Source organism: Melanotaenia boesemani, chromosome 7, assembly GCF_017639745.1.
Source record: "Melanotaenia boesemani isolate fMelBoe1 chromosome 7, fMelBoe1.pri, whole genome shotgun sequence".
In the NCBI taxonomy this organism is placed as follows: domain Eukaryota; kingdom Metazoa; phylum Chordata; class Actinopteri; order Atheriniformes; family Melanotaeniidae; genus Melanotaenia; species Melanotaenia boesemani.
The window spans coordinates 14,672,921-14,745,009 of NC_055688.1; the positions used below are offsets into that span (position 1 = coordinate 14,672,921).

General features: G+C 37.1%; 2 protein-coding genes across 2 annotated transcripts; one reads left to right on the top strand and one right to left on the bottom strand.

The window, feature by feature from the left end:
• Positions 1 to 24,240: 24,240 nt before the first annotated feature.
• Positions 24,241 to 33,992, top strand: neil3 (nei-like DNA glycosylase 3). The gene is made up of 10 exons (XM_041990662.1): positions 24,241 to 24,416; positions 24,501 to 24,610; positions 27,475 to 27,609; positions 27,943 to 28,156; positions 28,866 to 28,940; positions 29,197 to 29,363; positions 31,210 to 31,373; positions 32,603 to 33,014; positions 33,325 to 33,505; positions 33,628 to 33,992. Exons 1-10 carry the CDS (start codon positions 24,312 to 24,314, stop codon positions 33,808 to 33,810), a joined length of 1,746 nt encoding a protein of 581 aa, XP_041846596.1. The 5' UTR covers positions 24,241 to 24,311; the 3' UTR covers positions 33,811 to 33,992.
• A 71-nt stretch (positions 33,993 to 34,063) lies between these two features.
• Positions 34,064 to 46,153, bottom strand: aga (aspartylglucosaminidase). The gene is made up of 9 exons (XM_041990663.1): positions 45,874 to 46,153; positions 43,987 to 44,140; positions 42,653 to 42,765; positions 41,785 to 41,897; positions 38,962 to 39,070; positions 38,744 to 38,819; positions 36,752 to 36,859; positions 35,464 to 35,597; positions 34,064 to 34,293 (listed from the first exon to the last, which is right to left on the bottom strand). The coding sequence occupies exons 1-9, from the start codon at positions 46,019 to 46,021 to the stop codon at positions 34,193 to 34,195; spliced, it is 1,056 nt and encodes a 351-aa protein (XP_041846597.1). The 5' UTR covers positions 46,022 to 46,153; the 3' UTR covers positions 34,064 to 34,192.
• Positions 46,154 to 72,089: the final 25,936 nt, after the last annotated feature.

A 72,089-nucleotide genomic window follows, 5' to 3' on the forward strand; every position in this document is an offset into this window, starting at 1 on the left:
TGAACTCAAAGATGTGAATTCAGGTCATGGTTTTATACAAAACAAAACCAGTTAACTAATCCGGTAAACTAGCAAGACAGGGCTCGGCCTGACTGTACACCATTAAAGCCAGATGTTAACCCCTTTACTCCTGATGCCGGAGGGCGCAGGTGCAAGATGTTAAGCTAAGCTAAACAGTCAAGCTACGAATGCAAAGTTGGAGAATTTATAGGCAAGAAATCTGGATAATGAAGCACTAAAGGCATATGGGTAGAGGGAAGTTATTGTGCATATTGTGAATATTTCTCTCTCCTCACCACCTAGAAGCTGTGAGATTTTAATCCTGCTTTCTGTCTGTTCACCTGATGCTGATATTCATCAGATATAGTTCCTTCTATGTTTAGAAGGAAGCATATATATATATATAATATTATATATATATATATATATATATATATATATATATGATATATATATATGTATGTATTTGTGCTGGGAACGTTAACACGACGCTTAATTAATGCCGTTAATATTTTTAAGAGAGATGCAAATGTTACAATACTTTTCAAAACTTAATATATATTTTTAATAAAGAGCCACAATAAGATATTTGTTATTTCTGAAGAACCACATTTCTATTTCCATTTTTAGGTTTTAAAATAAATAAAAACATAAACCCTTTATAAACAAAGGATAGACAGACTTTCTTCTAAGGGATGTGGACATTTGTGGAAAATGAAGTAAAGTAAAAGAAAGAAAAAGTCCCTGGTTTCCAACCTAATGACAAGAAAGATAGATTTAAAAAAAATATTTTAGCCACGTATTTAGAGGCATTGTGGAAGGGCCATAGAGCCACTAACGGCTCCAGAGCCGCAGGTTGCAGACCCCGATTTAGTGTTTGTAAACCAAAATGTACTGCATTTTCTTCATATAGCAGTAAGCTATTCTGTTTTTAAAAAATCTGTACAGTACATGTACTGTACAGTGTTTTAAATCTTAGATGCACAGGAGTAATGCAATGCAACAGACAAATGCAAGAATCATGAGCCCTCAAAGTAACAACAAGCATATATTATGTCAATTTCACAGTTGGATGTAAAAGACTCACAAATACATTTGCAAGAAAATAAAATTGGTTTGTTACAAAATATTGTGTGAAATGATTGTTAAGTAGGTAAAAGAACATCTGTATGACTTTTTCCAAAGCTCATTCAACTGATGGCTATGTCAAAATTTTAAATCTTGATAATAATGCAAAATTTATTTATGGATCTCACTTGTTTCCTGCTTTTATTAAAGCTCAATGGAATGAAGTGTAATGAATTATTCCACAACTACAGGGACTGATAGTGCCAGCTTCGCAGAGAGAAACTCCCTGCTTAGTGGCTCTAAAAGCGAGTGGGTTTATATTTTTGAGCTTACAGTTTTGGTCTGAGACCATAAACGGTTACCAGGCAACTGCATTGAGAGCTGTTGGCACTGAAGTCTCTTCAACTAAAACTTCCTGCACAGCAGGTTTTGACAGGAAGCAATCCACACACAAATGGGCATTTCATTTAAACAACTTATAACCTCATGTTTGCTTGCATTAAAAAAAGGAAAAAAAGATGCACACACACACACACACACCCGCACACACACACACACACACACACCCGCACACACACACACACACAACATTTAGCCAAACATGAGATTATATCATGTAATACAGAGAAAATATGGTTTATATTCTAAGTTTATTGTTAACTTAATGGTTGACTCTGTAACAGCAGAAAATCTGCTAACTTACCATAAAACTGAAAACTAGCTTAGCATTGTTTACATTGTTGTAAGGGCTCCATACTGACTGCTTATGAAGACTTTGCTGTATTCTGTGTGTGAATATGTGTATGAGTTAATGTGTCTTTTGTGAGTGAGAGACAGGAGAGTTAACTGAGTGTCACATATGTCACCATAACAAGCAATTAACAAGCAGAGACAGTTAAAACTGCGTGGGTTGTCATCAGTCTTTGTCTGCTCTGTTAGCAGCTCACTGTCACTTTCACTTTGCTTTCATTCTAAACTGTAGCACATGTTAACCTGTGACACTGTAGTCCTGAATGAATGATAAGGATACAATATTAAATCACCTCTTCTGTATGAAAAGGTCATGCAATTTATAAGGTAAATATAGTTGCAAAGAAAGGACCACTGTATATTCTATGTACCAACATCTATGTGGACCAACATTTAGGGATAACAGCATTGCTGACTAGACCTGAAACTTTAGAATTGTTTTAAGTTTTCACTTGGCAGCATTTTCTAAATCAGAAATAAAATAATTAATCTGATAAAAAGACTGAAATGTCAATAAATTTTAGTACATTCAGCTTCACCTTAAGGAAAGCTGCCAAATCAATCTGACTCAGAAAATATCTGTGTGTGCAATTTATTGGAGGTGATAGTGATCTGTCAGGTAAACAACTAAAGTCAGCACAAAACTCCTTATATTATTTTAAAAAAATATTTGGCGATGAAAAGTTTAGTTTAGAGCTTTATGTGGAGAGATTTATGTATTTGTCTTGTGTTTCAGAAAAAAAAAGTTTATTTATTTTTTTGGCAGTTTTCCTTTCAACAGACGTTTGGTAATGTTTTTAAGTCATTTGTGACCAAGTCATTTATAGGTAGTGCAGTTAAGGCAAAAAAAACAACTGAATGAAAGTGTTGTTGAGTTAAAGCATAAATTTAATAAGTTTCTGACCTTAAATGCTGTGCTTCTGACTTGTTTTGATGGCACACTGAAATCATTATGCTCATTCTTGAGGTCACAGTTGCCTTGCAGCATCCCAAGGGCTGAGGAAACTTTACAATTTTGTATTCCAGATCATCACATTACAGTTGTCTTCTGCTTTATGGCACCATGTTATGTAGCAACAAATGGAAATCTTTGCATTGGCCATTTTTGATGCTCATCATGTCTGTTTTAGCAAAGAAAACCAAGGCAAGGCAAGTTTATTTGTATGGTACATTTTATGTATGCAACAATCAAAATAAGTAAATGAGGGGGATTTAATAAGTGTTTAGGCAGCAAATAGAAATGTTTTAAACCCTGATTAAAAACTGCTGAGAGTTTCAGCAGATCTGCAGTTTTCTGGGAGTTTGTTCCACATGTGAGGAGCACAAAAGCTGAATGCTGCCTCTCCACATTTAGTTCTGAGTCTGGGAACAGAAAGTAGATTAGACCCTGATGACCTGAGAGGTCTGGTTGTCCAAGAGGACATTAATGGAAATAGCAAGGAAAAGAAAGTAAGTGACAGAGCAAGAGATAAGACAAGAGTCAACATTAAAACTGACTTTTACCTGCTGGAGAGAGATCAGAGAAGAGACAGGATGCAAAATAGATGCTGAATTAGACTTTTTTTGGCGGCGCTAAACAGCAAAAAGTTGCCAAAATTCAGCAGTGTTGATTTAGGTGGTGCTCTAAAGGCTTTGGTGGGTGCTACTGCTTTCAGTTAGAAAATAACTAGTCTGTAGTCATGTTTGCTAAAAGAGAAAAAAGTTAATTATTTTTACCTACTTAATACTGTATGTAACATAGGGAATATTGTCCTGTAGGTTTTAGATGTTTTCCTGCTTCAACACACCTGACTCAAATGAAATGGCTCTCCAGTGGTTCGTTGACCCGTTCATTTGATTCAGGTGTGTTGAAGTTTCTCTATTTTGCAAAGTAAGCTTGAAGCTTGAGCAGACTGGAGATGGAAGCAAGCTGTAACACAAGTTTGGTAATGTATGAAAATATAACAAAGCTAAAAAGGACTACGCAACAACAGAAGTACAAGCAGTAAAAGTACTTGTATTATGACACATTTTTTAAAGAAATATGAGTCATAAATGTTTTCTAAAATTGGAGTGAGAATTCCTATGCATGCAACCAAGACATTTTCTGCAAAGTAAATGACAGTAAACCGATATCTTTCAATTTCTTACTGAGTGGACCATTTTACCTTGTTGTCCTGCATGGTGCTGCTCTCTCATGTTTGTCTATGCACTGTCAGACCCCTCTTATGGCACTGCAATGTCACCAACTGTGAATTTGATCACAAGAAAATGGGTAATACAGAAAATATAAAGAGGGCTTTACAGAGGAGTTGGTGGGTCCAGGAGCCACAACCACAAGAAAACAAAACTATTCCAGTGTTACAAAGTGAATCTGACATTTCACTGAGGTACAATTATGCCCCATTTACTAGATAGTAACTCAGATAAAATCTGACAAGCTCTAGTTTAGTACAGTCGTGAGTTATTGCCTCTAATAATTCCATGTGATAATGTTTAGGGGAGATAATATAAATCACAGCAATTCTGGTTCATTACTGTATGATGCAAAAAAACTGCAGCTAATTAGCTGACAAAACCTTTCTCAACAAGTGATATGTCTTTGCTCAAAGGAGCAGTTCTGATTGGGTTTATGTTAATTAAAGACCACAGAAGTTAAAATATGAATATTTTCTCACACAGAAAAGCTAGGGAAAAAAATCTTATAGCCATAAACAGGTTAAAAAATAAGTAATCCACTGGGCACACATTTCAGTAAGAGTAATAATTCAAATGACTGTAGTAATAGGTTTCTAGAAACTGATGCATCTATTGTGCATATTTTTCTGTAACAAATGACTTGTCAGGTTACAGAAAACAGCTAATTTCAAAGTTTGTATGATAGATGACCTCAGTATAATTTGGTCCTGGTCTCTGACTTCCAGTTTCTCCCTAATTGATCAAAGTACATTTTCTTTTCATATGAGGCCATAGCTCAGATAAAGATATAATGACATCATGCTTCAGTTTTATTTCCCCTGCACTTAGCTCTGACATTATACGCTGTTGTGCCCTCGGGGGATTGTTGAAACCTGGAAAATTTGTCCATTAAAATGCTTGGATATGTTTCAGGCCTCGTTAAAAACCCACTGTCTGGTCAGGGGGATAAATTCCACTCACACCAGATTTCTGCCTGTGTTTTCATTTTTTTGCTCTTTTATAACCAAGCTCTACAGAGATCTCTGTAGGGAAGTGGTTTTTGTTTTTGTTAATGTTGCTTAATTTCTGTATGAAATGATGTGCCTTCTTAGAAATAACAGGCACCAAATCTAAAGAGAGTTTAGTCAGTATTGTGTATGGCTGATATGTTGTCCATATTAGCTAACCACTTTAAATCCCAATTATCCTTAAAAGTGTTATACATAAGGTCCATGTGTTTAACCACAAGGTTATCATCTCAACTATTTACTCCCAGTGTGTGAATGAATAAATATAGTAGTAAAAAATAGCTTGGGAAAGACAGTTGGCTAGTTTGCTTCCAAATCCTAAATGCATTGCAGAAATTTTCCTCAATGCATGAACAAGACTGCAGACACCTTATTTCTCTGAGGCATTTCCTTGTTTTCTCTCTTGCTCATTTCCTTAGTGAAATGGACTGAGATGCAAGGAGAAGACATGTGACAGAAACATGGGTGTAATTATGAAAACGAAGCACTCAGAGCTGCCATGCTCATTACACACCAGCAAACAAAATTGTTGGATGGGTAATTTAAGATCATTACCCCCTTGTGGAGCACAGATAATTTATTGTGTTATTAGAATTGTGTTGTCAGACAACAAGGCCTGTTATTCTGTCTATGGTAAGTATTTAAGGATGCTTTAGACACGTGTCAGGATTAGCACTACACTGTCAGATTTCAACTATTCAACTATTTTTTTCATGCTAAAAAAAATTCTATTTAACATATTCCCACAATATAAGCTTGTTTAATATAAATGTGCCAAATGTGAGGTATTTTAATTTAACAGTATACAAAAAGGAAAATAAATTTATTTAACAGTATCGTATTTCATAGAGTACCATACTAGTGACTAAACAGCGAGGCACAATGCTGCGAAATTTCACATCTAATAAGGAGAAAAGGCAAATGACCATTTGGGGGAAGAATAAGATAAAGTTCCTCCATCTGTGCTCGTGGTTGGAGTCGTGCTGGGAGATCACCTGTGTGAGAAAGAGCCCATTATACAGCTGTTACAAGGGTATTTCTTTAGAGCAGAGACCTCAAGTGACCAATTAGATAATTAGAGCATTTTTCCCCATGCCTTTTGCACTGCTTTTTCTTCTAGCTCAGTGCTGAAATCTAAAGCTTGAGCATGAAAAAGTCTAAAGTCTCAGCTGTAGGCCTAGCTGAGAACACAGGCAAAAACATGAGGGTTAAGGGCAGGAAAAAGAGTATGTCATTTGTCTTTGTCAGCACACCGCAGGACTTGTTTACTCTCTAAACCCGAGTCATTACTACTGCAGAGTTTGGAGAATAATTATATCTGCATGCATCTGGACTGCAGCATGCATTTAAAACTGTCCATTTGTGGGGCTAAATTACACTTTTCTCTAAATTTTGTTGTTATTTAGAAGTACTAAATCTTTTACTTATGGTGCAATGTGTTGACAGTATTTTTAGATACGAGGGAGGAAACAGATCTGGGTAGAGAAGATTTTACTTCAGCAAGAATGCAAGAAATACATGTGTGTCTTGGGTCTCTATGGGATGAACCTTGGATAAAGAAAGAAGACCCACACAAGCACATGGAGAACATAGCAAGTACTATTAATTGCATCTTAAAGTTTATGTGTTTGGTTGTTGAACTGCAGTATTGTGGCTTAAAGTGGCTCTATTATGCTCATTTCAGGCTAGTTAATTTTATGTGAGTCCACAAGGGCAGGAAGCAATCCAGCATTTTTCACAAACCCCTTTATTTATTTTATATCAATCCTCTTACATCAGCCCCTGCCAGAAACAAGCAAAATGAGACTCTTCCGCCCTGAGCCCCGCCTCCCCCTAATGCGGGCTGCCTCTGATTGGTCAACTGCTGGGAGTAGTTGTTGGGAGCGTGCACTGTTTTCGTCATAGAAACACCGGCAGAACTCGTAAACAAACCAAAGTAATATAAAGACTCAGTAAACAGTAATGATGAGATGTTTGGCTCTTTTGGCTCCCGAACGGCTCTTAATTTAGCTTCTTTTTTAGCCCCATTAATTTACCTTAACTTCACAAAAATTAATGAATTGTGTTTTGAAAACCCGTTTGTGTTTAGCATTTTTATGAGAAGCCTTATATTTGCATCTTGATACAAAACCACTTACTTTTGTTTAATATTTCAACAAAAATCTTATACTGTACAAATGGACAAAAACAGCAAACAAATCCAAAAAACAAAACGAGAACCATACTCAAGAAAGCAGCATAAATGTCCTCAGTGCAGTTTGGCATTTAGAAAAATAAGATGCCTCATCTTGAATGGGCTGATCCATTTTCCCCTTCTATGAGTTGGGTTTGATGACATGGTAGACTCACTCAGGTACTCTCCTCATGGCTGTCTGCTGTCTCACACAGTGTAGTGCCATATGGGCCAATCCAAACAAAGCAGTGCCATGGGCAGAGCTGGGACTGAGCACTGAGAGCTAAGCACGTAGTAAAAGGAAAAAAAAAAAAACTCTGGGAGCTGGCTCTCACTCTTCTGATTCACTACCAAGCATCGGCTCTCAGAGCCGGCTCTTTCGCACATGGCACATCAATAGTATACAATGTCAACACGAAACATACAGCCGTACATGTTCGAGCTCGAATCAGCAAGGAATGCAGCAGGACGTATCTGTTTGGTAAATACTCTGCTTACCAGCTACAATCCGGTACAACATATATTTGTGCATGCCCCTGTTAATAGGTGTACATGTGGTAAATGTACCACAATGCCAACAGAGGTGGAAAACATCTGCTGCCAAGAAATAAATAAAGTGATGATGCTATTTGCTAACACTTTCATGCATTGTTACACTATAGTTAGCTGTATTTCTAGCCACTCCATGTACATCTTGTTTCACGTGGCTAATCAGCTGGATGTTTTTAGCCTGGTTGTTACATTTGTAGCATTTCCATCTACAGCGTTGATTGTTAACCTTCTGGTCATCATTACATGTGTGCTACCTGCTGGTAGCATTTAGGTAAATCAAGTGTGGGTTAATACCTTTAGTTTGACCGTTGCTCACACTATCAAAACAAAACAAACAACTTGTTTGGTTTTACCTACAGCTTGTGGCTCACGATCGAGAACGCGGTCCTTGTGGTTGTAGGAACTGACCCTACTTTCAGCTAAAGCCAGGTCGCAAATCTCTCGTTGTACCGGCCCTCCATCCAGCAGTCTTTGGTGAAATGTCCGTCACAAATCAAATCAAATCAAATCAAATCAAATCAAATCAAATCAAATTTATTTATAGAATACTTTTCATGCACAAGACAACAAAATGTGCTTTACATAATAAAAAAAAATTATGCATGTTAAAAACAAAATTTAAAAGCCTTCACACACCAAAGTATATAACAAAAAATTAACAGACCTAACAGTACTTAGGTATGATCAGATCCTAGTTTATTTTTTTTTTTTTTTTTTTTTTTTTTACTTCCGATCCGGTTCAGATACTTGAATTTTGATATTTAATTTGGATTTTCGATACTATTCCAATACCAGAGTTCTATTATTGTTATTATTGGTGTGTTTTTTTTTTTTGATATGAGGCTTTAATAAACTCCTCTTTACAAGCAAATATATGTACCAATGCATATATCCAAAAGGTAACTTAAAGCATAAGGTCAGAAAACAGGAAAAACTCCATCGTAAAAACAAATGTGCCACTGTAACATAATATTTATTAAATTTCAAGACGGGTTTACTAGTGCAATATACAAAATAGAAAAAAACTGTCATATAAACACCACAGATCACCACTATGCAGCAACACAGTTTTTAAGTGTCAACATGAAAAAAGGGGAGAAAGAAAGGGCTGCTTCATCTGATCAGCACAAATCAGGAACAAGGCCTCTTGCAGCATAAGAAAACAAGGTTTTCAAATATCTAATATTTGCCACAGCCACATGCACAGACCCACACAGACCCGCACAGACACACACGCCTATAGATCCACTGGTTAAAACTTTTTCGGTTTAAAATTTAGCCAACATTAATAAATAGGGCATTGATAGAAAATGTGCCTCACCTGTTCCTTTCGCTTTTACGTCTGCTGAAAGTTAACTTTGCTTTTTTAATTAACTCCACAAGTGATTCCGGCACAGGGCTGCAGTGCAGGACCCCCAGCCACCCAGACAAGGTCAGTCACCATGGCAACAACTTTGGAGACAGAAGATATAGAGCTACCAGTGTGGAGGATCCCAAGGAGGAAAATAGTGGAGTTAAAAAGTAAATACAAGATTAAAGATTAAGATATACTTATAAACAATAAGAACTGTTAAGAGTGACAAGGTAAAAAAAAAATACAGTAAGGGAGTTCAGGAAAATGATAAAATGAAATAAAATAAAGGCATTTATAAAAACTATGTACTTGGGTAAAAACAGGGGTGAAAGGTAAGCCTGTACGGTCCGGTGGGTACCACTAAAAGGCTGTATGCAGTACCAGGAAGATGGGAGAGTGGCTGCCTGCAGTGCTGTTTTAGTCCATACTGGACGGAGCTTTGACCAGGCATCTCCCTCTCTTCCCAAAGCTCTTGCCCAGCCCCTTCTCAAACACAACAATTGCTATGGGGATTGGTGAGTTTGATGCACTGGGATTGTTTTTCACAATTGGTCAACAGACGTCAAGAGATGCTGCATGTGCAGTAACAGGACAAACAATAAATTACACCAACAAAATTCCACATATTCTTGTACCCCATAGGTGTACATGTAGCCTACAGTGAAATATTGAAATGTTTTTATTTGTTTTGAGTTTGTTATTTTAAATGCATGAAGTGAGAGAGAGATAAAGGTTTTGGAAATACCGGCAACAATTTAAAACTACTTTCAATCCTGCGTAAAAATAAAACAATAAATTGTTGTCCCGATTGAGCTTTAGTAAAACTCTCTGCCATCCATGACTTTATATCTAAAATACAGTTTAAAAGAGTGTTAACTGGCTCTAGGTCATCAGGAGACACTGTGATGTAACACTGCGTATCATCAGCATAGCTATAAAAATCAATGGTGTGCCTCCTAATGACATCCCCAAGAGGCAACATACTAAAAATGAGTGGCCCTAGAATTGAGCCTTGGGGAACCCAACATTGGATTTTATGGGTCTTTGAGGAGCATGTATCCATAATTACATAAAACTGTCGATTTGTGAGATAGGAATCAAATCATTTAAAAACAGTACCTAAAACCCCCTAGACTTCTGAGTTTGTCTAATAAAATCTGGTTATATACTGTATCAAAAGCATTTAGATTCAGTAGAACCAGAATTGAAAGTTTCCATGTGTCATCATTAACAATCTTTAAAAGGGTCGTCTCGGTACTGTGGTTTGTCCTAAAACCAAATTGATATTTTTCCAACATATTGTTTTTATCCAAAACGTCATTTAACTGAATAAAAACAACTTTTTCTATGATTTTACTTGGTAGGTTGGATACAGGTTGGTAATTATTAAAAACAGTGGGATCTAAATTACTCCTTTTCAGAAGGGGCCTCGCCACTACCATTTTGAAGGCAGATGGGAGAACATCTGTCTGAAGAGAGTAATTCACAATATTTAATAGTTCATACACATAGAAACCATAAAATGTTTTTAAAAGTGATGTGGGAATTGGGTCTTAAAGGCAGGTTGTTGGGTTTTATTGGGAGAAAACTCGACCAAGCATCTTTGCATAAATCAGGACAAAACTCTCCAATGTTTCCTCAGGTAAAAGCAGAGGTTCAGATCTGTTAAGATCAACAATATGTTGGAATAAAAGACTGGATCTGATAGTATTGATTTTATTTCTGAAATGCTCTGCAAAGTCCTCACTTGTAGCATCTGATGGTGTCATGGAGGGCCTCTTAAAATCAGCATTTATTAAAAGATTAAAAGATTGTTTTTGTTATCTGTAATAAGGTTTGAGAAGTGGAGTGTTCTGGCCTCTTTAAGTGTATTATTGTAGATTTTAGGTTGTTCACATAAAATTCCATAATGGATTGTTAATTTTTTTTTTGTTTGTTTATTTTTTTCCCTCTCCGCTCTCCCGCAATTTTTTTTTCAGCTTTCCAATTTCCTTATTTCTCCATGGTGTTTTGGATGTTCTTTTTTAAAGGTTTTGTTTTAAGTGGAGCTGCTGAGTCAATAGGTGATTTTAGTCGATTGTTAAAATAAAATCGTGTGATGCAGGTAAAATCTGTGTAGAAGTTTGGTTTAAAATGTCAATAAAAGGTGCAGCCACTTCAGAAGTAATATATCATTTCCTCACAATTCTCACCGGGGCCAGGGTTTTAGCTAAAACTAGTGATGTTAAAAAAAACACAGTAATGGTCCGACACAGCCAGGTCAACAACAGAGGACACACCAGTGGACAGACCATAGGTTATAACTAAGTCCAGGGTGTGTACTCTGTTGTGAGTAGGCTGTGTTACATGTTGCTTAAAGTCTATACTGTTTCAAAGGTTTATAAACTTGCTGGCATAGGAATCACTACTGTTATTGATATGTAGGTTATAATCACCAGTTATTCAAATATTATTGTGTTTAATGTGTATGACTAATACAAAATCTGAAAACTCTTTAGTAAAACAGGAAGGAGGGTTTGGTGGCCTATAAAAACAAAATGATGTAAACAAAATGATGTAAAAACAAAAGAAAAATGCTCAAATGTTGAATAATTAGTTTATGAGATTATTTGTGCTGATATTGTTTGTTGAGCAATTGAAGCTGTTCCACCACCTTTTTTACCTCACCTGATAGAAAATAAAAAATTTAAATTGGGTGTGAAGCCTCGGTGAGAGTAACTTATGCATCAGTGCCAAGGTAGATTTCAGTTAAAAAGAGACAGACAGTTTGACAGTGATCTGACATTTAAAGAGCCATGTTGAATGATGCAGGTTTTGAGATCATTGATGTGGGTTTTGTACCTGGAGTTGTATGAATGGGCAGGAGACATCTGACAGTAGAAATGTATGGATAAGGATGTTTATAATGTTTTTCTGGTGATGTGCACTGGTATATGATGTGTAAGAGGGGAGGGTCTTACAGGGGGAGCTGTGTTCTGGCTGGACCGTCAATCGGAGAGAGCTTTGCAGGAGAGGAGGGTGAGTTCAGTTTTCAAGGCGAAGAGATGAGAACCTGTGTGATTTGGGTGACCAAGCACTGGGGCTGAGGAGTGACAGTAACCTTTTAATTAAATGTGAAGCTGTCAGATGCTCCTGAACTTGATGTCTCCAAAACTGTGTGAAGGTAGTGGACCGTAAATTATGCAGTGTTTATTCAACTGTTTGATATTGTTGATGAGGTTGATGAAATCCATCTTTAGCGTCTCTGACTGTTGGAACCTGAGGTAATTTGTGCCTGCATGTATTACAATCGTGGAAGTCGAGGGGTGTTGATGAGAGAGTTTGTAGGTGGAATTGCTAATGGGTAAAGGGGCCTGAAGCACCAGAGGGCAAAGCATCGGTCTCCATGGTGGCAGCTGTAAAAGTAGAGACAGCAGCCCCTGCAGCAGTGGACGCAGGAGAAGAGAGGTTGGCTCCAGCTCAAGCAGAGATGCATTCCCGTCCATGACCACAGCGAGTCTTCTGAACCTTTCTTAAGCTTTCATGAGCTTTTAACGCCTCGCCGAGGAGGAGCTCTGGGATGACTGTAGGGACTCGGCTGCCTTGGTCCGAGCCGGTGAAGTGCTGGTCAATGCCCAGGCAGCCACAGAATCATAGTTGGACAGCAGAGTGTCAGACAACACCCGAAGATGGTTGGATTAAACCAGGCCAGTACCGTTGGAGGCTTTCTTGGGGCCGCAGACCACCTCAAACCAAGATGGCAGATGTTTAAAAGTGAAGCTGGAAGAAGGCCGGGGCAAGGTAGCAGGATCCCAAGGCACAGTGTCCTGGAGAGCCGCTTTCAGTGACTCTATATATATCGACTCCTGGTGTGCCATATCCATCAGTGAATTCAACTGCTCATTCTTGGACCTCAGTTCCTCGGATAACTTCCGGATGTCTTTTTTAAGGTTGGTGATCTGTTTGTATCTCAGTTCCAGGCTTTTATCCGAAAGTGCTGAGGCAGCCATCTCAAGTCTTCTCTGGTTTTGGATTAAAACCGTTCTTTATTGAAACTGCAGTATTAAAAACGCCAGTTAAAAAAAGTGTGGCCGTACAGTTCAGCTTTAAAGAAAGGCTTAAACCAATAAAACCAGTAAAATTTGTCAAAAGTCTGGCAGAGCATCTTGAACAGTGTCTGACAAATACAAACGTTGGTGCAACTCTGGTTAGCTCCCAGAAACAAACTCCATTCATTTCTGTTTAGCCATTGTTTCCTTCAGGGATTGGAACAAATGTAGCCTTCTCTCACAGCTGAAGAAGCATTTCTTGTGTGACATGTTGATACTGAAAATGTTGCCGTGTCCACTGCAATGTCTTCTGCCTTACACTGAGCAGTGAAGGTCAAGGGACCCATTGGCCCAGCAATGTAGAAAGCAATGTCAAAGAAAAACACACAAAAAATAAACAATTGAACAAACAAAAAAAAACACAGAGTATGACACAGAGGATGACACAGACCTCTCCTCTGTTTGTTATTGACAAACTCAAAATGATCATGTGGCCTCGTGCATAAACCTAACTGACCCATCCATGAAGGCAACAAATACTTGTTCACAAACAAAAAATAGCATTACAGAGATAAATAGTTCACTGAGGACTGGTTAAAGGGAAAGAGATGAGGGTGAGAGTAGGTAAGATGAGTCAGGTTATGGATTATAACTGATTTCTAGTGAAAGGTAATCCAGGGAGAGAGGTTCAGGGTTGGTGTACTTCTCAGGGGAATTTGCTCCTTGAGCACCTGGTTCCTTTAGAGCTAAGGAAAGAAAGGGAAGGAAAAGAACAAGACAAAAAGAAGGTTGAGAGGGCAGGTTTTGACTACTGAGAAAAACAGAGATAAGGTTAGACATGCCAGAAAATTGATGGTGAGAGGCGTGGTCTTTGTTCCTAAATTTCAGGTGTAGTCAGAGAAAACTAGTACATGCCATTATTTCATAGGAAAAGCGGTTTTACAGGGAGCTTACTGCTGAATAGAATGCACCAGTTATTTAGAGACTGAAAATGCATACTTAGTATGCCCTTCTCTACAAGACAACTGTTGCTGAACAGCAAATTTCATACCTAAACCTTACATTTTTTTATTTACATTGCAGCCCATGTGCTCAGACTTTGGACAATGACAAGTCTAACACTCTAAAGCAACAGCACTTAATGAAACAGACCAATTTAAATTTCTACTTTCACTTAGCACTCCAAATTCCCTCTGTTGTGTGATGAGGTGCATCAAAGAATAATAGCAGATGAACCTTGTTTTCTCCTGTCTTCCCCTCCCTCCTAAGCCCCGCTACACTTGGTGATAAATAATAAAACTTAAACGCAGCCTGAGGCACAAAAGCTGCCAAAAACACAGCAGCTCCCCAAAAATCAAGGACTCAGATCAAAGGATTAGCTGTGGAGAGCTATGCAAGGGGCAAAGTAATGACCGTGCACCATGGGTGTGTGCATGTGTGGGTGTGTGATTACCTCAGAGCTGTATGAGTGAGAGAGCGAGAGAGAGACAGACAATATTCAAACGGCAAACAGCAGGTGTACCTGTCGCACTAATTGAGTCACGACTGATTATATTGTGTTGCTGCCGTCAGTCTGTAATCACATTTCACTCAAATGAGACACGGGCTGATAATCTTCAGGCATGACTGGAATCCACTTACTAGGTAGGTAGAGTTTAAGTGTGCGTGTGTGTGTGTGTGTGTGTGTGTGTGTGTGTGTGTGTGTGTGTGTGTGTGTGTGTGTGTGTGTTTTGATATTATGATGAGGATCAACAGCTGAAGCAAAACTGGCTGATTCAAACCTCCTGTCAATGTGGGAAGCAAATTGCAATCACCACAATACCACAGTGCTTTCTGAGGATTAATAATAAGTGAATAAAAATGAATTAAAAATAGTTTGTTTCACAAAACGCAACTGGGCACACCGCACTGCAGTGCCTGACATGGTCGTGAAGATGGTTTCCGATTCAAGGTCTCCGAGATGCATTACAGGGTGCACCGCAGTGCCCTGTTGTGAGTTGCCTAATTGAGAAACAGAGTAATTTTTATTTAGTTCTGTTCAGTTAAGTGAATAAAAATTCCTCAGTTGTTTCACAAAACATTACAGGGTGCACCACAGCACCATGTAATGTATCTCAGAGGCCGTGAATCAGAAACAAAGTTGATGACGACCATGTCAGGCGCTGCGGTGCGGCTTGCCCAGTCACATTTTGTTACATAAAGTATTTTTATTAACTTAATCAAACTTTATGAAACAAGTACAGCTAACGGATGGATGGATAATGCTGCTGCAGAGATGTAGAGCTGAAATAGACGGGATAAAAGTAGATGCTCCAAACTGTTTGGAAAAAAGCTGAGAGATCCAGCCGGGAAAGGGTCGGTGCATTTGGTCAGTCGGCCCTGTCCTGACCGCCGGTACTTGACAATGAGAGCTGTATTGATTTATCATATTAAAATAACGACCAAGTAGTTGATTTTATTTTATTTTATTTTATTTATTTATTTATCCCTGTGTACCTGTCCTTACAAATGAGGGAAACTTGTATGATGATAGACTTAAAGGAAGGCGCGGATATGCTCTACAACCCAAGAGTAGCTCGTTTCTCTCTGAAAGCAGCGGCTGCAGTTGGACCGGGAAAGCAGACGTTCAACATTTAAAGATTTAAAAAAGTTTTCATCTCAACGATCAGGCAACGTTCTCCAAGGATCTCAGCCAACTTTACCAGAATCTTCAGCCTGAAAGGTTTGTGCACATCTGCAGCTGGAACGGCCTCTTGGTTACTGCATCCACACCAAACAGTTTACTCTTTTTGTGATTATGTGATATTTCAGCTAAAGAACAACGGGCTGAAGATCATGTACACTCTCCTGTTGAAAATCAGCCATTTCTGCTGGGGTTCTACTGGCTTAAAACCTTCCTTTCTCTCCTGAAGTCACACTTGGCAGAGCTAGGCAGGAAGGATCGGCTGCACAGTTCCCCCCGCACTGTGACCTGTTCAGTGTTTACCAATAGGCAAGGATCTTCCCCAAGGACACGACTTGAAAGGTCGTCCTCCTCATTTACATAATGAGACAGAAATGCATACAGAAATGTAAAAGGGAGACACAGAAATAAATATGCTTCGAACATTAAATAGAGGAAGAAAATGCAATATTTTAAAATAATGAGGACGTGAACATAAATGTGAATAAGAAAAAGTTTCAATAAATAAATTAATTAAATGTTAGATAAAAATAAGACACAAAAATAAATATTTTGATGGATAATAAAATCTAAAATAAATGTAATGCAATGTAAAAAAAATGTACAGGCATAAAAATAAATGAGGAAAAAAATAAAATAAAATCACCAAATAAATTAATTAATTGAACTAAAAAAAATGACAAGGAAGAGTAAATAAATAAGAATACTTACACAAAGTTAAATTAAAACAGATGAAACTGACAAAATAAATATAAATTAGTGTTTCATAGGTTTCTTAATGGAAAAACTGTTTTTAGTTTTTTTGCATAGAATTTATTGGCTTATCAGTTTATTTATTCAGCCATTTTTATATTTCTGTATATTTTTTAATTTTGGCAGTTTTGGTCCTCCATACATTTTAGGTTCACTCTTATCTTATTTATCATTAATTTATCATTGAGAAAGAACCACATACATATTTAAAGAAGTGACTTCAACAAACAAGAAACACATAGAAGAGTAAACCGTGCCTACATTGGTCGGATCAAGAGGGGTGACATTAAATGAGAGATGCTGATCTACAAAATTAAACAACATCATTTTTGATAAACAAAAATGGATTGCACATGGATTGTAACCTTAAATATTGACAAGAAAAATCCCAGAGCCAAAATATCTTTCTCTACAGGACTGTTGAGGGTCAGGCTCAACAATGAAGCAGAGCAAACTGCAGATTCAGGCTGAAAGTTTGTCAAAACTAAAAAGTGGAGTGCAAGATAAAAAAAAGTGCCTGAAAATGTGCAAACTCACATTTATCTTGTGGGATATCTTTAGATAGAGAGCATTCAAATTTCATGAAAAGGGTGATTCAGGGCATGATGCATCCCTGCTAACCAAAGCATTAAATATGTAGATATAATCATATCAATATCAGGTGCAAGATGAGTCTCTCTTTTTAGAGCAACTTCTAAAAATGTTCAGTTCTGTCATGTTGTCTCCAGAATTGCAATCAAGTCTTGTGCTCTAAAGCTTCTACATTTCATTCTTGCAATCCTTTTGGAATCATTCATGTCTGATTTCTGAAAATATCTTAATTCTAGTTCTGAGCACTAGAAATACAACTAACATGTTTCCTGCTTGATTCACATTTTAAGCTATCAATGTAGAATTTTGCCAGAATTTTACAAAAAAATATATCAATCCTAAAGATATTTGTGTGAATTTCTATAATGAGACAATGTTGTAGTGCATATAAAATGCCATCTGCACATTTAAAATGCTTAATAAATAGCTGTTACTAACATGAGATATGCACATGGACTAGAACTTGAGGGGCATCTGCATTCAAGAAAATGTGCTCATTCAATCACCAGCCTGCATGGTGTATGAATATTCACGACTTTTGAGCTCATTGATCAGTAACAGTAACAGTAAACTCTGAAATAAGATTAGATTGTGGTGCTCTCCATGAAATACAATATGCAATAAGATTTACTGAAGTGCCCGAAATCATTTCAATAGCTTCACAGGAAATGTTTACCTAATGACTCAGTGTAATTTGGCAGAGACCGCTTTGTTTTAAATGAATAAACAAGGAGCTCTGCAAAAATGATCTGTGGGACCAATTGTATTTTCATTCAGATCAAGAGGGAGGCATGTTGAAGATTTTTGCTTAAGCAAAAAGATGACATTCTCTCTCGCTCTCTCTTTCTCTCTCTCTCTCTGTTTCTACAGTTGTTTTCTTACTTTAATCCAGTGAATTAAGTTGGTTTTGCTGTTGCACAAAGGAAAGGAGTGTGTGTTTATAAAAATCTGTTCATACTTGCTGGTGGACATTAGAATGCTATAGTAATCACTTTAATTGAAATGATCTTGGAGGCACGTAGAGCTAAAACAAATTCTCTCTCTTTTCATTGTTGTCTGTGCCTCCATACAATTATAATCTTTAGTGTATAATTCTTGTACTTTACTCAATGATTGTTCATATTTTGTTTCTTTAAAAATACCTGTAGTTTCTGGAGCTTTCCTGTCTCTCAGTAATGAGGCTGCTGGTCCAGACTAGCTTGAAAGATAATCACACTTGCATAACTAACACATGAAATGTCTGAGGAAACCTTTTTATACTTTACAATCAGCAAAAGTAGAAAGCTGGATGGTGCTGATTTACCTTTCTGATAGAATTACCTTTTCTGTTTCTTCGTTGCTGTTCAGAGGTCAGTTTCTGAACTGGACCACTGGTAATGTTTTGCATGAGGAAACGTCAGCAGAAAAACTCTGTAGCTTTTAACTCAGCTCAAAGGCCGATCTTAAAATTACACACTTGACTTGCTAACTGAGAGTGTTCTGCATCTGTGACTGCAAGAACCCTCATTTACATCTAATCAAATGTGCCATTATAAAATTAGTCTAACAGTAGCCTATACACCATATAGGTGTAATAAAGATTACAATAATCATTCAGCCGGATAATCAAGTTTTCCTCATGACAACCAGGGTGTTTGGATGAGCTCAAAAGAATTTTACATCTTGATTTAACCTAATGCAGTTACGGTCCACCAGTTCTCCTGAGAGAGACACTGCCTGATGCCAGTGGTGGAGAAGAGAAGTGTGGGTTTGAACAATTGCTTCCAGAGGGACGCATTGCTGATCAAAAGGGAAATGTTTCCACCTAGAGGAGAAATACATCAACAGCAAGCACCAGTAGCTGCTTCTTTTTTTCTTTTTTTTCCTTGCAGCCATTTTGTTGTAGATCAAAACATCGTTTACATGCCAACAGGCAGCCCCAATCTTGGCTTTCGTGTCTGCTGCTGCCAACTGTTCAGGGTGTCTGTGCATCTGCCCTCTTGTCACCTTTTTGCTTTGAGACATTCAGAGACGAGCACATAAATGATTCTGGGTTGAGTTTGATGTTTTGCTTTAGTGACTGACTTTTTTTTTTGGAGGAGGGGGGGGCTGTTTCTTGTTTGTTTTTTTTCAGTCAGTCCATGGCTTAATCACTGCATAACTTTACAGGCTGAGGTAGTCCTGCTCAGCTCACTTCATTGTTTCCTTCTAGAAAAGATACCTTGTGAAGACATGTAGTTTGATAAGAACTGTGTTGTGGCAGCTTGAGAAAACAGTACACTGGAAAAATCACCCCTCTTATTAAGTTAGCAGATCTTTTTTTCCCCCCCCAGAACTTGAAATATGAAAATGATGGAGCAATTCAACCACATGCATCTAAAACAGAAAGAGTGGAGATATTGCTTGTAGCTAAGGTATGTTCATGCATGGGCTCGAAGTTGCATTGTTTTGGTGAAACAAACAAACAAAAAACTTGTAAGGCTAAGTTAGAGATGAATGGCGACATTGAACATTTTACACATTGAGTAGTTTAGTGTCTTTTCTGTGTGAAAAGGAGCCATTCAGGATATTTCCAGCCAAGACCCCCAAACAAAGAAGGACTTTCTTTCAAAGGTGCCACGGGACAGCAAGTGTGTGCACTCAGGATGTAATGATGGCGTAGAAAGTCTCTTTTTTTCTTTACTTAGTGTAAGCTACCATTCACTCGTGGCCAATATAAATACTGATGGAACAATGATAAAGATCCTCTTGGCAAGATGACACAATGGGCACATTATGTAGGAGGTTCAAGTCTTGGAAGATTATGTAGTAGGAGCTGCAGTCAACAGCCTTTTTGAGGTTTGGACTATTTTTAAAAGGTAACAAAAAAAAGGCAATACAAGAGAGCTTAGAAACAGAACACTGTTGATCTTCCTGTCTCAGTCATATACTTGGAAGTCGTTGTGTGTTAATAATTAAAATAAAAACAGAGATTTATTAAAATATACTTACATTTTATAAGAAACAGAAATAAATATCTACAACACCAAATTATGTCCTTAGTAAAATGTAATAAAAGAGGGAGCAATGACAGGCTCTGTAGCCCAGTAACGTATTGAAACAGTAAATAATAGTTTATAGACTTTACAGACTTTGCATATTCACATTTGAAGAGTTGCAAATGAGATGCTTTTAAAAATAGGATTATTAGCAGTCATCAGATCCTGCCAAGCTGGCAGAGACAGACAGTGAAATGTGACCCTGGTGCTGAAATCCCAGTTGCATAGCAACACATCTCCATCTGCAGCTGAGCTTCTCTTCACCACAGAAACAACTGTCATTGTTGCTTCATGTGCAGTGTTTTATGCAATTAAACTTTTTTCTAAGAGAAAAGCACAAAAACCATTCAGCTTGAAGAGTATGGACTCTTTTTTTCACTCTTGTCAAGAAATGTGGCAGCTGGAGATGAGAAAATGGGACCCAAATATAGGACTGAAACACCAGATGACGGTATTGTATAAAGGTTTAATTGAACAAAAGACCCAACTACAGACTAGACAACTCATCTAACACACACACAATGAACTGGCAATGAATAAAGGAAATCCTGAAGCACATTCAGAGGGACTTATTGCAAAACAAGAAGCAGGTGTGACAATTAATGGTGTGAAGCTTGGAACAGGAAGTAAAGCAAACAGAATACACAAGGGGAAAAAATTTCACAAAATAAAAGAGGAAACAAGCCAGAACTCAAAAATGACAAAATGACTAGAAAACTAAGAGACACAAACATAAAACCTTCAGACTACAGCACTCTGCCATTGTAAACTTCTATAGTGCAAGTAGCTTTGAAACACAGGTGTGTTTGTTTTTTAATTAAGTCAATAGCAACTGTGGCAGATCTGTATATACAGAAGGAGACCTACTGTAAATGGGAAATTATGGTTTTTGCTGGAAATACCTGGGTCTCATGCAGAGAAAAAAATGCAGAGAAATAGGAAAATTCTTGTTCTTTTTAAACTCACTGACAATGCACTGCAAGTGAATCTGGCCAATACCTTATGCCTTATTTCACAAAAGCTGAAATGGCTTTATATGCTCATTTAGAGAACAAAATGTTATTTCACTTTAAGCTTATCAAGTATTCATCACACAGCCACCTAGAAATAGTCTTCCACTTTAATAACTCTCTGTTTTTAAATTGTTAATGCACTTTCCATTCACACATAAGCAAAACAGCCAAAACACATGATTTTAAAATGTATGTGTCCATGAAAAAGAACATGCACACTTAAACCCCATACAGACACATCAACTGTAATTATTAAACATTATTATGCAATTATGAGACTCATTAGGATAATTAGGAGGAGACTGCTAGAGAATGAGAATATTTTTTGCAAATCTCAAGACAATTTGCCTCATCCTTTAAGAGTCTTATCACAGTTTAATTAAATTGGTGGATTTGAGATGCTGTGTAAGCATGTCATACATGCGTTTATAATGTCTCACACCTATCCTCACATCTGCAATCCCACAATCCTCCGTGACAAACAGAAAACACAGATCCTAAATCCCTAATATATGTCCTGTGGCTTCTGTCTCAAGACATACGCACTGAGTCATGAGCTATTTATATACAGCCATATCAAAGGTTTTTAAGTTAGTTAATTCAGCTTGTAACAAATCAATAAAGTTGAGCTGTTTGTTACAAGAAAATCATCTGATTGGGGGTTTGAAACAGCCTATGCACATAGTTTCTTTGTGTCAACAAAGCTGCTCTTCATTTACTGCACTGAATTATGCCAAAAATATGTCTGTCTGTTAAAAAAAGAAACATAAGTTATTAGTCTACTATCATTGGATTTGATAAACAATTCTTCAATGTCTTGTTTGAAAATGATATAGATCTAAAATATGGCTACAAGGCTGGTATATGCATGTGTATATTTGCACTCTGATAATGTTATTACAAAATGGTCATCAGTTAATTAGTCATGTGTCATTAATCGCTCAGCAAGTAGAATATAATAATTATTAGTTGCAGGCTCTATATTGTTTGCTCTATTGAATCTCAGCTAGTTTCACTGACTAGTATTCCTTAAGGCCGTTCAAGCCTACAGCATGACATTTTCAGTATTTAGTCAAAACTGATCCTGCTGTCATGATCTAAAAATGTAATACAGAAAACTAAAGCATTAATAGGTCAACACAGAGAGAAGAGTATACTTTACAAAACAGACTAAACATGAAGTGCCCAACCACAGGACACATCCATTTTTATGCTGTGTTTATGCCTAATAACATGTGAAATGATGCAGCTGCTAATACATGTGCAATTATACATAATAGATAGTTGCAGACTGGATATGCATTAGACTCGGCCAGTGGCACACATACAGCAAAAGAAATAACCAGTATTTACATCCGTCTGTCTTCATTTGTCACCATGAATTAATCAGAATTAATTTAATTTAGCTTAATGTGGGGAAACTTGCAGAATTGATTAAACACTGCAGTTTAAAACATAATTTGGTATGACTTGGTTGTTTCACAATTAAATTACCCACCTATTTGTTATCAGTATTGCCATAAAGGCTTGAATTCATTCATTTTAAAATTTTCTTGCCAGCCATGCATTAGTCCAAGTGAACATTAATCCTTTATTTATCGCAAAGTCACTTAACTTCTTTATGTTTTCAGTATCCTCCATATGTGTACAACTTCTCACAATAATATCAGATATCACTGGTTCTCCATGCTTTTTTCCTTTGTCAGAACAGCAAACCTCTATAATGTGCCTTTTATAACATTATGTATTTCCATTCTCAACTGCAGAAGAGGCATCAATAAAGTAATTAACAGTTAATTCAGCAAAGTGATTTTACATTACCTGAAACATATTTCTTAATATTTAATGTACGTTTTTCCAATAGTTGTTATTGCTAAAAGTATTTTTGTTGATGTATTGCTAATCTGTTTTCATATGATGTACCAAAAACTCAAATTAAATCTGGATCAGTATGTGCCTAATCAAGGGGGATCACAGTGTTGCTGCCCTTTATTCTTTCATATGCAGAGGAGACAGAGCTCTGCATGCAGCTTTTAGTTTTAGTAGCAAGGGAAAAAACACAAACTGGTTCAGCAACTCCAAGTACTGTGCTTGGGAACATGGAGTCCATCTAGTTTTATCTGGACCTGCAGAAAGAAATGTTTCTAGATCAATCAAGTTATTTAGGGTAATGCTATCTATCTATCTATCTATCTATCTATCTATCTATCTATCTATCTATCTATCTATCTATCTATCTATCTATCTATCTATCTATCTATCTATCTATCTATCTATCTATCTATCTATCTATCTATCTATCTGTCTGTCCTTCTGTCTGCTGTCTGTCTGTCTATCTGTCTGTTATTTTACATTGAGCTTGTCACTCTGGCCCAACAATTGTACAATAGCGCCATCAAGTGAAAAGTGAACAGAATTACATTTAGTTATCAATTCACAAATACACTATATATATATATATATATATATATATATATATATATATATATATATATATATATATATATATATATATATATATAATGGCAACATAATGCTGCTGTGTTTAACATTCACTTAAACTAATATCATCATTTGCATATTCAAAATTAAACATTTCTGTGTTACAATAATTTTTCTTTCCATACCATCAACAACTTGTATAGGTATTAAAGAGTTCATTTTTTTAGGTGCAAGATGAGCAGTGGACCGTGTTTGTTATTAATGAAAGGGACAACTTGATCAAATTATATGTATTATTTTAGACATCAGAATTTGTTATTCATGGTAATTTCTATGAAGGTTTTTTTTTTTTTTTCATTTATAAAATTCAAGAGCTCGCATATCTATTCTTTCCATTGTATTTCCCGGGTGATTAAAAAAATCTTTCTGATACCAATTCTGAAAGTGTTCCTAAATGCTCATATGTTTTGGCATTTTTAATTTAATGATGTTTAACTCCGAAAACTGTCATTTTTATAACGAGTCAGTTAAAAAGGGTGAAAATGGGTTAATATACCTTTAATACACTGCGCTCCTCGTGTACCCATTTCTGGGTACAAACCCTAACGCGCATGCGCACCGTTGAACATTGTGGCGGCAATGAAATCATCAACAAACTTTCGGGAAGCTGCCGCCTGACGTGAAGTTTGTCTGGACTAAAAGATGGTGGAGGGCCCGGGCTGCACGTTAAACGGAGAGAAAATCCGGTCGAAAGTTAAGATAGGACAGAAAGTAAAGGAGGTCAGGGGCAGTTTGGCAACTTCCACCGTAAGTAAACTTATGATTTGCCCTGAGCTAAGTTACAGTACGAATGTCTTCATAGTTTATTGACCAGTGGGTCTCTCTTTTTAGAAAAACAGCTCTGGATCAAATACCTTCCACAGTTTTTCCGATTGTCAGTACACGGGTGTGGAAACCCTTGGCAAGGAGCTCTTCATGTACTTCGGTTCAAGAGCTTTAAGGTAACTACACCCATATGAGCTGCTACTACTTGTAGTTAATGTTATATAAGGGTTTGTGGGGATTGGGCTAGTTGCTTACTGGGTGTGGGTGTGTGTGTGTGTACTCTGCAGGAAAAAAAAAAAAAATATATATATATATATATATATATATATATATATATATATGATTTGAACTGATTATTATTTAGATCTCCATCTTGGGCCCAATTCATGTTAGAAATAGTCAAACCAAAAGATGAAATGCCTCTCAAGCAGGCGTACCTGTTCCTTCACCTATTTTATTATTATATTTTACATTTATGCTTCTTTTTTGTTTTCTGGTAAATTGATGACTTTCTTTATAAAGATTGGAGGCATTATAAAATTATAAGTAAGCTTATAATATAATATAATAGTGGCATAAAAAGAGAACAGACATGCTCTCAAAATCATTATCTCAGTTTTTATATGAGAAATTATTAACAACTAAAATGTAAGAGCTGTGACTTCAGCTAAATTTCTTGATGGTTTTAACAAATTATTTTTCTTGATGACTGCAAGATGCTCGAGCCTTGCGGAGGAAAGTAATTCCAAATCTTAATTCTTCCTCACAAATGCTTCACATTTGGGGTGAAGTCTTGTTATAGGTGTGCAGAGCCTGTTTTCATCTTGACACTGTTGTGCATTTTTGCTAATTGCCACATGTTAACAGATTTTTCTTATCTAGTGTTTGTTTAATGGCAGACTTGTAGTAGTAACAATTTCTGTTGTTCCTTTTGGTTCTTTTCACTTCAGCCAGTATTTGTAGTTGTTCTCTTGGTATTATCTTTTGCAGTATATTCACCTTTAGATGGAGTAGTAGCCCTGAATATCATCAGTTTTAAGTCTGTTTTCCTTCCTTGCAGATTGATGACCACCTTTGACTTTAGAAAAGCTCTTGTAGCCTTTTCTATCTTCATGCATCTGTATACTTCTTCCTGTGAAAGTTTTTGAGATTGAAAGATGGCTCAGAGCACTAAATCATTCTTCTTAAGAGTAGTTTATGTGCACTTTTATTTATGGGGTAGGGCACCTCTGCAATTCATCCTTCACTTCTCATTTCCTTATCTGGAACACTCCAACTCAAATCATGAGAAAGTAGTTTGCTCAGAGGTTTGAGTTCCTTTCCCAGCCTGCGCTGTCAGTTGCTTCCTCGTTGTGTGTTCAAGGACAATTTGTGTGTTCTTAGTTTAATCACATTGTGTGTGTTTAGAATTTCTACCCATATGAAGATCAGGCTGCATTTAGTGAGTAATCTGCTCAGAAATCCTGTTCATCCCACAGATTTCACAAGCTTCTTCCTGCAGCTGCACGCTTTACAGTTACTGTTTTCACAGCCCTAACAAATACAGTGGAGGCTGAAGTTTCAATAACAGCGTTTATGAAAGTAAGTTCTGTCATAAAATCAGATTTTAAAGTGGTTTAAAGGAGACACGTTCCTGAAAGTTAAATTAATGTAAAAGATGCCATCTTTTAGTAGTTTGAGATTCTGTTATTTCTATACGGTGGCAGGTGACCTTCAGTTTTAAGTTTTTATCCTTGATTGTCAGAAGAGAAGTATTTGAGTATCTGTGGCAACGCAAAAGCTGTGTACCAGCGGGATACAGTGATTAAGCTCTCCAAAACCAAATTAATGAGTGAAATACCACACCAAGTCCCACACGAGCTGGAGAGGAAACAGAGGATACAGGGCAGGAGCAAGGCAGAGACAATAGAGGAGAGAATTCAAAATGTTTCCTCCAACTGTTCTGGTGGGAAATGTAATATTGTCAGATAACAAAATGGACAAGCTTGAAGTTCTAACAAGGATGCAGAAGGAATACAGAGAATGCAGTATTATGTGTTTCACTAAGACATGGCTGCAGGAGTATATCCTAAACTTGTGTTTATACATGTGTTTAAGATTGTACGAGCAGATAGAAGCAACGTTAGCAGAAAGCTAAAAGGAGGAGGTCTTGCTGTGCGTTTCAATTTGGACACATCACAGTAAAGGCAAAGATCTGCACACGGGGTATCAAACTGTGCCGTGAGTTTTTGTCTATACTATCTTGTCTATAGAATCAAGATCAATAAGTCTTGCTTTGTGCTGGGGTCTGATCGTTCCAGCCATCACCCTCTGGAATGATGTGCCTTTTTTAATTTTTAAAGATGAAAAGAAAACATACAGAAAATTACAATGGTGCCTTTGGGGAGTAATAAACTAGATTGTTGTTTAATTTTATCGTTTGTCACCTGTACGTCTGTTTGTCAACAAGATTTGATCATTTATTTTAATGAATTTGATTGAGCAAGCATGTAGAGATGCTGATCATCAGCATTTTCAAAGATGTAAAGCAATACTATATAAGTTACTGACCTTAAAACTGCTTCTGATCCATTTTGATGGCACATTGACATTCATTATGCACATTCTTTGCCCCACAACATACCGAGGCTGAGAAACACTTTGCAACTCAGTTTTTTTGTTTTTTGTTTTTATAACAATTGCATTTTGCTTTACAACACTGCATTGCATGCCAGCAACTGGATATCAACACACCGGATGTTTACGATCATGGCTGATTCTGCACGGAAATGCAGGAAAACATTATCAGAGGAAGCTTGGTTAAAAAAAAACAAGAGAAATGCACAAAGCCAAAGATGAGACAGAAGTCAACATCAGATGTTTACTAGCTGGAGAAAGGTTCAGATAAGCGACAGGATGTTTAATTAGCCTTTGATAGTGGGCGCTAAAGTTTAGTAGTTTGAATGTGACAAACTGGTGTCAATATCCAACAGGTCACCTCTCTCTTAAACATGATATCTTTAAATGAAAAGTCTTTTCTGTTTTTTTTCACAACTTCTAGAGTCCACTTTGGTATGAATGGATCGATGCGTATAAATCCAGCTGAAAGGCAGATCAGAACAGGGTCCACTCCCGTGCTAGAAATTCACCTTACCAACGACATTGTGAGCTTCTTCGACAGCGCTGTGGAAATAAGGTAACGAGGACACCATCCTAGCCTAGATAGATTGAGGTGACAGGAGTTCACCTTGGGGTATAAGTGTGAGTCAGTGAGTATGTCCTATATTAGGATGTGTCCAAAGACAGTGGCTTTTGTTGCATGAAAAATGACCCCCTTTTTCTTTTTTTTTCTTCTTTTTTGCTCGACATTTGTCCTGATCAAGGCCTTTAAAGTCCTGTTATGATGTTCAGTAGCAAGTAGCTAGGCAGATATTTATTTCTACTGTCACCTGTGTTGCCCAGTCTTATCACTATGAAATCCGGTGTTTCTTAATGTTTAAAAGAACTTAAATGAATTGTTCATTTGCAGGTTGACAGAGGACTGCCAGCAGAAAGTCAGGGCCATGGAGAGTCTGGATGTGTGCTCCTCCAAGTTTAGCTTCTCACGCTCTGAGGAGGCAGTGAGGAGCCAACGTAGCAGGATGCTCTGTGACGTTCTCCTAGACCAAGCTGTCATGCCGGGAGTCGGCAACATCATTAAAAACGAAGCCCTGTTTGACTCAGGCCTCCACCCAGCCGTGAAGGTATGGAAGAGATGATGGATTGTGTTCAGCAGAGAAATAAAAAATGCAAGACAACGCTCAGAAAAAAAAAGAAAAAATTCTTGCTTTACTGTGTGATTCAATGTAAAGAGGAAGATGAAATAGGGGTTAGTATGAAGCGCATTGTGGCACATATATTCCTTCTATTCTATGCTGTTAGAAAATGGAAATGTTGCTCTTTTTTTTTGGCTTGAAGGGTTTTATCTTGCAAATTAGAGAATGCATTAGTAAAATAGATAAATTAATAAACATGAATAATCAGGATTTCTTTCAGGATCTGGATAGATCAATGTCTTACATTGCTCTGAGGGAAAGAAAAGTAAAAAGTAGCTTTTAATTGCAAAGAAGAAAGAAGGCATGCGTTTTGGCGTGAGTACTTCTATTAAGCTATTACCAGAGGCCTTATTCTGCAAGGCCGCCTGACCCATTTGAATGTATCAGTAGACCGACCAAAACATTTATTCTGGACTTTTTAGTCCCTTCTTCTTCCAGGATTGTTGAATCTTAATGGGTTTTCTCTTCATTACTAAGCCGCTAGGTGTCCTGAGAGTGCAAACAAATAGCTACGTATAGCTATAGCTGTCTGAGGCAAAGTCAAACCATGGCTGCCTTGACTGCAATTCTTTGACATATAAATTATGTGATTTTTCTCCTCTTCATCATTTTAAATACAGTCTCTTCTCATCTCCAGGTCCAGCAGCTGACAGATGAGCAGATCCACCATGTGGTAAAGATGACCCGCGATTTTACTCTTCTGTTTTACAAGGTTAGTCATTATTACTTTATATAAGAAATCAAGGTTGGTGTGTACATTGGTAGATATTACAGGTGTGCACAGTTTCATGTTGCTGGCTGAGCGAGTTCCATGAAAGAAAAGACCAGTTTGAATGCAAATATCAAACTTATTTTCTGAAGAATGGATGAAACATTTGTCTTAACCCTGCAGACAAGTCAGAAGGTGTGATTTCATTTTCTGTTCTGTCCGTTGTGTTGATCTTCTCTGCCATCCTCATCTCTATCAGTGTCGCAAATCTGGCTCTCCTCTCTACAAACATTACAAAGTCTACAAGCTTCCCCAGTGTGGCCACTGCTCTCATGTCATCACCGTCTGTCGTCTTGGAGACAATGGGAGGATGACTTACTTCTGTGAGCGCTGTCAAAAAGGAGATCCCAGAGGAATTGACATCAGGTAGAAGTCCTTGTAGACCTCTGGCACTTTGACGGAGAAAGTATTGTTTTAAAAGTTTTTCCTTTTGAAGGTTTTGGATTTTGTTTAAACAAGTTCAGCTTTTTTATTTCTTTAAGTTTAAACAATGCAAAGGCATATTTATTCTGATAAGTAGGTACATATCTTTATAACTGATATGATATTTAGGGTAGATATTAAATACATTAATATTAGGTTAACTGTTTATGTGTCAAAATTTTCTACTCTAAAGGGAAAAAAACATCTTTCAACGTTGCGATTTGTAGATTTGTTACTAAAAATGTAGCATCAGCACAGCGTCATGGTCTAAAAGCTGTCTTTGCAGAAAGTTTTAAAGCTTTTTAGATGATATGTTCAAATTCATAGAGGCCATCTTTGCAGGCAGATGGGCTTGGCAGGGAGTGGGAAGTGTTATGGGGTGAGAATTAATGCACATAGAAGGCTGTGTTTGCCAGCCAGGGCATCGGCTCAACACCTCCTGGGCTATGTTTGAGAAAAGCTTTGCAAGGGGTTAGAATTTAAAGCCATAACACGCATTACACAGCTGATAGAGCAATCGGCGAGAAGTTTCCTGAAAGATGCTGCTACTTTCCTCCTCCATGGTACTGCAGATTTGTCTTTTTCTTTTTTTTCAAACATGCTCAAGCCTTCATGTCAGAGCACAAACGTCTACGCTTGGAGCAGTTTTATGAAACACATTGCATTTACTGAGTCTCTTCAACCATTGCTTGATCTCCAAATGTTTCTTTTTAAAAAGTTTGTTAAATACCTGCTTTAATTATTTATTTATTGCCAGCTTTACATTTGCAGTTCCTATTTGCACGTGCTGCATTAAAGTATTTCTTAGTTAAATATCTAGAAGATAACATGATACGTTAAATCTCGGCTCTATATACTTCAAGTTTCATGCTATTTTATGGCCTTATGAAACTAGGATAGCTTTGCATTCTTGGTTAACTTCTTTTACTTTCATAAAGACACGACTGATGATCACATATTCATCCCAACAATTCTCTAATGAAAGAAAAGCAAAAACAGGAAAATGGATGCATGAATAAGTCATCATCATCATCATCGTTGTCAGTATCACTCCCTCATCACTTACATAACGTTTTCTTCCTGTTATTAAAGATTTAAATATTTACTTTAAGCAGTTTTAGTAGATGTTAATATTTCATATGTCAACTCAATAATGTCTTCTATAGCAATAATCAAAATAAGGCATAATTTATGGTATGTTATCTAAATCATTTATAGATATATATTTGTATTAGTTATTTTTATTATAAATGTAACTAATATAATTGATATTATCACTATTACTTATGTCATTGTAGTATGGCCTCTTTCAAATAAAACAAAATCAAAAAAATTAATTATACTGAAGAATAAATAATAATACATACTGTGCATCAGTACAAAAATAACGATGTGAAAGCCACATGCATTTTACATTTCAAACATCACACTTTTCTCACATACACTCTCCCACCTACGTGTTAATATATTCAACTATTTGAGCTGTTAATGTGGTTAAACAAGTAAAGGCTAAATTGTCTGTAAATCTGCTGTAGAAAGGAGTTGATATGAATGTTTGGTGAGCTTATGTCAATTATATCAATTGTGTAGAAGTAAAAAAAAAAAATTATAAATTCAGTTGTTTTCTCCCCCTTGTTAATATAGTAAACTACAGTCTCTTTTAACAGCAACAAACATTTCTATATAAACACAAAGAGACTGAAAATTTTGCATTTTTTTCAGCCAGTATTAAGCTGTTTTTGCTTCAGAAGCTTATTAAGATCACTAAGGTTCTGTTTCCTTTATCCAGTAAGCTTCCTCTTAGAAACAGTCTGATCAGTTGGGCATACAATGAGCGAACCAGTGATGATGTGGCAAAGAAGGAGGAAGAGGACTGGGCTTGTCAACTCTGCACGCTCATCAACCAGCCAGCAGCGAAAGCCTGTGATGCCTGCCTCACTCCAAGACCCAAAGGTGAGCGAAATAATCTTTTGTGGTCGCTGGCTCTAATGGGGTGACAGAACTTCTTTCTTAACAAGAGATGAAACACAGTGTTTCTGCTGTATAGCCGAACGTGAGCGTGTACAATTGGACATCAATGCTTCAGTGCTTTTGAGGAGAACAGCAAACATCAAATGACAGTGGAGTCAAGTGGGCTGACTTCTCTTTGGGGTTCATCTGTTGCAGTAAGGATAATGACCATGTCTGTCAGCTGGTCATTTGTCTCCAGTTGCCCTGAGATACATTACAACAGCAGTGAACTTTGTTTGAAAGACTTGTCCTTGTTGTGTCTCAGTTGCAACCAAACCACATTTCTACAAGATCACACCACCCAAAGTTAAATAAACCAAGTTTTTCAAATCATAGTTGACTAAAGAGCTAGACGGCTGTAAAACAGCACTTCACAGCATCTTTGTATGTCTGCAGCTGCAGCACTCTTTAGTTTCTTCTTTTTCTTAACTCTGACTTAAAAAGGGTTTTCTTTTTATTAATCTGCACCACAAGTCCCTTTCAGTCCAGTCTTATAATACGAGACATTCCAGTTTCTAAAGGGCGAGGCTGCACTTGTAATTACTGCATTTATTTATTTTTTTATTTGAATTTTTTTTTACAATGTTGCTCTTAGCTTTTAAAACACAAGCATATATGAGTAACTTGACATACAGAAGTATCCTAAATCCTGCTGTATATTTAGATTCCTGTAAGAGCTTTGAAAATGAATTACACACACCCTTAGTGCTCCACATAAATCTGACAGAGCTTGTCATTAATACTCTGATTTACATATGTATACTTATATATTCTCCTACTGTGCACCTCCACTGTAACAGTGGGGGGTTAAGAGCCTCTCCCAATGGCACGATCATGAGATATCTAGAACTGGAGAGCTGGATTTACTCTCCCTGTTAAAGACTCTGTGAGGCCATTATAGTCCATTGACTGAAAACATATACTTCATTTTAAGTGTGTTTGTCCTTTTTTTAAAAAAAATTCTTTTCTTTGGGGAAGTTTGGATTCATTTAATAGATTTTTTTTAATTATAGAGCCCTGAGGTATACTGCCTACTAGTACATTTTATGGCAAGCTAACCACATAAAACAACAACCTGCATTATTTTTCTTTGTGAGAGCAGCCAGTGCATCAGAATGAGCTGCAGCTGCTGAACATAAATCGAGTTTCTCACTCTGGCTCCCTTTCCACAGTCCACAAAGACAACATTAGCAGTGAAGCATCGCCCTTCACTGTTGATTTAATTAAATACCCCTGCACCGCCTTCAAGAAGCCACAAGAGGAGCTCAAAGTCAACTGGAGGTCTGCATTCGGGACTTCCACCCTTGTTTTCTCTGACATGAGCAAGAAGCCAAAGCCTGTAAACTCCCCGCTCTCCCCAGCCAGCAGTCATTTGAATTCCTTGGCGGCAGAAGGTTTATATAAAAACAGCGTCTGCCAAGGGACAACAAGCCCCAATTATGCCTCTGGTGGCTGGCAGAAGCAAAGTGTCGAGCTCTCCAGTGGGGAATCACTGGCCTCCTACAGTCACCCATCCAAGAAAATGAGAATTGATCACAGTCTCTTTCCCAGTAACAATGCTCAAAATGCAACCCCCAACTCAGGGTGAGTGAATCTCTTATTTGGCTGTTCATGAATAAGTTTATAATAAGAGAAGTTTTTTGCAACTTCAGGGAATGAGTTGGATAAAACAGCATCTGTGGAATTTTAATACAACATTGTTAAAGAAAAAAAAGTTCAAAGTGATAAATTGCCACAGTAGGACAACAGCTATACACAATGATTGCCAGCCAACATCATTACACACAGCTGAAAGGAGGTTGCTCACGCAGCAATAAGTGTTAAAGTGACAGATATTCCTGCATTTTATTTACAACATCTTTTAAAATAATAAGACAGTTTCTTCACTTCTCAGTGTGCGCAGAATGGAGGCGGCAAGTCCCACAACTTCCATTTCCTCCACTCCCAGCACCCCGTGTTGTGCATCCCATCGTCGTCCAGCTGTCCTCAGGGTGGTCCACAAGGAGGGGGGGAATAAGGGACGGCAATTTTATGCCTGCTCGCTACCCAGAGAGACCAAGTGCAACTTCTTTGAGGTGATGAGGGAAAGTTAACTTTGTCTTCTTGTTCTTTTTTTTCCTCTTCTCTTTTTTTAAGCCCATCCGACAACTTTGAAAAGCAGCTTAAAACAGAGCTAATAAATCATTTCTCATTGCAGTGGGCAGATTTGCACTTTCCTTTTTGTCACCATGGGAAACGCTGTTTAATGAGGACGGTTCTGAAGCTTGGACCCAACAATGGCCGGAATTTCTACACCTGCAGCTTTCAAAGGGGTAAACAATGTGACTTTTTCCAGTGGGCAGAGAATGGAGCAGGGGTTTCTATCCTCCCTGGCTGCTAATGGATTACAACCATACAAACACTGATTTCTTTGATTTTTTTTTTTTGGGGGGGGGGGCAAAGATTATAAATGATCATCAGAATTAAACATGCATTTTTATTTACCTAAACACTTAATTAAGCATATGGCCTCGAGATTATAAACTGGCACATTGTGAATATCTAATAAAGATGCAATCTGCATATTTCTGTGTTACTTTCCAGTTATTTATAAAAAAAAAAAAAAGGTGATAAATCTGACAGAATCCAACCACTTAAACTAGTTCCCATTTTTATTGACAAGTGTATTATTTTTTAATTCGGATTTATTAAATCATGGAAATAAATGACAGCAAGGAGACTGAATTCATACACTTAAAGATGCAGAGAGAGTCCATCTCCATCTAAAAACAATCTACAGACTTCAGGGTTGGCGTGTCTGACTCCGAGTTTGAAACCATGTACTGGAACTTTGTGAGGCTCTGGACTTTGTTACAAGCTGCACCTGAGAAGATGAAGGAGAGATAGGCCTGTTAGAGGAAAAGCATTTCATACCCTTTTAGTATCATGGGCCCAACATAATGAGAGTTTTATCTGAATGTTCCATCGTAGTGATGCTAATTCCTCTAATCATCCTTCAGATGTTAATATCTGTTAATCCTACTTTCTCATTTGCACTCTGGTCTCATTTCATGTGGTGAAAAGTAGGTTATGTGTGCAACAAAAACACTGGGGATATACTGTAAAAGTAGATTTTGAGTGGAACAAGCTGTTATTTGAAGGTGAAAGTACTATGAGTTCACTAAAGAAGGAAAGCCAAAGGGTGTGCCTCTTTATCTGCCACAAAAGGTTCCAAAATTGGCCACCGTTGCCATGAGAACAACATTTCTAGGCTATAGTAGATATTGTTGGAGCTCTTTGAGGAGGAATAGATGACAAACATCCTTTTTCTTTTTTCGAAGTTTTAGGTATAAAGGGTTTTTTGTTTTCTGGATTTTCTACTGTTTGATGTCTGCTTTACTTTTAAGCGTTTTTTATTTATTTTTCTTCCCTTTAGATTTTATTATTAAGAAATTGACTTTGGTCTGAGAAAATTACAATGACGAACGAACAGACAGAGATGGATGTATAGATAAACAGACTACTCAACTCAAAAATGGGGAATTTGGTTTTTTCTATGATGTCAGTGTTTTTAAAATCCACTAAAACCTTTACAGGTGAGCTTAACTTGATCTTCTCTAAGCTTTTGAATACAAACTTCAAAATGTTTAAGTTTTTATTTTATGCTTGTTAGAGGAAATGCTGTTTTAACAAAACTTTTAACTGAAAAAGCCCAAAAGAAGTGTCTGAACCACGAACCGATCACTAAACGCTCTGGTTTAATGACAGCTTTTATTTAAACTGTCTTTTTTTCATAATACTTTTCACACATCGACGTCATCAGACCGGAGCGACACCTAACACAAGATACTGAGACATTCTATGTTGTGATATTCACGTCTCTGTTGCTAGCTTGTCTTTTATAAATTGAGACAAAGGAATTAACACTGCATGATTTTACTTAAATGGTCTACAAGTGTAATATCTTCTTAAAAAAATCTGTTACTATTTTATAGAGTAATTTTAATCCTGTATTGTGTCTTTTGGGTCTGTATTTGTGAAGCCAAACACTCACCATAATGTCCTGTTGTGTTAGCACAGATGATGGCTCCAAAGAATTGGGGGTAATGCCTCTTGATTCTGGAAATGGCCGACTTGCAGGCTGCTGAGGGATCGGCCCCAGCCCTCATCAGCTCCACGGCCAAGTAACTGTTGGCAGGATGACATGAGGCAAACTAATAAGTGCTGTCAAGGCAACCAACCAGGATCATGATAGTGATGCCCTTAGAATTATAACATGGGCTGAGCATAATGATAAAACCCTGAATCCTTTAAACCCGGTCTTACTCGACTTCATGCACATTATGTCACCTCTTTATAGGCGTTCACAAGAAAAGAAAATCAGAAAGTAAGCAGGGCTTAGTTTATTTGTATAACACATTTCATGCACAAGACAATTCAAAGTGCTTCACATAAAACTGATCAATTATATTTTATCTCAAAATACTGAAAGAAAATAGTCTTTCTTTTTAATATTCACATCAGACGTGTTGCACTCGTAGATGCACTGGAGAATGTGTTACTGCTGTATTTTGACCACAGTCTATACTAAAGCTTTTAATAACATAATTGAAAATAACCTGGAAAAATAGACATAATTTTGGCCAATAATAACAAGGTTCTCTTGATAAACAACCTGCAGTACTTCCAGGAAGGGAGTAAAAAAAAAAAAACTATAATTGAAATAGACAACCCTCGGGTGTGGTGTGCACAACTTTAAAAGAATGGCATGTGTGCTCACTGCTCACCAAACTAGCCTGGCTAAATAAAGCCTTCAGTACGGAGGAAAAAAGAATTCTCTGAACCTGGAAAGAAACGGCTGTTTAAGTGAAATCCCGCTACTTTGGAGGAGCGTACGAGTGACAGTTTTGGGGCAACATAGTCATGCCTTCTCCCTTTATAATACTATTTATGCACTTGGAGCTTGAGGCTCACCCTAGAAGTTGCCTGTTTAAAATCTGCTCACGTCACAAATGTCGATATCCTCTGAAGAATACTTGCTGTTCAGTTACCTTATTTTTCATACAGGAGACTGGAAAAGAAAATCCGGTTAGGGAGAATGGAGGAGTTTAGAATTAGATATGTTCAGTTTGGTTCAGCTGGGTTTATGGCCGAGTCATAGGAAACTATTTTGATATGCAAGAAAACTTCAATGAAATCATTTCAGTTGACATAATGTGGGAACACGCCACATTACTTCCACAACAGATTGTGTTTATGAAGTTAATATTTCATTTATTATTATTATTATTAATAATAACACAGAAAACCTTTGAAATTATTTCATAAAATGGTCAAAGCACCTGGGTAGAAAGCGCATCATGATGTCACCATCTCCAGTAGCTGCAGCAGCACCAGCTGAGCTGTCTGCATAGGCCCCAGATCCAACAATAGGAGAGTCCCCAACACGCCTACACAACACGAAACATGACAAGGACATGCACACACAGAGAAATGTCGCATCAGGAAAAAGATAAAGGGAAAATTTTTGTGTCTTCAGTAATAACAGCTAAAAGCAAATCCCTCTTTTTATCAGCTGTGTTAAGTATCAACAAACTAACTTGTTTAACTAATTGTTAAGGAATTTTGTAGCAGAAAGGAGTCGAAGTTAACTTCACTAGGCCTGTTCAAAATGACTAAAAATCTTTCCATAAATATGATACTAAAGTCACAAAAGCAGAATAAAACCTACATCGCAGTTTACTGATCATGCTAACGTTTCTGTCCTTTTGGACCTTTATACAGATTGTTTTGGGTTTTGTTTCTCAATACACCATAATATATGCTCTCATTTTAAAGTCTCGGTATGTAACATTTAGGGTGATCTATTGGTAGGAATGCAATATAATATTTATAACTGCTGGCTTGAGTGTAGGATGGGGGGAAAACAACCTCTGTGAAATTTATAACCACTGCTACCCTTGCTCCTCCGCTGGGTTCCAACTTAGTGTTTCTACAGTAGCAGTGCATCAGCCTTACAACTCTCATTAAACATTCAAAATGATGTAATCACTTCTAGTGTTTGTCTTAAGTCTACCATGAATACATGTATACATATCAGCTGTAGCCCACAAGGTAGATTGGTCGTCCTTCAACCAGAAGATCACTGGTTCAACTCAGTCAACACACTGAAGTGTCCTTGGGCAAGCTGCTGAAACCCACCTTACTCCCTTGTATGTTCCTTGCTTTGAAGCTGCTTTGGATAAAAGTGTGTGCCAAGTAAATGTAACGGAGATCTCCAGACTTGTTAACAAACTTATTGTTTAAACATAGGAAGAAATACGTTTGCAAATTAATTACCAATAATACGACAATAATATAAGAATTCTCCTGTTTAGACTTTGATCAGTGTCACCCTTCCTCCGGGAGAGTAACTTTTTCAGTGACCTGAATTGTGACTGATGAGACGCCATGTTTTAGGTTATTACTAAGCACCGCTACATAATCTCACTAGTCTTTCCCTTTGAAGCTTTTATAACCAAATTTTCTCTGATTTAATGATGGAATGTTTTATTAACATAGGACAACACACAAAGATATTTGATCACATAAATTACATGGAACATGTGATGACATTCTTAATTTAATCATTTTTTCCTATTATGAAAATGAGTAAAATAATTACCGATGATCATATTACTGCACTAAGCACATCCCCTGCATTTACAGCATCCATTTGGAAGAGGTTTAAACTAGGCTGGTCTGATTTTATCTTAATGTATACAAGCTCATATTAAATCAAAGTTTTTTTTCTCTCTGTTTTCATTTAGTAAAAGTGTTGGATGATACCTGGTTTGTATTATTTTTTTCATATAAATTGGATTTATGGGAAGGCTAAGCTATTACTTTTAGTAACTGTTGGAAAACGGTATTTAAATGTGACCCCTCCTCCCAAGTAAAAAAGCAATTTAATTAAAAAAAAAAAGAAGTAATGTTGAAAAAGTCAAAGATGTACTGCAGCCAATCACAGAACAGAGCAGTTAATGTACTAATTGGTTCATGGCTGGAAACCCCCAGCAGCCAAATGAGATTATTTCTGTATGAGTCTACATTATTTCTTTAGGAATATCATGATAGCATGCCTTTGAGGTAGTTATGAACATATCACTGTCAATAACTGGAAGATGCTGCTCATCCTCCTCAAGGAGAATAACTGTCCTATAACTGTGTACGTGGATGTGATGGAGCATTATCTATTTAAGACGAATGAAGACGTTCTACAGTTTATAATCAATAAATCGTGATGATCACCAACAGCAGTGTTTTTGGCATTGAACTCTGTATATTGTACTCACCCTGAAACCTTGTGAGTAAGTCCATTGGTTGATGTACCGGCTGCAACATGTCCATGTTGATCAAGAGCAAATATACCTTGTGAAGAAATGGCACACAAGTATAAGTATAGCAGCTAGTCAAAGCAGCGTGAAGCTCTGTATGAATATATAACTGAAACTTTAAAAGGGAGACGAGCAAAAACGCGACCATGTAGTAAAAGTAACATGGTAAGCGGTACCTATGGTGTCATGGGAGTGTCCATTAACAGGCCGTGCCCTCTTGCTCTGCATTTGTATTGCCACGGGTCTGTAGGGTCCACACGACTTTGAAGGATCCGGAATGACATTCTGTTGACAGGAGAGAGGAGGACATCACTTTTTCCATTATGCATATGTCTTGGGACCTAATTACTTTAAGACACAAGACATACTTATCTATAGGTAGCTTGATTTCTTGAGCATTACCTAAATAAAACCTTCAGTGCTGTTGTTATTAATTGGTTTTATACCCAACAGTAATTCCTACAATGGTATAAAGTAGGGAGGCATCTCCAGAAGTCATATACTGAAACACATGTAACCTAGAGTAACTCCACCTCCATTGCAAGTGGTTCTGGGTAGTGCTTCAAACCTAGCACACTTTGTGATTATCTCTGTAGTTTGAGCACACCAGTTTGACCCATAGGAGAGTGTGAAAAGTTTATTCTGTTTCTTTGATGTTAAAGGTAAGTGGAATTCTGCTCAGAAGTGTCAAATATTGAGTTCAATGGATAGCTGCAGAATCTGAGTTTTACAATATTCCCTTTCATGAAGATGAAACCATTGGAACTTTCTCTTTAGTCATGAGGAATACGGGTTCTGCTCCACTCAGAAACAATGAAAAGTTTTCAGAAGGAACTTGGTTAAAAGGGGGAAACATGACATAGTTGCTGTTTGAAAAGATGATTTTTTTTTAGTTCATCACACCCTACTGTTTTTGACTGTTTTCCTATAAAGAATTTAATTCATTCTAAACAGACATGGATTATTCCCTTACTGACAGCACCAGATGGAAATATAAAGAAGGCAGGTGGGTCCAATAGCTGTTCCCTCAATATTTTACCATATAATGCAAAATACAAAATCATTTCCAGCATTAAATTATTTGTGCTGATTATAGATGCAAAATAAAACAAAGTTTTAAACATTTACAGTTGGGGTCTCCAGGTCAAAGGATTGTGCTATAAATGTGTCTGCACAAGGCTCTGTGTAGCTGGTGCAGCCTTGTCAGTAGACTTAATTTGTGGTGTGAATGTTTGGAGTGCCTCTGAGTAGACGTCAGCGTGCAGATGCACAGTACTCCAGGTGGATATTACAATTGGAGCAACTACTACTTGATGATGTCAGCAGTTGCCTGCCTACAACCGCCCTCCTTTTCCTCACCGTGGTTTGGTCTGCTTTCTGATATCTTCAATGACCCAGACACACAGCTCTAAATTAGAGTGTGTGTATAGATTTGTCAAAGGGAGAATTAAGGTAATTTTACTTTTAAGACTCCATTTTATTTGCTCAATTAAAAATAATCTCAATTTGCTTCATTTTTATTTACAATACTGGCAACTTGGTTAAATAAAAGTCTGGTTTTAAAGCCAAAATACTAAATTATATGCACTTTTTACATCCCCATCTAGTCATTTCATAAAGTTTTCTTCCATTCAAACAGTGAGTTGACGTGTAGACGCAGACTACGCAGGCTACAGAGTGTCCTCCGTAGTCTACACACTTCGAAGTCAGCTTAACGTTGGTGAAATGGGACAGCCTACCTAGTCAACAAGAATTTCCCTTAGCAACAACACAGGACGTTGAATCACTTAAACCTCTGAAATTACTCATAGGACACTTCAGTGGATGTTAAAGCCGACCGGTAACACCGACAGTAAAAATAAGAAAAAAAAAAAACAGTCTGAGGCTCTGTTGTTTTCCAGGCGATACACACATCATTAATCCCTTAAAAATCTATTAATATAAAATATTACAGAATTTTATTGTCACCATTTAACAAACATGCTTTTAATGTACTTGGTTTTGTAACGTTTCTACTAAAATGTAGTTAAAAAAAAAAAACGTGCTTTTTTTTCAAAGCTTAGTTGAAAGCTAAAACATAGTCTTCTGAGCTCGGTTGCTGATTCGCCACCGTCTTGTGCACAATGAATTCTGGGAAAAAAGAGGCCGCGAAGGATGCGTCACCAGCAGCCTTCGTTTGAGGCCAAACGAAGTGCAGATTTGAAGGGTGGAGTCGAAGGTCCTTCAAATTCTGTGAATTGGTACTTTGCGCACCGCAAAGACGTATGTGGCCGACGAATCCGCACAGACCCTGAACTGGGACACACCTTATATATTATTTCCTCAGGGGATTTGCCACACAAAATATATTTAAGCATCTATTTCGGGTCGCAGGTAAACTGGAGCCAATCTCAGCATTTTAACAGGTGAGAGGCAGGGTCATCAACAGGGCCAAAACATATAGGGACAAACAACCATTCACACACACATACTCACTCCTAGGGAGAATTTAAAGTGACCAATTAACCTAACATGCATGTCTTTGGATGGTGGGAGGAAGCCGGAGAACCACCATGCAGCTCTGAGCGGTCACGATAATGAATAATGAAAAAATATATATATTAAGCATCTGCCCCAACTTCATAACCAATTTTGACATACTGAGCTGGGTAAATTCCATTATTAATGTCTATGAATAATTTGAGGAAATAATCAGATTAGTTTAGGCTCTTTCTAAAGAGTATAAATGTAGTAAATTCTGTTTGGATGTACAACTTCTCACTTATTCTGGAGATGTTGTGACATTATTGGGGAAGCGAACTGGGAGGCTTTTGAAGAATAGCAACAGCTCAATGCTACAGGGCATAACCTTTACCAGAAAAGCTGACGCTTTATGAAGTACTTTAGTATGCCTGTCAATTTCTCTTTTTGAAATCCATCTTTTAGAAGCAGCATGCCTGTAACCAGCACAAGAAAGAAAAAAAAAAAACTGAGTTTAATTCACATGTATGTGCACGTACCTTTCGATAATTAGGTTGGCAGTTGCCCTTCAGCCACTGTAAGAAAATATTCTCAGATTTGTTGGTAGTCAAGTCTTCTGCAACAAAGCCCATGTTTTCTGCAAAAATGGAAGCTATAAAAAGAGAAGCAATACTTTCAGGTCAAGTTACTCATTCTAGACCACTCTGACCTCAGGTTAAGACAAAAACAAAGGGTCACCAGCAAAGAAAGGACAGGAGGCAATTTCATTTCATTTAGGCTTGCAGACTGCTTGTGAAGGAAGATGTGTTTCTGCAGCTCCGACTCAGAGTCGTCGTATTTTCTGAAGAATGCTGTTGTCAGAATTTCATACATTTCATCCCAATCATTTGAATTAAAAGTGACTTCTCACATCAGAATGAGATGTTTTAATTTTGGTCTTTGGATTTTGATCTCTCTTAATTCATCTAGGACTCTAATGAAAAAAGATAAATAAATAAAGAATGCTCTTATGTGTTTTTTTTTTTTTTTTTCCATTTGCACTTGAGCACTTAACAATAATTCTCTTTATGTTCAGAGGATCATACTGGAGCTCTGACCAATGCATTCATCACCAATTGCTAATGTTAGTCATCGAGGGATTAAAGCTTATTCTGTCTAAAAAGCCTCAGCCCTGATGCGATAAGTGCCTGTCTGAGCTCATTAATGGAAATTCAAGTGTCCTTTAGGCATCTTTTTTTATCCCTTTCTTTCAAACTCTACATAAATATACTAAACATTGAAGTTGAGTTAGATCTTTAAAATGAATTTATATACTGTGTGTTGTTCAAATAAACTTCAAGATTATTTCCTCCCCTATCAGCCTTTTCTTTTTCATTTTTATTTTCACTTAATCTCATCCACACGTACCTGACTCTCCCACTAGCAGTGTGTGGTCAGTGTGCTCCATCACAGCTCTCGCAACTCCAATGGCATTTTTTATTCTTCTCAGGTCTGCCACAGCGCCCACCTCCATTGTGTTACTACTCAAAGAGAAACACAGTAAAGAGACATTCCTGCTGGCTTGCTAGATCAAGTTATCTGTCTCTAATTTATTTATGAAGGTTATCATGTGTAACCTTCATAAACACTCGGGCAAAAATGAAGACAAAAATGCTTTCTGCAACAATGAATTAGAGGGACTGGCATATTTGTTTTTCTTTGAAACTGCATCAGAGTGACGTGATCTCAATTTTGTCATTAAATTGTTGATGCTGCATTTTGCATGGTATTGTAATAAACTGGATTATATTTAATATTTATCATAAGAAGCTTAAACCTAAAGAGTATGCACAGAGTTACGTCTTCCCTGACACAATATCAAAGATGCAGCATTTTTACAGAGCCGGTGTTTCTAGCCGGACTCCTCTATTGGATTACCGTACAGGTGTTTGTTTAGAATCTTGTGCTCAGAGTAAATAAAATAGCTGCTGGTGATATCTGCTGGATTTCTCTGCAACTATATTGGATTGTGTGCAGGAGACCAGCCTCTTCTTTCAATGTATTCATGACTATGTAACACACAAAAAAAAGCCAATTTTCCTGCCAGTAAAGGAAGAAACATTCAATAAAGAAACCGCAAACAGCTTGCTGCTTGTCTTTTGTTGTGGGCTGACATTTACTTCCCATTATAACTTCTGAGAGTGTAAATGTTAGTTTTTAAGGACCTAATAATTGGCAAGCTTTTGGATCCTAATGAGACTCTTAATTAGTATTTCACTGAAGAATGGTTTGAAGGAAAGGTCATCCAGTTAAGTGTGTAAATGTTAAAGATACATGGACATCAACAGCACAAATTGTAAAAAAGTGTAACAGTATGTTGACAGCTGCATGTGCCTAATTAGCATTTCAAGATCTGAGTCATCTTAAAAAAAACAAAAAAAAAACATAGGTTCTCAATAAAAAAAAAAAACATCTTCATAACCTTTTCTCTGTTCATTGATAGATATTTCATGCTCACATCAAATAGTGCTAAAGCATAACATCTAAAGATTGAGGCTGACTTACATGGCTGTGAAAATGGCCGCTAGATATGAAAGCTGTGAAATTCCAGTAACATGACAAAAAAAAAAAAGAGAAAAGAAAAAGAAAAAATCCTAGATACCTATCTTCACTGCTCAGCTAGGCTGCATTACACATTATTTTTTACCATGTCATTACCTAGTTTTCTTTGTTCAACAGCACAGTATACATCCATGGTTTACCCATTCATGATCATGGCATCCAGTGTGGTCTCCCCAGACTCATCGGGGCTCCCGCCAAAGCCGACACTGCCATCACACTGCTCCATTTCACAGCGGGCACAGCCTTTCTCCACTGCATCCAACACTGAGCCACCGGACTGCAGGGCACTCCATGCTACACACACAATGAGCCTTTCAGCATGCAGGATCACTCTGTCCAACAAATCTTTATTTGACAAAAAAACAGCTAAGCCTGATGGAGACAGTTCAAATACCCACTGCAATTTACATTTAGCTTGACAGAACCTTTGACCAATAACTGTGATATTTAGGTTTATAAAAATAAACTATTTTACATCCTAGAAATGCTGAATTAAAAAATTATGCAAACCCACCTAAGCGTTTTTAAGAATAATGACTTTAAATCATAGTAAACATTTCAAGTACATAATTAAATTTATTATCTGAACTGATGAGTTAAAGTTAGATGGCCACCTATAAAACAGGAATGTGGAAAGCATTTGTTCACTGAGTAAAGTAAAGTAAAAGACAAGCCCCAAAATGGGCGGATCAATAGTTGAGGCTCACAGACTACACCTTTAAATATCTCCTAACTAAAGAAACCTGCTTTTTGGTGTTTTTTTATTTGTTTATTTATTTATTTTATTTATTTATTTTTTCATTTTCATATCCTCTGCCAGTAAAATAAAAATGGAAAGCTGACAAGACATCTGATAAATTAAAGGGCATCCATCTATCAAAGAGTGAGATTCTTATGTGAACTTTAATCACCTCAGGTCTGAGCTGTTGCTTGAGATGTTTTGAATACCATTCCTATCATTTTTCGTGTCAAGCTATGCACCTGCTGCAAACCGACTAGACAGATAAGTCACAAGCAAAGCTGAAACATTTTCACCTTCAATTTGAACATGACCAATGTATCATCCTGATGGAAATCAAATGGAGGGAGGGCAGGCCTGCCACTGGTAGTTATGAAGCCTAGAGAGTTCAGCCCATTTCATATCCCCATCTAAGACCCTGATGGTCTTTCATACGTATACGCTCTGGTTGAGTCACAAGTACACTGGGGGGGAAAAGTCTAATGTTGAGAGAGGGGAAAACCTGAAAATACTGATTATAAAGCAGCCAAGGAATTTGCCACACAAAATACTAAGTCCTCTTTCTCCTATCATGATTAAAATTGGTCATAGGAACTGATTTTGCAGATCTGAAGTAGCTTAAAGTTAGCATTTGAATAAATAAATAAAAATCCAAGACTGCAACAAACACGAATTTAGTGACTATTATAAATGATGACTACTTATGAAAATCGCACATGCATGAAAACGCTTGCCACCTCTCAGGGTGATATCCTAACTTAGGATTTTAAAAAAGATGGGCAGCAAATGTTTATATAAGAAAAACAAATAATGGTGGACTCAAGATTTTAGCAAGTGAGTCACAGAATTAATTATCATAATAGCTGCATTAATAGTTTATTATTAAACTAATTTCTTTGTTTAAAAAAAAACACTGTGCTGTGTTTTGCTGTTAAAAGTAGATGTCAATAAATCACGTGTTGGAAAGCAACATACAAATCCATACACATACAAAGCAACATCCAAGGTAGTATGATCATACCCATCGATGGGCCAACTATAGTTTGATTTTAAAGGTGAAAGGGGGAGTATGCAGTACAGAACCATGCAAAATGCTCTGTAATGTACAATAATGTATATAAATATATATAAATCATATCCAAAACAATCAAAAACACGTTACCAGCATGCCCAAAAGTTCCTGTTAAAGTTGTATTATATTTAAAGTATCGACGGTGTCACATAATTGGACTCTGCTCTGAAGTAACAATTGAGTGTTAACAGACAGCAAAATCCAAGTATGGCCTACCTGCAGCCGTCGCACTTTTGAATGGCCAAGTATTGACAACAAGAGGTAACGATGAATGTCCAAGTGGAAATAGCAGCGTTACAGTTAAAATCAGGAGCAATACAAACATGTTGCGCTGTCGATGCGTGGGCATTATAATAAACATCATTCAAGTTGCATCGCTATTTTTAAGCTGTTACTTCTTTGGAGTACAAAATAATAAAAAAGTAAGCTGTTAAAGAGAAGTCACTGTAAAGTGAAGCTATTATTGTATCAAGACGATACATTGAAACTTCCTTGTTGTGTCACATGCCGAGTGTGGGCTGGTTCTTCATTAAAGGGACAGTGCAAACATTTCTCACGCTAACGCGTATATCATAACTGCAGAGCTTCAAATGTGTGGATGTGGGCCTACCAACAAATTTCTGACCATTTGGAAACACTTTACTTGAATTATGAGTAAAATTATCCAAGGAATTCATTGTATTCTAGTGCACTGGCACCATAAGAACTTGGGTAGTTAACTACATAGAAAATTTAGTTAAATGTAAGACAAATTTCAAGTCTGCTTGCTTTTAAACAATGTAATACAAAACTCTGACATTCAGGACAATTTGAAGCTTTTCCAACAAACAAATGTCTAACATACTTCACACTAGCAGTTATAATATTCATCTGCTTTTATGCCAATGAGAATAATACAGCTATGTAGGGTGGCTTTGTTGCCCATTTCAGGTGAAACACCAACGCTTTTGACTTTCTGACAAATTGGAAACACTTGTCTAGAAAAAGAATAAAAATATTCAGGGAATTCATTGTGATTTAATTCACAGCAATGGTACTTTATTAGGTTAAGTGCCCCACAATATAACTTGTGTGCTAGCTCTGTAAGAACTTGGGTAGCTAACTACACTGAAAAATTTGTAAATTTATAACAAATGTCATGGTTTGAGGGCTCAGTCTACTTGTTTTTAAACAGTATTGTAACACAAATGTGTTTCGGGGGCTTTGATATTCCAAGCAATTTGAAGCTTTTCTAACAAACAAATAGTTAACAAGCTAACATGCTTTGTGCTAGCAGGTGTATTTAAGTGTCTGTTGTAGTGCTAACGGGACTAATGTTCATGCAGGTACGCAGGGTGGCTTTGTGGTTTGTTTCACTGGTTAATGAGAAGCAGAAACTTAGCTCTGCTGCTGGCAGCTTGAGATCTTGGCGCCTCCTCTCAGGGGTTTAATTTACATTGGAGATGGCAGGAAACCACAGTATTTGCTGCATGTGCTTTTGTAGATGTTGGACAGTGTTCTGTTTTTGCTCGGCAAATGTCAGCAAACAGACTAAGCTGCCCTTGTTGCTGGCTGTTGCTCATGTCAATTACAGCATTTTTTCTGCTGCTTTTGTTGCTTGAATCTCAGTTTGTTAGAGTTAAGAATGTGTTGTTGTCTTTTAGATTCCCTGTAGCTGATTTGCCTGTCACATTCTGTTCTTCTGACAAGCTGCTGCATTTACCTGTGAATAGTTGTTTTCAATGGACTAAACAAGAAGAAAGTCGCTTGCTTTGTGTAGTTTTCATTAGAAATTTGCATCATGTAATACATGACAATAGATAAATATTCTGCTTTGCAACTTATTTTTTTAGTTAACTGCATGTAAAACAAACTTATGTTATACTGTGTATATAAGTAGCCACACATGCTTTATTGTTTTATATACTTTCTAATAAGGAAAGCAAATAATATTTACCCAGAATTGTATTCATACAATTTATAAATGTGAAGTTATGTCACACTGTTGCATCCTGAGATAGGAGTGCCACTTTTTAAGAAATGCTTAATTGTTCTTGCTGTTTAAAATCATTGTTTCCTGGATATATTCAGTTTTCTTTGGCTAGAAACAGTCAAATCTGATGGAAAAAAGTAAAAAAAAAAAAAAACTCACAGGGAGTAATTGAATTTTGCCATTACATGCAAAGTTGGCTAAGTTCAATTTTTGTGTCTAAATCTGATTTTCTGCTAAATTTGTCAGTTTTTTTTTCCCCCTAAATTTGTTAAATTTCAACAGACTTTTTAAATTTGACTCAATATAACATCTAAACAAACAACAAGGAGCATCTTTGCATTTTCCATATTCCATTGGGGATCTATGTAAATACCTTAACTAAGGTACTAGTTACTTAACTAAAACATGGTTTAAAAGAAAAAACCATGCGAAAGTACATCAAAAACTTGGAAAGCTGAGTCCAAATACTGTGGATTTGGAAATTATCTAGATGATTGAACATTTTGCCCACTTCCTATTCTCTCATAGAGTTTTAGATGAATAGACGAATATGACTATTTCCCAGGAAAACCACTTCAGCAACACTCCATCAGTCAGACCATCATGATTAAGTGATGACATGGTAGGCTCTTAATTGACATGTGACAACTTTCAGATTACCAAACTACCTGCAAAGGGCTCTAAAAGATTCAAGATGACTCTCAACTTAACAACTTAAGTGTCATCTTGAATCAGTCAAATATAAACCCAAAGCTCTATCAGTGCTTTCATAATCTGCTTCATTTTACCTCCTAGAAGAAAGCAGTGGATTGTGACAGAGTTAAGGAAACAGGTTGAGTTGGAAAGTTTGGCATACTCCCCAAGTCATACCATATGGTACTACCTTGACATTACATACCGCATGCTGGGGATTTTCTTTTAAGTTCCTGGAATAACATATCCTGGCAGGGTAGGCAAAGTGTCCCTTAGAACAAAAACTTGATAGAACTGGATTCTCTCATTTTCAACCAAGCAAGAACAAAGCGTGGGCCAAGGCGGGGGAAACTAACAATATATTCTAACCTTGAGATGTGGACACCAGCAGCGTGGTCTTTTACATTATTCAAACGAAAAATACAATTTCCACTAATATTTTATTCATTGGTTTTTCTTTAACAATGGGAAGTCCCAGTGTGGTTTGGCAGGTATCTGATAGAGAAAAAATGGATGAGAGGAAAAGAGAGTATTATTACTTTCACCTGTGTTATTGATCCAAATTAAAGAACAGCACCTAAAAGAACCTATTGTTGATAATAACTTCATCAGTCACTGATATCCGTTGAAGTTTTTCTCAGTATCCTTCATAACAGTCTCAGAGGGCAGAAGCAATGTCACTATGGGTGTTAGTATTGACATATAAAAAGAAGCATGTGGATAAGCAGACCACAACACTGCAATACATAATACCAGCATATATTTGTGGTCTGATTGACAGTTGGTGACAAATGTCACATTACACAGTAGGTTTACAAATTATTCTGAATTTTTAAAAGCAACACCAATTAAAATATCTGACAACTGGAGTGAAAAAGCTTAAAACAGATAAATAGTGTGTTTTTCTGAATTTTAGCCACTGTGGGGGTTTTTTTTTTTAAGAACTGGACAAATTTATGACTGGCTCTGAATTATTACCTTACTCGATCTGTGAATGTTCCAAGTATTTTTACTTTGTACAATACCATGTAAGTAAAACCACTTATTACAAATATATGTTGGTATTTATACAGTCATTATCTTGTGCATGCAATGAATATAGACCAAAACCTTTGACATAATTAGTTTTTTTCCTTTATTTCATCTCAAATACCAGCTTAGACTGTTAGCCCTTTTGTTTTGTTTTTAACGTTTCTTCATGGTGCCCAAAGCAGATGGTTCGAAGGTTTGTCCAGAGACCTGTCTTTGTGACAGAGTTGCCAGTGCAGAAGTTAGAACTTATGTTAAAAGACAAGTTCATTTACAAAGGCAATTAATGAGGGTAAAATGCCAGCTAGTTAAGCTGCGATACCAGCTGTCGGACCCAAACACAAGGAATAAAAAACCTTAAGGTTGGCACTGGACAGACTATTGCTTGGAACAGATCTGTCCTCACAAAAAACACGACCTTAGTCTATCAACCAACATCAATTGATAAACTTCTCTCAATGTTTTTTTTTTTTCTTTCATCAATGTACAATAAAATGGCAATGAGTTGGTGTGATGTTGTCCATTTAAAGCATAGCCAAGAAATCCAAAGTACCTAGCTATCAGCTACTTTAGTTTTCACACAATCTCTGTCAAGTTTATTTATTTATTTTATTTTTTTTACTATTCACGCTTTAAAGGTGCAGTGTACCCTCAGATGCGTTTTTAAACTGTTAACAACATTGTATTACTTATTTCTGATGAAAACCACCGTGTTACCACCCACTACTGTTGTTAAAATTGGTCATTTTTAAATTTCTTTTAAAAGCAAGATTTTGTGGGTCAATAATTATTCAAAAACCTCCCCTACAGGGTAAAACCAGGTTTTGTTTTTCATGACAGAGGTAAACTTGTCTCTACATCATAGTAAATAAAAAAAAAAAAAAACTCACAGCCCACTCCCTCCAGTTGCAAAAACAGCAGCTCTTCGCCTTGCAGGCATTGAAAACTGAGTCCACCGACGCATATGTACGAATGTGAACTGGTTATGTGATGTAGATTCACTAGTTTCTGACCTTTGGGCTTTTCCAGAGCTTTTGAAAAAATATTGCTGCAATGGGACGGATTTTGTGCTTTTAAGGGGTCTAAAAGTAAAACCGGACTTTATTCTTTACCTGATGATCCTCATCTGCAGCTTAAATCGTGGTAGCAGCAACAACAGCACTTCCGGCAGCTGCCACAACCTGTTGCACGTCGCCAGAGCCTGCCAGAGCTGGTGCCACAGGCCAACGGCTCAGACTGATACGGTTCAGGAGCACCTTGTTCTCGTACCACTGTGTTGTGTAGCTGAAGGGATTCTTGAGGGGAAAAGTCTCCCACCTCAAAGAACGCTCTGTGCCGTAGGTGCTTTATGAATCTGTATCTTTCCATCTTGCTAGTGGTTACTGAACTGCTGTCTGTCCTTCAGTCATTTCTGCCTGTGTATTTACATAGAAGGACGAGCTAGTTTCATGGGGAGAAAAAACAAACACACAAACAAAGCAACAACTACAGTCTCATCACTGATGCTGTTATCACTAATGTAATTCCAAACACTGGCTTCCTGTGTGTAATCACACACAAATGCATTGCATTGCTATTGCTAGTCACCTCTTTTCGGTTAATGTGAGTCACCATGCATGAACAGTGGCAGCCTAACAAGAATTCTGTCTTGCTTTGATAAGCTGCAACTGATGTGTGAAAAGGGCTTTATAGAGAAGAGGCCTGTTCTTGGTAACCCTTCTGAACAAGCCAAACAATGTTCTAGCTTTTTTCTTTTTTTTTCCTTACACTTAATAAGCTTTACCATTTAACATGCTAACTTAAGCCTATAGTCTGATAGCTCTTGAGTTTTTTGCATTTTTTCTGAGCACTGCACATGAGACCTAAAATAATCTCACTGGGATGACCACTGCTTGAATTTGAAATTGTCTTACATGTTTTGCACTCATTTTCTAATAATGAATTAACTCAAAACACACTCAAATTTGTTTGGAAATGACCTCTTAACCCTTCTAAGATTGATGGGCATAAAAAATAGCTTTTCTTAGATCATTGCTGGTGTCTTTTCTCTTGTTAAAACACATCTGAATCGTATAACCTCTAAAACCTCTCCTTTTATAGCGATCATTAGACCTGCTGTTGATCAGCTTATCAAGCGAGATCATCTGATGATCAGCTTATCAAGGACATCAGAACACTTGATCAAGGAGTCTTTTTTTAAATAATAATCTTCAGTCCCTCCAGCAGAGCTCAAAAACGTGAAGAATCAATGTCACAATGCATTAATGTGGTTTTGGTGACACTTGATTGCTCAACACCATCTAGTGTCATCTAGACACTTGATGTTGGTTTTTCTTTGTTTTTGACACCCATCTTTATATCCCATTGTCAGCACATCATTGAAGTTATTCTGAAATTTTTATTTTAGCCTAAGTCATCATAAGAATTTATTTTGAAACAAAAATATATTTTTTATCCTCGAAAAAGGCAGCTGTCAAGCGTTTCAGATACTAAAATTAAATTTAATTTGCACGCATTAAGTCAGAAACTCTTCATAAATGTTGACAGGTGGTGATGGGGGCGGAGGCTTTTTGCTCCTGTTACGCGTAAGCCTGGACTGGCTTTTTCTCTATTTGCATGTCAGGGAGCTGTAAGATAAATCACACCAACGCCTGCATTGCATTTTATTGAATGTTAAATCTTTCCTGTCAGTACACTATCCTATAGAGAGATTTCCATACTATGCACATATATTAAGAGGAGCCAATGTCATTCAATAACAAGACTTCATTTTTGCATAAACCATTTTTTTTTTTTTTTTTTTTTTACTCACAGTCATGTCAGTTCTTGAGATCATGTTGCCAAATCTGCATAGTCAGTCAACCAGCTAGAGAGGCTTCAGGAGCTTAGATACAGCTGTATTATTTGTGATTGAATGTTTGAGTCCCCTGCAAACTGGGATTTGGGGTCATTCAGTGTTTGCTTTCGCATTTAATTGAAGCTTGCTGAACAGACTGTCAGACATGCCGAATTAAAGATAAATCCATGTATGCACTCCTAACTACTGTTCAGACTTCTAAATAGCAGAGGGCTGATGGTCAGCTGGATGTCTCGTACACTGTGCTGCTGCATCAGGGGAAAGAAATTAGCCAGGTTTCAGAGAAGAGCAGTGTGCTCCACATAATGGTGTGGCTATGAGCTGGTGGCTGGTGGATGGATGCTTGGGAGAAACTTGCATTACAGCCATACAGCTCACCTTCTTCTACTTCCAGGAGAAAATGAGCTTTCAAGTCTGAATGAAGCCACTTTTACAGTGAAATTTTTTTTATGAGCATAACTCTGTGTTACTCCAGGTAGTTCCAAAAACAAAACATTCTGATCCTCTACAAAATACGTCCATGTGTTTCAGAGTTACATCTGTGTTTTGGTTTAGTAATATTTTAGGTTCACTGCACAAAAAGGGGTCCAGACATGTTTTTCTCTGAGATTTATTCATGAACCAACTGCCAACCAGAAATTATATTTTCATAATACAAAAACATTTTCTTTACCCAAAACAAGTTATGAAAATAATGCAAGTGTATATGCCTGTCTTATAGTGTACTCTCTAAGGTATTTAATAAAGCGAAATGTACTCTCTTTTGTTTGCTGTTATGTAATGAATAATGACACAATAAGTTGCATGTTTGTGGCGCTACACAAGGAAATTGTCCATAACTTTGGTTTATTTTTTATTCCCCTTAAATCACATCCTTCAGGAGTTCATTTGAATAAAGTGGGACAAAGAAATGGAAAAAGAAATAAAAAAAGAGCTTAGGCATTGACTTAGGGGGGAAAATGCATTAGAAATAACTTGCAAAGTTACATCTGGGACCAGGCTCCTTAATTCTATTACATAGATTTCTTAGCTGTTCTTCCATTTATTGAAATCACTCTTCTCTTCTCCTTTTTCTGTCACAAGTGATAAATTTAAACATGTGGGTGAAGGTTTTAGATGCACTTCACATACAGCGGGTCTATTAAGGTCACTCGGCTGCGACGAGACAGTGTTGTTCAGATGAAGGGAAGCGACAGAAGCTCATAAGTAGGTTTCGTGATCCAACTTAGTCAATCACAATGTAATTGTGCCTTTGATCCAGAGGATGGGGCTGAAGCTTTAACCTCACAGCACTATTATTTGGTTCTTGTTTATGACAGAGCATCTACAACTAAAATTGCAGCTTTGTGCACTCATGACAAGGCTGAAGATCACTTTAAATCAGATTTCCAAGTGGCTAAAGTCTAGCTGACAGCCTGCTGATGCATCCGAGTTGTTTGAACGTGGGTAAAGCAGCTATGAAAACATCATACAGAAAGAAGTTTGGATGGGAGTTGGGCTCTTCCCTTGAACATCCAGTATTGCTATATTAAAAAAAAAATAAATAAAAAGATTTTTCCACTGCACATAGATTGATCTACTGCAAAAACCTGATCCCTTAATGTCTTTAAAACACATTTTAAAAGGGGGATAGAGATGTCTTTAGTTGAAAAATGTCTTGGTAGATGTATCAGAAAACCACAGGTATCACTCTAGAGATTGAAATTCCTCTTCACGCATAAAAGAGCAAAAAGAGACTTTTTTCTACCACTGGCAGAGGCACGTCTGCCTTTTCTTTTTCTTTTTTCCCAGCTGCCTGAAATACCCCGATAAGACACACAAGTGACTGTAGAGCAGTAACCTTAGCATGCCGTTGCGGGATTCAAATTGTGTGATGGAGTGACTGATTAACAGTTTTATTTTTCTTTCTAACTCCCTGGTGTGGTGTTGCTATGGGACACTTAGCCCTTGAAGAGGGGACGGTGGTGGTGTTGCACATTTTCTGTTGAGCCTCTTTGGGAGGGATTGAAGTCCAACAGTCTATTAGTAGCATCCAGAGCTTTGCTGACAGCTTAAACCTCACCATTATAACAGTCAGAGCCCACAGGAGAGACCTTGAACCTTCTTTAATTAGATTAAATCGACTGGTTTTTCCTGAAAGTTTTATTTCACTTTTCTAAAGGCAAATCTCTGTTTATGCTATTTGCTTTCACCTCACAGTTTTATAAAGCTGGATTCTGTCATTATTGAAATACATGTGGCTGTGCCATGGCATGCTTTTTCTCAAGAAAGAATATTATCAATAAGAGTTTAGTTTTATGAATAAATGTCGAAAAGGGGGGGAAAGGGGGAGGAGAAGCTGCCTTATTTAAAGATTCATTCCAGTGTAAAGAGATTTCATTTGCTGATTTTACTTCTTTTGAATATCTTAGTTTTATTTTAAGGGGCATTCCTAAAATCCTATTTCTAATCATCTACAGACGTCCAGGACACTGTGTAAATTTTATTGATGAATTTTCTGAATTATTGTCGGTTATCTCTACTGATTTTAACCATTTCATCTTAACTGGGGATTTTAACATTCACATAGATAACATGACGGATGGTGATATCAAGGAATTTTCTTCCATATTGGACATGTTTGGTTTGTGGCAACATGTAAAAGAACCGACCCACATTCGAGGTCACATTCTGGACCTGGTCATTTTAAAGGATGTTGATATTTCTTCTGTTGCGGTCACTGACTTGGCCTTTTCTGACCATTTTTGTATTTTATTTGATTTACTGATCACTCAGAATGTCCAACTAACCTGCTCCTCGGTTAGGAAGAGGTACATTAATGAAAGAACAAGTGCTAAGTTTGTTGAGGCCGTAGCTATGTTACCAACAACCAGTGCAGAGTCAGTTGATGGACTCCTGGATCATTTCATTCTAAGTCTTGAATGTAATGGATGCTGTTGCACCGATAAGAATCAAGAGCACTTTGATCAAACAGAAAACACCATGGAGAAACACCACTGTGGTTACCAGCCTAAAAAGAGAATGCAGAAAAACTGAGCGGAAATGGCGGAAAAATAAACTTCAAATTTACTATGAGCTGTACAAACAAAGCCTGCGTAACTATAACAATGAGCTGTGCAAGGCCAGAGAGCTGCATTTATCTGAAATGATTAACAGGAATGTCAACGATTCTCACACTCTGTTTGCTATGATTGAAAAACTTACTAATCCTCCTATACAGATAAGCCCAGAGCTCCTTTCCACTGAGAAATGCAACCAATTTGTAAACTTTTTTAGTCAAAAAATTAAAACAATTAGGCAAAATATTAATTCCGCACAGTCACACAAGAAATGTAGTCTGTGTCTAAAACCCGAAAATAATTCTGATGTTGTGATGTGTGATGATGTGATGTTATAATTTAAAATGGTTGATTTAAAAATCCTACAAGAAACAGTTTGGCATTTGAAATCAACAACATGCACTCTGGACATGATACCATCCGACTTTTTAAAAACAGTTTTTACCTCAGTAGAAAGTGATCTCCTACTGATAGTTAACAGCTCACTGGCATCAGGCATTTTTCCCAAGTCACTAAAGATAGCTGCTATTAAGCCACTCCTAAAGAAAAGGACTCTAGACGCCTCTATAATGAACAACTATAGACCTGTCTCTAACCTCTCTTTTATTTCCAAGATTATTGAGAAAGTTGTATTTCACCAGCTTAATGACTTTTTAAATGAAAATGGAAATCTTGATAAATTTCAGTCCAGCTTCTGACCTCATCACAGCACTGAAACAGCTCTGGTCAAAGTGCTAAATGACATTAGGTTGAATACGGATTCTGGTCAAGTATCAGTCCTGGTTCTGTTGGATCTCAGTGCTGCGTTTGAGACTGTGGATCACAGAATCCTGCTGCACAGGCTGGAAAACTGGGTTGGACCTTCTGGAGCGGTCCTTAACTGATTCAGGTCCTATTTAGAAGGCCGGAGTTATTTTGTTACGATCGGCAGCTATGAATCTGAGCTAGTGGCCATGACTTGTGGAATCCCCCAGGGGTCAGTCCTTGGACCTCTTCTGTTCAACTTATATATGCTCCCTTTGGGTCAAATATTACAGAACCATAGCATTATATTATATTATAGCCAGACTAAACATGGAGAAGCAGCATTTAGCTGTTTTGCTGCTAACAAGTGGAACAAACTGCCAGTGGAGATTAAACTTTCACCAAATATAGACATTTTTAAATCCAGGTTAAAAACATTTCTTTTTTCATGCGCCTATGCATGAAATCTGCATGTTAGCTTTTTTTTTTAACTTATCTTGCTTTTAATCATTTTAATGTAATTTATTATTTTATTGTGATTATGTGTTGATGCCTTTTACTATTTCTAAATATCTGTAATGCCTTTGTTTTATGTAAAGCACTTTGAATTGTCCTGTACATAAAATGTGCTATACAAATAAACTGCCTTGCCTTGCCTTGCCTTATTCTTCAGATATGATGTGTGTATCTTCGAAATGTAATATTCTATACCAGTTGTATTTTTTAACACTGTAAAAGACAAGACCAAATAAACTTTGGAACAAAAGAGCAATGCAACTTTACTTACTAAATCAATCTGTGTGCTCACAATGTGAAAAATTAAAGAAAGAATATTCTAACATTCAGACTATATTCTGTTGTTAAACATTAACCTATTTTTGTCTTTTTACATGATATTTTTTAATAATGATAATAATAAAACTCATTTTGAGTTTAATATCCCTTATTTGCTCTTTTTTTTGACTATTTCAGGGTCAAGCGCCTTTGTCATTGTCTTGCATGGATCTTATTTTACTCTGAAGAGGAAACACTTGTAGGCCCTGAGTCACTGGCTTACTCTGGGAGTACTGCCTGCCGTCAGGGATTGAGCCAACCACCTTATTAATTAGCCTTTCCAGCTTAAGGCCAACCTGCTAACCCATTTAATGAGTAAATAATTGCTTCTTAGGTCTTGTGTCATCACGCTTTTCATTAATATAGGCAGTTATCACAAAATTACTCTTGAACCCTCAGAGTGCCAAAACAAATTTGGAGCAAGGAGGAACTTGGCCTACAGATCCTTCTTCGGGCTGTATATCTTGTAGGATTTGTTCAGAAATAAGATAAATTCCACTTTGATCCCTCAAGGATTTTAAAGAATTGTCTAAAGACTTTTTGACAAGGGATTGTTATCAAATAATTGGAAAAGTACATCCCATTTCAATATCTTTGTAGAATTTGAACAAACAGAAATGAAGCTTGCATCGTCTTTACCATTATTCTTTATTACACGTGCACTAGTGAATAAATGTAAAGTTACATGCATACAAATGGTTCCTTTATTATCCAGTCCAACTTTATTTGTTAGCGCTTTATTAGACTCCCGGGTTGAGCTATCATAAATAACAGAGAACAGATAATACGTGTAACTCGTGTCACCATAAATGTTCTCTTAGCTTTGAACAATCTAGTATTTCTCTTTCTGTTGCAAATCAATACCTCATTTTGGCTTCTTCGTCAGTCACTGACTTGTATTACAGTCATTATTTATTGTGTCTTTGTTGCACTACGCTTAGTCATGCCACAAACTGGATGTTCAATATTTATCTTTAAAAAGAAAGTCATGCTTTATTTAATTATTCCAATCTGGATCAATTTGGATGTCTGTCCTTTTACCTCAGAGTTGTATTTTGGGAGAGGTAACTTTCTTTTCTCATTTCTTTTAAGTGGACTTAAATGAACAACAAACTCATTCTTCATATAGCACATCTATCACAGAAATGGCCATCTTCAGGTCAATGAGATTTTAGTTTCAACTTTGTAATACTGTGCATCAGCCCTCAGTTTGGTTTTGATGAGCAAACAGCAGCTAATCAGCAGACAAAAGTTCACATAATTGACTTACTCGCCTAAAGTCCCGCTCATCCGCTCAGTTTACATTACCTTATTTTCTCCAAGTTGTAAATAGATAAAAGGCCACATTAACAATCCGTTTTAGTCACCTTTCCCCTGTATAAACACTGTACTTCATTTAGCTTGTAAAGTAATGACAGTCAGTGGGTTTGTAAACAACCTACTTAGAGAAAATTATACTAGAAAATGGGCTCATTAGCAAAAACAATGCTTTCACTTGCAGTGTAAAACCATCTAATCCTTGTTCTCTATGGCTTAATGGTTGTCTCTAATACTTCAGAGTCCATTTTCTATGAGGTTTAGGGGGTCATTCCTTTGCAGTTTGTGCCTGACTACTAATGCCAGTGAACCTGTATGCTTCTTCACATGCCGCATAGCCCATTCAAGTAAATGGGTTCAGGATTTACAAAAAGTACAAACAGACCTTGTGTGCACATTACTAGAAATTGAACACCTTAATCTGTTTTGATTTCTATGTAAATACAGACATTTGTCAGGGAGAGTGATATTTTTGCCACATTTAGTATTTTTACATGATTTATTGTAATTAAACTGTCATTTTAAGCCACAGTGAGAATACCTTTTGCTAACTTGTAGAAGCTTGATGTTGCTACATGCATCCCAATAATTTAGATAAGGAAGATTGAGGATGATTTTGAGACACATGAAAAGATAATTTTAGCAATTTTTCACACCATAAAGCCATGACAGTGTACTGCTAGTGGTGATAATTTAATAAGTAGCTTCTTGCAAGCCACAGTGTGAATGTGGATAGTCATGAACAATAACAAATGTTCTTTTCTTGTTGATGCTTAACGGATATGACAACAGCTGCTTTTGAAATGGCTGGTTATGAAGCAATTTGTCAATACTCTTGACAACTTAGACCAGAAATTCTGCAACAGAGGAATGTCTGTTGTCAATCCAGCCTTTGTTATGTAGACAGGAAGCAATAAGTCGAAAAGTGTTCCCAAAAGCTGAATTTCCGAAGTATTGGTAACATTGTTGAAGAGAAATTGTTTTGGTCTCAGCTAAAATACACTAATATTTATTTTTTTTTTATATAATTGCTTTCTTTTCTTAACTTGTGAGTCATGAAACAGTTTATCCACCCGTATAAACCTAAATCTTATTCAGCACCATTTTGTCCATTTGTTTTTTTTTTCCTTTCTTTTTTTTTAATAGAATTATTTAGTTTAACAAAAAGTAGCATCATCACTTATTTAGTTTTGATTTAAAGCCAAAAGAACAAGGAAAAAAAAAACTCTCATGGAAGAGAGCTAGATGAGCGATGTACATTCAGTATGTGATGCTGCAGTAGAGCCAACAGCCAGTTAATTCAACTAAGCATGAAGCTGAAAACAGCTTCTGCCCAGCAGCAAGAAAATCCACACGAGTGCCTCTAAAGGTCACAGTTTAGCACACATCTTGACGCTGAAAAGTAAACACATCAAATTGCTGTTTAAGGTTGTGGGCCAAATTATTTATTTGGCTGCCACCAGTAGAGACTCAGTTAAGTTTCTGATCCCAACATGTTAGTCCTGTTTACAGACTTGTGCCAACAACTCACCGGCTTCTAGTGTTGGCTGAAAGTTAAGTAGCTTATTCAACAAAATTTCAAACTTTTTCTTTAAGCCTCATGCTAAAAAAGGCTTTTAAAGATCCCTATAATAAATTAAAGGTTTTTGAATGCGTCATATTTCCCACAGCGGCCTTCTCTTATGTGTTAAAAATTAAATTATAAATCAAATCAATCCATATTTAGTTACACAGGGAACTATACAATTCAGTTCTGTTCTGTTTGATGAGGAATCATTCAATTTGTGCATTCTGATCAATTTAAAATAGCTGGTTGATTAATGAAAATAGATATAGAACTATGTCTAAGATCACAAGATGTTATGTATAAATCATTTCAGTTTGTTTTTAGATGTTTAATATATGTATGTACATTGAGCTCATGATTGTTTTTTACATAAACCGCACAACTGGTTGAAGAAATGAATAAATTCATCATTATTTTACAACAATTTGCAGCCTTTGTCTGCAGTATGTTTAAAGCACTCCATCATACTAAAGATGGAACTAAAATAAAGTCCACTGTTTAACTGAATGCAAATTTCTTATACAATTTTTATGAGAAGCTTTGGTCTCATTTAAACAGATAACACATTTGGCTCAAAACGTGTCATTTTTCACTTTATGGAGAGGTTAAATGCACTCTGGGTGTAAAATTGAAACCAGTTTAGGCTACAGAAATCAAATCAAGCTCTGTATCTTTTGAGCAATGACTACTGCTGTTGCTGCTTCCTAAGACACAGCCAGTTCAATTGTTTTTAATTGGAATTAATGTAGGAGGAATTATTTAGAAGATTGAGACAAATAACCAATCTAGGCACCACAATTGAATTGTTTTTTGGCAGTAGAGCTTCCAATCAGGGTTGGACACCTCTCTGCTCCCCACAGACTTCAGATACCAAAAGACAATGTATACTCATTTGCTTAGTAAAGATTTGTTTTAGCCATGCTGATTTCCAAATTCAATTTCTTGGAAAGAAAAAGGTCCTCTGGAGTGCTGAGAGTATTGTGCTCCCTGTTTTGATCACTGTTTTCTTTCAGGTTGGAGAGAGAATTATTGATTTGGATTCAAATGAAGCTGTTGTGAAGGCGAGAGGTCCATTTGTCGAAACTTGGTGGCGTGCATCTCTCCAGATAATGAGGAAGCATAATGAAGCATGTTAACTCTGCGTTCTCTCATCATCAAAGTCATCAGCGGCAGCACTTTGATTGGCACCTATCGCTAATCAATGGCATTGACTTACATTTATGCCTCACCATCTGTTTTATTGCCGTGCATTATAAATGAGCAGAAAGAAGCCAAGTTAATAATAAAGCCATGACAGTTTCACAGCATGTTTTTTGCCGTGGAGGCTCTGTCATTTTCAGTTCTTCACACAGAGGAAATAATACATGATATCATGTTGTGTAGCGAATAGAAAATCACAATGATGTTTTTGTCTCCCTGTGTTCTTAATTGTCACAGAAAGGAGGAACACGCTTCAATCAATCTGACAAATACAATCTCTCAGTGGTCAAACAGCAAGGAACTCTATTTCATAAATTAACTTTAGCATGTTTCATGACTACAGAAAAAAGATGAGGTGTGCTGATGTACAAATCAGGATGACTTGGCATACTGACAAAACAACTATCCAGAGCATCTTTAATTATAGCAAGAGAAGACTGGATCATGTAATCAATCCTCTCACCTCTTGGGTTCTTTAGTGGGAATATGCTGTAATGTATATTCCCATGGGAATTTTTTTCTCTTTAAATCAATATTCTATTTAACACAGCCTTTTTGGTTGTTTTTGAAGAATATCTTTGCCTTACAAGAAGCTTAAATCAACTACAACTTTAATTGTTAACCAACAGCAAAAACTCAAAGTGATGTTTGATAATAATAAATGTAATAGCTGATACCGGATTATAAGCCCTGCTCGCATCCAAAACACTTCATCATTCAAAAGATAAAACATATTTTGGGAAAATACACTGAATTTGTTTGAAAACCTCTTGCAATGTATGACGATATACCAAAGGTTGTGCTATAGTTCTAATGAATGAGCGTGTTGGTATGAACCTACAATTTATGCCACAAGACATTCAAGATAACTTTAATTTATGGAGTACAGAGAGAGTTGCTGCTCTGACACAAGCAGCAGGGGGTCTTTGAAAGCAGGCAGCATTTTCCCATGAAAGAGCTTTGAACATCTTTCCCTAAAGCGGGACAGGAATCAAAAGCATAGGCTAATGTGCACAACTGTGTTCCATATCCCAAATTGTCTAAAACTGTTCATTATTCATCACACATGCCTGTTGGTCATAGGTGCATCTCTCACATGGCAACAGGCACCTTGCCTATGGTTTCCCTCGCTGTAAGATACACTTTCACATTAAAATCATTACAAACACATGTCACTATAATTGTAGTCCCCTAGTTTTGCCTGAATTTTGCAGTAAAGCTAAATTTAGCTGTTGAAACTAGAGTGGGTTGCTGTTTTGCTGTTTCTAGCTAAGTGCTGTTTGACCCTCTGCTACCCCCTGCAGAGCAACAAAGATGTTGTTGTTCTCATCAGATGCTCACAACAGCTAATTAGAGCTGGACTAAGATTGGAGAGAACCAAAACCACTGCTATAGGTAGTTTAATCAGGAGGGGGAAATGTGTTCGCTTGCAGTCAACATCTAAGAATTATGTGCACTTTGGAGAATTTTCACAAATATAAACCAGAGATGTATAAATCAAAGCGTGTGTGACAGAACATCCCTACCAAGGTAAAGTAAATTGAAAAAGATCAATCATGTGATGCGTAGCTTCAGCTTCTGATGTTGGAGCTAATGAGAACTCCCATGGTAGGAACATCTTCTCAGAGGATAAACATTGGGGTTTTTCTCATGTTACCACTTGCCCAACTCAAGAATCACAGGCTGCATCTCTAATAATTGTACGGAAACAAGAATTGACATGGTGTTGTTTAAACACTCGGGCTACTAGAGCGCACAACGGTCAATTCTGACACCACAGGGTTTTCAGTGGCTGTTATTAATGTTGTCAGGCACTGATGACAGACCTAGAAACTATTAATCCAGACGGTAATGAGCTAAATTTAACTCAAAATGTGCTACATTAACTTGTGATCATTTGCGACGATGGGCAAAATAACTTCTGATGGTGTCAGCAACAATTATCTTCCTGGTTTGAAATTGAAAGAAACAAATTGAAAAGCTGTGTAAATGAAACAGCGAGCAAAACCTATGATCTGTGAAATTCCAAATGTACCCTTGTGAGATGCAGCTGGTGACTGTTTTTATCTTTGCGAGCCTGAGGATTAAAATGAACTTCATTAAGCCATTTTTTTAACTTTCACTACAGCTGAATACAACTGAAAGTTACTTGCTCTACACTTTCCCTTGCCATAAAATCTGTGTTAAAATGTCTTTTCCCTTTGGCCCTTTCCAGTGTTTTTAGGGCTCTGTGAGAATATGTTGGGATAAAATGAGAACAGAACCGCATAATTCCCATCCAATTTCTTGGAGTTGGCTCTGTGCCTGGCAGCCCCAGTCTTTAGTGGGTTTTGTCTTTTGTATATATCTGCATTGTTTGGTGAAAACAAAAACACATGGTCTAGTAAATGAGTGTAAATGAAGCCATTTTTCTAAATGTATAATTAAGCATTACAAATTCTAAAACGTAAACCACACCATATGTTTCCTTCTTAAAGCTTCTTGAGAGAACAGGACTTCAGAATGCAAGCAACAATTTGTCAGCCAACCTTTAACCTTTCTTGCAGTGTGCACTTAATCTTTAGTGAGTCTGTGGTCTACCCCCTCTTTATTTATTTATTTTTTTTTCCCAACATGTGTGCACTCTTTTCCCCAAACATACAGCCATAGGAAAACATCAAAATCAGAGCCAGTAAAAGGCAGATAAGAGGCTGGTCTTGATTTCTAATGGCTCTGCTGCAGTAATTTTTCTGACCTGTTGGCTACTTTCCTCATTACTTTTCATATTACTGTCTGACTAAACAAAAGAAATGTTAACTGCAAGTAACTGAAGATATGGAGACTTTCTTTTTTTAAACTATGGAAACTGCTGTGCTGCCTGTTACATGCTGTACATCCCCAACCTTGTTTTTAAGGCTTCAGTCATATTCGATGCATTAAACACAAAACATGCATGTTGCAAAGAATGCAACAAAAAAGTGGCCGACGATGATGCTTTGTTTTTGTTTGTTTTGTTTGTTTGTTTTTATAGAGCAAATAGTAATATTACTATGTACAATATTTATTTTATATGTGTAGTTTTTATGTACTGTATACTGCTCAACTGTGCACCATCCAGTTGTAACAAAAAGAAATGTGGAAATAAAGTTAGTCGGAACAAATTCTGATGACAAAATAAATTTGTTTGCTGCATTGCTGAATTAAATGTGTTTGTTTGTGCACAGGTGCTCCATACACTTTATGACAATAATATTAATAATATAGTGTGTTATTATTATTATTATTATTATTATTAATGACAAAGTGAAATGAAAACGTGATCTCTTTTTTTCCGAACAGCGACCTCATAGGTTTCACAGGATCCTGAGATTTCAGATTTAAAGATGGCCGTGCTCAGTACCACTTGCAGTCCATTGTTTGGTGCAACATTTAAATGATGTCAGCAAAGACATAAGCTCTGTCCCAATTCAGGGTCTACACATGTCACGGCCTGTCCTGCTAATCCTCCATCAGCACTCCCCTGATCCTCCACACCTGTCCCTGATCCTCACACTCCAATCAAGCCAACCTGTCACACCTGTTTCCCATTGACTCACCAGCCCTTATGTTCCCCAGCACCACACTCACTCCCTGTCGGACCTAGATGTTCAAACCCACATGGATCCTGCTCCTTTCCTGTACTCACTCCATGGACCTCCATTCAGCCCTTCCATTGCCTGAGTAAGAGATTCCTTTCTGTTCTCCTTAATAATAAAGTTATGTTAACCTTCTCCTGTCTCTATGAGGTCCATGCATTACAACACACTTCGGAATGCACAGACTAAGTAGGCTACGGAGTGTCCTACATAGTCTGTGCATTCCGAAGTCGAAGCGTTCATTTTATTGCCACTGCTTAACAAACATGGTTGTTTTGTGCATTTGGTTTTGTCACATTTCTACTAAAGTGAAGTAAATGGAAAAACAAGCTTTGAAACTTTGTTGCTCATTTGCCATCATCTTTAGCGATATGAAATTTGGGAGAAAAGAGGCCACAAAGGATGCACCACCAGCCTTCGTTACAGGCCAAATGGGGTGGGGTTTGTAGAATGGATTCAGAGGCACCTTCCAAATGGGACAGTGCTTGGCACACCACTGTGATGTATGGAGCGGAGGAACCTGCACTTTGAAGTGCGTAGACCCCGAATTAAGACACAGCTATAAATTACATGAACTAGATAAGCGATAAATCTCTATACAAGCTTTTGTTATGTCTTCAGGTCTGATGAGGATGTAGTTCACACATGGGGTGTGTTGCTGGATAGTTTAACTGCCCACTACAGGCCTGATATGCACACCACATCATTTCCAGTCCTCTTAGCGTTTCCTGTCTGTAAAGAGTTAGTTTTCGTTCCGCTGTTGTGTAAATGCAATTTTTTTTTTTTTTTTTTTTTTTTTTTTACACGCAAAGAAACATTGTGTAAGCAGGGCCTTAGTGACTTGGTTTTTTTTTTTTTTTTTTTTTTTTTTTTTTTAAAAATTGCATTTTTAGGCTACTAAATGTTGGTTCTGTGTGAATGAAACATCCAAACAATAAACAATGTTAGTGGATGCACCTAAACTCGGCTGTGTGGACACAGCCTCATTTAGTTTTAAATTCATGCCTGCAGTCTTTTTGGGTTAAGTCCTACCTCTTCAATTGGACCTACAGATCATGACTGTTCCAGCGCAAAGCAGGTTTCAAAATGGTGAAATTCTTACAACAGATATCAGGCTTTATTTATAGTACAAAATGACATATTTATTAGTTACTCTTTTTTGATAATCTGACTTTTGTTTGCTTGAATTTACAGAGGAGGGCTGCTTATCTCCAAGTGTTTATCTGTTCACCTGCTGTCAAATAAGAGGTTTCTAGTCAGGAATCTTTAAGAAGGCAAGTACCTTCAAACTGATGTAATGTGCTAGCAACCCTGAGCTGAAGTTTTCCTGTTGACATATAAGTTAGGCCCTTTCTTGACTTTACAAGTAAGGTAGTGTAACTGAAGCACTAGTTCCCCTTAGTAAAAGAAGAATAAAAAAACATTCTACAATTATCCAAGTTTTCTATTGAAACATATGTACACCACAGACCCTTCGGCATTTATGGGGATCTGAGTATTTTTATCTGAATGCAGTTCTCGAGGGGAAAGAGACTACTGAACGCCCACACACCCTCATTGACAGCCTTCAAAGTGAGCTACAGCACAAAAGCCGAGATGCACTCGTTCTGTTTGTGTCATTGCAATTTATTTGTGCTTTGTTGGTCTTAAAGCAAATTGATAGGTCTCACACAAATGTGCTCACACACACACACAGTCCATAACATCAAGTGCTGATGGTGCGTAAGCAGCCAGAAAATGCTGAAAAGTGACCCTGGCTGTGCCCTTGTCACCAACTCAGGGTAACAAGTGAATGGAAATTGGTTATACCTGAGTCAGGTAATCATTACTAAATGAATTTACTCTAGGGCCAAGGGTATAAGTGGGATAAATATATATCTCTGAGATGAATACAAATCTCACTTATGTAATGAAAGGCATGCTGGTTATTGATTTTGGAGGTTGCACTCTGCTTTTCAACACTGCCCTGTTCTACATTAGAATGATAAGTTTTCCATTTGGCAGGTATTTACATGAACTTGTCAACAATTATATTTGCAGTGAGTGTTTTGTTATTTTTCTTCGAGCTTGCAGGTCCCTCCGTCCAGCACTAATATGCAAATCATTCCTCTATGCATGCATAATGAGTGCAAATGAGAAAGTTGTCTCCATTTTGATTTTTTTTTCAACCTGTATATTTGTGCAACGTCATCTCCATAGCAAACACACATTATCCATATCATGGCCATCATTTCCACTCTCATTGTCTCCATTCTAATCATCATTATAATCACAAATATCATAATTATTACCATTGTGGCTGCACGGATGGCACAATCATTATCATTGTGATTTGCTAATAAAGTGGCAGTGATTCATTTCTCCATGGCTACGTCTGTGTTCATTACGCCTCAATAACAGATGGACCCTGTTAACTGCACACGTCTGACGACTGCTGAAGTGTCAGCTTCAGCACATGGAGCAGCTGGGAGGACATGGCCTGTGTTTCAGAGCTGGTCCACGCTCTTCAATAATTCAACCCTTCCAGCTGTCTCATATCAGGCCCACAGCTCCACGGCCTCCAAGCTCACATCAGAGCTGTACCAAGACGCTGTGGAGCACAGCCTTGTGGGCTCTTGCATCAGTTTGTTTACTTAAAAACCAATGCTATATGAATCCTGATGCAGTGAATAACCTTGATTACTTATTTATTAGAGAGGTTTCAAACCGGTTATACTCATTTTCTTTAAGAACTGATGATATTAGTCTTTTCCCCCTTATTTCCACTCAAGGCAGGCTGCTTTGTAAGAAACGATATCTTTAATTATTGACTGGTGCCCTGGAGGAGAGCAGTTAAAGACCCTTGAATTTATTTTTTCTCTCCTATAGGCTTCCTGGAAGAAGAGAATGGATCTATGGATGTGGCATCCTGGTGAGATGAAAGTCTAATTATCTCTCAAGAAAACGAGTGGAAAGACTTTTTAATTAGGACCCAACCGAATCTGTGCACTGAGAATTTGTACATTGTGATGGATGGTATGTGTATCTCCTTAGTGACTGCAGACAGAATAATAATCTGATGAAGGGGAGTGGACTGCGTAAAGCAGGGTGGCCACTGAATCCGAAACCACAAGGAAGAAAGTGTTTACCAGAGAAGGTGGGGTTGAGGAAGGCATTGTAGGGGTGTGCTCCACAGTACAGAGATTGGAACAAGACTAAAGAGGTTTGCAAGGCCCAATCACACAATTCATGCCACAGCAGTTTAAAAAGAAAGGGTAAGAGCCAGAGAGAAAGAGCTTTTAGAAAGAGATAAGTAAATAAGACAGGGATGTAAGAATAAAAAGGAAGAATTAGACTGCAAGAGGGAGCAACAGAACCCAGAACAGCAGTCATGATTGGTCCCTTTCCCAGCACACAGCTGATTGGTTAGCTTTCTCCACACTCCCCTCTCCTTGGCTATTACCTTCCCTCTCATCTCAGCAGGGGGTCCCACAGTCGCCAAGCCCCTTAATGCTCCCCTCCACTCTTCTCCTGCATGGCTGGCATGCTGAATGCATAATCACTATATAATCATAATCAATGTCTGTGCATAGGAGGAGTACAATAGCAGCTGGATTGAAACAGTTCTCATGTTTTTTTTTTTTCTTTCACAGTTCAATAAGGAACAACAATTCTATACTCTATACAAACTATACCTTTGCAACAACAGCCTTGCATGTAAATTTACTGGGAAAAAGAGCACACACCATAACGCGATTATGTCTGTGCTAACTCGATTATTGCCTTGAAAGAGTTGATTTGAGCTGTGGGTACATTAGGTGTGCCTCAGAATTTGAATGCTTTTGGAGGAGAATCTGTCTTTCATGTATTTATGTTGCGCCTCAGAAGGAAAGGCAATATTCATCTATTCAAATTTAAACATGCTGGTTTTACTGATTAAAAAAAAAAAAAAAAACAGCATCTTATTGATTTCACTGCTCTCACCTCTCAGATGCAGAGTGTTCTCTTAATTTTCTCCCTCCTCTCTTTCATTAAAACTATCTAATAACCTCAGTGAAACCTGTCGTCTGTGGAAACAAGGAACTATTGTGTTTAATTGATAGTTGAGAAAATGTAATGAATAAATGAACCATTTTGATTCTTCAGGGATGCAGCTGATTTTTTTTAAACTGCTGCAGCCAGGAAAGCAAACATAGGCACTAAGAGAATTGAATGAATGCAACCTTTGTTTAGTCCTTGATGTATCAGAGAATATAATTACTGCTTTGCAGTTGGCAGCAAGTTTATTGCTGTAATTCTCAAATATGACTGATAGGTATTTTTAGGTCTAGAAATTATTAATATATTATAACATCCAACCTCACAGGTATGTTTTATCATGTCAAATTATTTTTCTAATTTCTTTTTTTGTATTAAGAACTAATTAACATGTTTTAATCTTTATACTTCCTTTGAAAAATAATAAAAAATATGTTTCATTATAAGGATGTCAGAGATTTATACTGTATATCTGTGAAGGAATATTATATTTATTAAATGCTAAAGTAAACAAGAGATTGACATAGTATGGAAGCTAACTTTGAAAGAAAGCTGGAGCGAAATGGTGAATCTGTTACGTCCATGAGCTCTTTTACATCCAATTCACAACACATTAATTCTGCTCTTTAATTCCCGGGTGAGGACACAGTGACCTGCACAAGGCTGTAAAACTCCTCTGAACTCTTGTGAAGTTGGATTAGTGGGATTCAGTCTGTCACGACTCATTTTGATGAGGAGTAACCAGACGGTGTCAAGTTTTATTGGCTATAAAAGAGGCTCTCTTTTTCCGTGTCAAGTCATTGTCAGTACAACATAATGATATAGGTTACTATTGATGCATCCCAGCACCATCCACAGTTGTGTTTTCAAGCCCCTACTGACTCAGATGTCCTCAGTGTGCATCCCTGAACAAGGCATTTGACCCTTCAGCTTCTCAGTTTGAATGCCGTAATTAGGAAAAAGCATGATGTGTTAACCACAGATAAGTTCCAAACATGTCTATGAATAATTGTATTCTACTCTTGCTGTTATTATAGTGTAACATCATAGAAACTCCATTTCCAAAGAGGGTGGGAAATTTTCTGCAATGAACAAAAAATAATTACATTTATAATTTTATACACAATTTTAATGAAATTACTTTTAGAATCCTCATAGACCAACATTTAAAAATTTGTTGCCCTTAGCACAATCAAAAAAGTTGAGAGGCTCGTCATTGACATACATCACCCTTCTTCTTAATTACGCTTTATATTGGGAAGTGAAGATACTAGCAGTTTGAGTTTTATAAGAACAATCTGTCCATTCTTGAGGAATACAAGATTTCAGCTGATTAAGTGTGTAGTTGTCTTTGTGGGATTCTTCTGTTCATGATGCACAATAAATATGCAGTTGGAGGTATGGACGAGATATGGCCTTTACCTGCTGAAATAACCACTTCTGGAAAAAGGTAGTGTCTTCATGAAGGTCTAAGTGTCTCCAAAACCCCAATATGCATTAATGTATCACATGAAAGTCATCTTTGTCATTACAAAAGCTTATTTGTACCTATTATTTATATAAGCCGGTTCTATCTTCTTCATGTTCAGCACATAGAAACAGTCTTTTTTTTTTGTTTTGTTTTGTTGTTTTGTTTGTTATGCTTTTTATTTTCTTTGATTTGTCCTTTGCCTTTCTGTCCATCTAGGATTAACATTTTTCCAAAGATCTCAGTGATATTTCAGCACAGAATTGATATTTGGATTTTTGGATGGACATTTTCATTACCAGTTCATAAAATATTATATTTAAAGTTATGCTCAACATGGATTTGCTATGTATTTCCAACAACACGAGAGAGCAGAACGCCTGCGCAGCCCACGCCTTCATTTATCCTGTCTATGGTTTTATTTAGAAAAAATTCAATAGCGACAGCAGCAAAGATTCACTGGATGAAAAAAAAGTTAAAATTTCTTGGTGAACTATGAACGTTTTGCTCTCTAATAAAGAACATTATTTTATGTGTGCATGTGTGTCAATTCACCGCTAATATCCACCTGCCCATTCATTTACTTCCAACATTGCAGGGGCAGCAGCCAAAATAGGCAAGCCCAGACTTTTCTTTTCCCTGTTCACTTCTTGCAGCTTGTCCCAGGGACATCAAGCTGTTCCCATACAATGTCATCCCTCCAGCTAAGAAAAATATATACACGTGCATAGGCTAACATTTTAATAACTGTTGAGAAATTACATTAAAAAAGGGGAAATATGAATGTAAAAACTGTTTACAGAAGACAATAGCATATAGTTTTTAAATTAGACATAAAACATTTTCAGTGTCTGCTTGTGCATTTGTAATTAAATAATGCACCGCTGGGGCTTTAATGCAATGCACTATGTCCAGTTGGATTAAATAAATGAAAGTAAAGCAGGGTTTAATGAGATATGTGGTCCATAAAAATCTGTGTAACCTCATATTGATCATGTTTTTATAGTAATAGTTTAAGATTACATCTGCACACACACAGTTCTTCTACTATCCCTGGAAGTAAGTGTAATTCAAGTGACCATTGTGACATTAAAAAATACAAAAAATATTGAGGGGCTTTTTTAGATGTTGTGCAAACTGGAAAAAAAGAGGAGAAAAAAGAAGGAAAATCCTCCTGTATATACATGAAATATAAATGAAATAGACATAGACAAAGCCTATAAAGCTCCTAATACTACTGGTATTTTGAAATGAAACATAGCCCATTAGGGGGCAGACAGCCCAAAACAGGATTGAAACATCCCATGCACATAACAGCGTCCATAGCAACCACATTAGCAATAATCTTATGAGACCTTAGAGAATCTTTTTAAATAAAAAAATACTGTTTTGTTTTCTGTTCAATAATCTAATATGCTTAAGGTCCATTGTGAACGAGAAAAAAAACCCTTTCATAGATGTTTTGCTAATAGTCACAGTTTTATATGTCTTAATTTTACGTCGTTTTTCCTGAAAATGGCCTGTAATGCTAAGGATTTGAGGTATTCCTTCCACCATCCAAAAAACGTGCACATTAGGTTAATTGGTCTCTCTAAATTTGCCTATGGGGTGCATGGTTGTTTGTCTCTGTGTTAGCCCTGCGATGGACTAGTGACCTGTCCAGGGTGTACCCTGCCTCTTGCCTGCTAATTGGTTGGAAAGCATCAAGCTTCCCTGCAACCCTAAATTGGAATAAGCAGTATAGTACATAGATTAATGAATATTAAAACATTTTTTCTGCATTTACTGTCTTTTTTTTTTTTTGTTGTTGTTGCTTCGGAACCAGAAAAGTCCTGCAGAAAACATGTCAGAGCACCACCACTGATTTATCATTGTCCTGATGGGATCAGAATTTCGAAGGACATGTACACATAGCATTATTTTTTGTAACATTACACTGCATAAGAGCAGCCTGTTTCAGGTAACACTTCTGGATGCAGCAGTGGACTTGTTCAGAGAAAATGTTTTTCAAAGTTACTCCTGAGCTGATGTATTTATAATAATCATGATGGTGTAACCATT

Bases quoted from the DNA above. Each gene is read 5' to 3' on its own strand.
- neil3 (XM_041990662.1), top strand. From the start codon at position 24,312: ATGGTGGAGGGCCCGGGCTGCACGTTAAACGGAGAGAAAATCCGGTCG. The intron at 28,941-29,196 runs GTTAGTCATTAT...CATCTCTATCAG, and splicing joins TTACTCTTCTGTTTTACAAG to TGTCGCAAATCTGGCTCTCC. The intron at 31,374-32,602 runs GTGAGCGAAATA...CCCTTTCCACAG, and splicing joins CCTCACTCCAAGACCCAAAG to TCCACAAAGACAACATTAGC.
- aga (XM_041990663.1), bottom strand. From the start codon at position 46,021: ATGATGTTTATTATAATGCCCACGCATCGACAGCGCAACATGTTTGTA. The intron at 44,141-45,873 runs GTAGGCCATACT...TTGTGTGTGTAG, and splicing joins CAAAAGTGCGACGGCTGCAG to CATGGAGTGCCCTGCAGTCC. The intron at 35,598-36,751 runs GTGCTTTGACCA...TCCTGCCAACAG, and splicing joins ATGATGCGCTTTCTACCCAG to TTACTTGGCCGTGGAGCTGA.